General features: G+C 44.9%; 5 protein-coding genes across 5 annotated transcripts; 1 reads left to right on the forward strand and 4 right to left on the reverse strand.

Annotated features, from left to right (window-relative positions):
* Nucleotides 1-17,551: 17,551 nt before the first annotated feature.
* LOC127345970 (uncharacterized) lies at nt 17,552-20,858 on the reverse strand. Its single transcript, XM_051372512.2, has 7 exons — nt 20,612-20,858; nt 20,065-20,164; nt 19,857-19,977; nt 19,586-19,707; nt 19,375-19,496; nt 18,575-18,734; nt 17,552-17,805 (listed from the first exon to the last, which is right to left on the reverse strand). Exons 1-7 carry the CDS (start codon nt 20,745-20,747, stop codon nt 17,682-17,684), a joined length of 885 nt encoding a protein of 294 aa, XP_051228472.1. The 5' UTR covers nt 20,748-20,858; the 3' UTR covers nt 17,552-17,681.
* A 1,351-nt stretch (nt 20,859-22,209) lies between these two features.
* On the reverse strand, nt 22,210-24,942 carry LOC127345971 (ubiquitin-fold modifier 1). The gene is made up of 4 exons (XM_051372513.2): nt 24,765-24,942; nt 24,569-24,666; nt 23,401-23,433; nt 22,210-22,443 (listed from the first exon to the last, which is right to left on the reverse strand). The coding sequence occupies exons 1-4, from the start codon at nt 24,854-24,856 to the stop codon at nt 22,364-22,366; spliced, it is 303 nt and encodes a 100-aa protein (XP_051228473.1). The 5' UTR covers nt 24,857-24,942; the 3' UTR covers nt 22,210-22,363.
* A 2,944-nt stretch (nt 24,943-27,886) lies between these two features.
* Nucleotides 27,887-31,283, reverse strand: LOC127345972 (uncharacterized). The gene is made up of 5 exons (XM_051372514.2): nt 30,930-31,283; nt 30,627-30,840; nt 29,837-29,905; nt 29,382-29,514; nt 27,887-29,287 (listed from the first exon to the last, which is right to left on the reverse strand). The coding sequence occupies exons 1-5, from the start codon at nt 31,195-31,197 to the stop codon at nt 28,301-28,303; spliced, it is 1,671 nt and encodes a 556-aa protein (XP_051228474.1). The 5' UTR covers nt 31,198-31,283; the 3' UTR covers nt 27,887-28,300.
* Nucleotides 31,284-33,372: 2,089 nt separating this feature from the next.
* Nucleotides 33,373-37,200, forward strand: LOC127345974 (F-box protein At5g49610-like). Its single transcript, XM_051372515.2, has 3 exons — nt 33,373-34,603; nt 35,533-36,455; nt 36,714-37,200. The coding sequence occupies exon 1, from the start codon at nt 33,449-33,451 to the stop codon at nt 34,586-34,588; it is 1,140 nt and encodes a 379-aa protein (XP_051228475.1). The 5' UTR covers nt 33,373-33,448; the 3' UTR covers nt 34,589-34,603; nt 35,533-36,455; nt 36,714-37,200.
* A 1,323-nt stretch (nt 37,201-38,523) lies between these two features.
* Nucleotides 38,524-40,839, reverse strand: LOC127345975 (small ribosomal subunit protein eS10z). Its single transcript, XM_051372516.2, has 5 exons — nt 40,731-40,839; nt 40,594-40,642; nt 39,924-40,206; nt 39,220-39,355; nt 38,524-38,853 (listed from the first exon to the last, which is right to left on the reverse strand). The coding sequence occupies exons 1-5, from the start codon at nt 40,731-40,733 to the stop codon at nt 38,776-38,778; spliced, it is 549 nt and encodes a 182-aa protein (XP_051228476.1). The 5' UTR covers nt 40,734-40,839; the 3' UTR covers nt 38,524-38,775.
* Nucleotides 40,840-71,113: the final 30,274 nt, after the last annotated feature.

Here is a 71,113-nt window from a genome sequence, read left to right on the forward strand (position 1 = left end):
GGGTTATACTACCCTCGAAGACTGCTGCGATCCCCTATACTTGTGGGTCATCAAGATCATTTTCGGCGCCGTTGCCGGGGAGGCATAGCTCTACTCATAAGTTCACCTGGGGAGTACACTCTACCTCTCTCTCTGTTTTTATTTTGTTTTATTTTATTTTGCTTAGTTTACTTTTTTCTAGTTTATTTGTGCTTAGTTTATTTCTGTCTAGTATTATTTTGCTTAGTTTACTTTTGTCTAGTTTCTTTTTGTCTTGTTTTATTTGTCTCATATACCCAAAAATCCATAAAAAATTGAAAAACCAAAAAATTAAAAACTGCTGTTATGGGAGAACCTACAACCTACTTGGAGCTTATAGAATGTTATAATAATTATAGAGAATCAAGAACTGGTAAAATAATGAGTGCTATGATAGAGAAATTAAATACAATTGCTAGAATCTTGCTTAGACGCCATGATATAAACTGTTGTTCTCAACAGGATACTAAACATCTTAAATTTCAATGTGGCTTTAGTGAGGAATTTTTTATTAAGAACTATAACCGGAATTGCTATATTCATTATGGATTCGAAGAGGTAGAACAATTTGTCTTATTTATGGGAGCCTCCGAGATAGAATCCTTCATGGTTGAGAATTATGAAACTTGTGCTATTTGTAAGGACCTTAAAGATTATGTCTCTACTATCCTTAATTCTTGCATAGAATGCTACAGTAGGAATCCTTATATCCTTGATTATAAAGAGAGACACATTAATGCACAAGAATGCACTCACAATTTGCAGGAACCGGTGGAAGAAGAAATTGATGAACCTGAAAGCTCATTGGATGAAAAAGAGGAGGAAATTGATGAACCTGAAAGCTCATTGGATGAAAAAGAAGAGGAGAGCGACGAACAAAAGGAGGAAGAATGGATTAGCTACCCATGCCAACCTTCTAATGAGAGTAACTCTTTATCTCTTACACTATTTGATTGTCCTCCATGCTTACCGAAAGGGGTTGAATGTTATGTTCCTGTGGATTCTCTTGAAATAGTACCTATGAGTAATACTTGTGAGGATAATTATGCTACTGTTATTTATGATAATCCATGCTACTTTGATAAATCTTATGATAATGCTTTGTTTGTGCCTGATGTCGAAATGCATGGTACTAAAGAATTTTGTTTAGCAAATGTTTATGATAAAGCTCTAGATGATGGTCCTACGTTACTTGATAATATTAATTGTACTACTAATGAAAATGGGATTGGAGAGTTATTGAATTTATCTATGTGTCCCATATCTCTTGAGATTGATCAAATACATTGTTATATTATTAATAAAAGTAAGTTTGAAAGTTTTAATTCCACTATTCTTGAACTTGATAAAAATTATGTGTTTGGAAATCATGAAAAGTATGCTGCATGTGATAGTTATATTGTTGAGTTTGTTCATGAAGCTACTGAAAATTATTATGAGAGAGGAAAATATGGTTGTAGAGATTTGCATGGTACTAAAACACCTCTCTATATGCTTAAGGGTGTGTTCGGTTTGGGGATGGGGTGGAACGGAATGGAACCGTTCCGCACCCAGAGCATGTTCCTGCGTTCGGTTGCAAACTGGAATGGAATGAAGTGGTTCCTCCAAATGGAATATTCCCTCTAGATCCGGAATGGAGTAGTTCCTCCGATTCGGCCGGACGAGGTGGAACGGGTGACTGTCACGCGCTGATTAATTAAGTTTAGCAATAATTAACCAAGTTTAGCAATAATTAATCAAGTTTAGCACTACTCAATCATGTTTAGCAAATAATTAATCGAGTTTAGAATAATTAATCGGGTGATTATCTCACCCATTCCATTCCATTCTCGTCCCATTCCAAAACCGAACACAAGGATGGAAGCGTTCCGTGACAATTTTTTGTCCAAACCGAACACAGGGATGGAACAGTTCCGTGCCAGTAGAATGGAATGGTTCCATTCCATTCCACCCCATCCCCAAACCGAACACACCCTAAAATTTTGAAGTTACACTTGTTCTATCTTCTTATGCTTGTCACTTTGTTCTTCATGAATTTATTTGTGTACAAGATTCCTTTGCATAGGAAGCATGTGAGACTTAAATGTGTTTTGGATTTGCGTCTTGATGCTCTCTTTTGCTTCAAATACTATTTCTTGCGAGTGCATCATTAAAACTGCTGAGCCCATCTTAATGGCTATAAAGAAAGAACTTCTTGGGAGATAACCCATGTGTTATTTTGCTACAGTACTTTGTTTTATATTTGTGTCTTGGAAGTTGTTTACTACTGTAGCAACCTCTCCTTATCTTAGTTTTGTTGAATTGTTGTGCCAAGTGAAGCCTCTAATCAAAGGTTGATACTAGATTTGGATTTCTGCGCAGAAACAGATTTCTATCTGTCAAGAATCTGGGCTGTTTTCTCTGTAGAAAAATCAGAAAAATATGCCAATTTACGTGCGTGTTCCTCAGATATGTATGCAACTTTCATTAGTTTTGAGTTTTCTGATTTGAGCAACGGAAGTATTTATTAAAAATTCGTCTTTACGGACTATTCTGTTTTGACAGATTCTGCCTTTTATTTCGCATTGCCTCTTTTGCTATGTGGGATGGATTTCTTTGTTCCATTAAACTCCAGTAGCTTTGGGCAATGTCCAGAAGTGTTAATAATAATTGTGTCACCTCTGAACATGTGAGTTTTTGATTATGCACTAACCCCTCTAATGAAGTTTATGAGAAGTTTGGTGTGAAGGAAGTTTTCAAGGGTCAAGAGAGGAGGATGATATATGATCAAGAAGAGTGAAAAGTCTAAGCTTGGGGATGCCCCGATGGTTCATCCCTGCATATTTCAAGAAGACTCAAGCGTCTAAGCTTGGGGATGCCCAAGGCATCCCCTTCTTCATCAACTTATCAGGTTCCTCCCCTAAAACTATATTTTTATTCAGTCACATCTTATGTGCTTTACTTGGAGCGTCTGTGTGTTTATTTTTCGTTTTGTTTATGTTTGAATAAATTCGGATCCTAGCAATCCATGTTTGGGAGAGAGACACGCTCCGCTTTTTCATATGAACACTTGTTCTTCGTTTTACTTTTAATGTTCAATGATAAAAGTTGGAAGCTACAATACTTATCTTTATTTGGTTGGAAGCAGAAAATGCCTCATATGTCTTGGATAATTTGATACTTGGCAATTGTTTTGAGCTCTCAAGTAGATCATAAGTTTTTGCATGTAGTTTAAACCTATTAGTGGAGAACTACCGTAAAGCTTGTTAAAATTGGTTTGCATAATTGATCTCTCTTAAGGTCTAGATATTTTCTGGTAAAGTGTTTGAGCAACAAGGAAGACAGTGTAGAGTATTATAATGCTTGCGATATGTTCTTATGTAAGTTTTGCTGTACCGGTTCATACTTGTGTTTGCTTCAAATAGCCTTACTAGCCTAAGCCTTGTATCGAGAGGGAATACTTCTCATGCATCCAAAATCCTTGAGCCAACCACTATGCCATTTGTGTCCACCATACCTACCTACTACATGGTATTTCTCCGCCATTCCAAAGTAAATTGCTTGAGTGCTACCTTTAAACAATTCAAAATTTATCACCTCTGATTTGTGTCAATGTTTTATAGCTCATGAGGAAGTATGTGGTGTTTATCTTTCAATCTTGTTGGGCAACTTTCACCAATGGACTAGTGGCTTCATCTGCTTATCCAATAATTTTGCAAAAAGAGCTGGCAATGGGATTCCCAGTCCCAAATTAATTAACCAAAATAGACACTCCTCCATGGTATGTGATTTTTGGACGGCACCCGAAGGATTCGGTTAGCCATGGCTTGAGAAAGCAAAGGTGGGGAGGAGTGTCATCATAATAAAACTAAAATAAAAAGGCACTCCTTCATGGTATGAGATTGTTGGCAGGCACCCGAGAATTCGGTTAGCCATGGTTTGTGAAAGAAAGGTTGGAAGGAGTGCCACCCAAAAATAAAAATAATTCATGGGAGCCGCTCTTCGAAGGTTTGTCTGGCAAGGGGGTTAGAGTGCCCACTACCATTCGTTGACAACAACAAACACCTCTCAAAACTTTACTTTTATGCTCTCTTTATGTTTTCAAAACCAAAGCTCTAGCACAAATATAGCAATCAATGCTTCCCTCGTAGAAGGGCCATTCTTTTACTTTATGTTGAGTCAGTATACCTACTTCCTCCCACCTTAGAAGCAAACACTTGTGTCAACTGTGCATTGATTCTTACATACTTGCTTATTTGCATTCATCATATTACTTTATGTTGACAATTATCCATAAGATATGCATGTTGAAAGTTGAAAGCAACCGCTGAAACTTATATCTTCCTTTGTGTTGCGTCGATGCCTTTACTTTGAATTTATTGCTTTATGAGTTAACTCTTGTGCAAGACTTTTGATGCTTGTCTTGAAAGTACTCTTCATGAAAAGTTTTGCTATATGTTATCTATTTGTTAGCAACTATAGATCATTGCCTTGAGTCACTTCATTCATTTCATATGCTTTGTAATAGTATGATCAAGGTTATGTAAGTAGCATGTCACTACAGAAATTATTCTTTTTATCGTTTACCTGCTCGGGACGAGCAGGAACTAAGCTTGGGGATGCTGATACGTCCCCGACGTATCCATAATTTCTGTCGTTCCATGCTTGTTTTATGACAATACTTACATGTTTTGCTTGCACTTTATGATGATTTCATGCATTTTCCGGAACTAACCTATTAACGAGATGCCACAGTGCCAGTTCCTGTTTTCTGCTGTTTTTGGTTCCAAAAAGGTTGTTCGGGCAATATTCTCGGAATTGGACGAAATCAACGCCAAACCTCCTATTTTTCCCGGAAGGCTCCAGAACACCGAAGAAGAGTCGGAGAGGGGCCAGGGGGCCACCACACCATAAGGCGGCGCGGGCCAGACCCTGGCCGCGCCGGCCTAGGGTGAGGCGCCCCCAGGTGCCCCCCTGCGCCGCCTCTTCGCCTATAAAATCCCTTTCGACCTAAAAACGCAGTACCAATTGACGAAACTCCAGAAAGACTCCAGGGGCGCCGCCGCCATCGCGAAACTCCAATTCGGGGGACAGAACTCTCTGTTCCGGCACCCTGCCGGGACGGGGAAGTGCCCCCGGAAGCCATCTCCATCGACGCCACCGCCTCCATCATGCTCCGTGAGTAGTTCCCCCATGGACTACGGGTTCTAGCAGTAGCTATGTCGGTATACTCTCCTCCATGTACTTCAATACAATGATCTCATGAGCTGCCTTACATGATTGAGATCCATCTGATGTAATCGGTGTTGTGTTTGTTGGGATCCGATGGATGATACATTATGATTAGTCTATCTATAAAGTTTGTGAAGTTATTGTTGCTGCAATCTTGTTATGCTTAATGCTTGTCACTAGGGCCCGAGTGGCATGATCTTAGATTTGAGCTCTATATTGTTGCTTAGATTGTATCTACAAGTTGTATGCACATGTCACTGTCCGGAACCAATGGCCCCGAAGTGACAGAAATCGGGAAACCGGAGGGGATGGTAGTGATGTGAGGATCACATGTTTTCACGGTGTGTTAATGCTTTGCTCCGGTGCTCTATTAAAAGGAGTGCCTTAATATCCAGTAGTTTCCCTTGAGGCCCGGCTGCCACCGGCTGGTAGGACAAAAGATGTTGTGCAAGTTTCTCATTGCGAGCACGTACGACTATATACGGAAAACATGCCTACATAATTAATAATCTGGATGTTCTATCTTAATGCTTTGATTCCTATCAATTGCCCAACTGTAATTTGTTCACCCAACACTTGTCACTTATTGGAGAGTTACCACTAGTGTAGATCGCTAGGAACCCCGGTCCATCTCTCATCATTATATACCTGTTCTACATGTCATTGGAAGTAGTATCAACTATCTTCCGGTGCCATTGCTCTCATATTGCTATTACTGCTGCTGTGTTACTGTTACTACTGCTCTCATATTACTGCTACTTTCACATCACCCCTGTTACTAGTGCTTTTCCAGGTGCAGCTGAATTGACAACTCAGTTGTTAAGGCTTATAAGTATTCTTTACCTCCCCTTGTGTCGAATCAATAAATTTGGGTTATACTACCCTCGAAGACTGCTGCGATCCCCTATACTTGTGGGTCATCACTCCCACACCTCCATGGCCGGCGTCCTCCTCACCTCCACCAAGATCTAGGCCTTTCCAACCACAAGAACCCCCCCAAACTCCACCAAACCATAGATCGGGCTCCTTGGGACATCTCCACCAAAGGATTTGAGCCCTCTAAAGCTAGTTTGGGAATTTTTGGATTTCTTGGTTTTCAAGCCCTACCTCGTGTTCTTCTTGCTCTCTTGATCAAGGAGGACAATGTCTTCGGGTAATGTACTCTCCCTTCCTCCCTAATTTCTAGTCCTCTTCACACATTGCAAGTTGTTGACAAGATTTGAGGAGATCTTAGGGTTAGGGTTAGGGTTTGCAAGTCCTCATGCCTTTAGAGTGTCTCACAACACAAAGCACATACTCCACTCTATTGCTATAGTCTATGTTCAAGTTTTTTGAGTTTTTGCATGAATTTGTGGTAGAAAATCTGGGCAACTCATTACAACTCGACAGATCCGGTCTGCCGCCCGGTCAACCGGCCCCTCAACCGGCCGGCCCGGCGTGACGTCCGGTCTGACCGGATTGGCAACCGGCTCGTCCGGTCTGCCGCCCGGTTGGACCGGCCTGTGCGCCGGATCGCCCAGTTTTTCGCACAATCTCATCAATACACTTGAATATATGCTATGCTTTTTGGTTCCCCTCTTATTTGATGACATGTACACTTACCCCACTGCTATCCTTGCTCTATTCTCTCATTTACATGAAGTTGGAGTGGTGAACGGGGGGTTGCCAAGTCTTCTCCATGTATGCTCATGGTGGACCTCCTCCTCGGACTGCTCGTGCTCCCTCCCCTCCTGCTGATGATGATGAGGATGACGGTGGTGCGGCTTCACGCGATGATGGCGAGAGCTCCTACTCCGTCGGGCATCAGTTCTATTGATGGGTGCGGTAGCTTCTCTCCTCTTTTCTTCGTCTTTTTGGTGTCCCGATGCCAAAGGGGGAGAAGAGAGTAGAGTCTAGGACCACAGGGTTCCTTGATTGTCACAAGCCATGGGAGTTGCTTTATTTGGATCTTATATGGCTTGTGCTTATTTGTTTCGATTTCTCGAGAATCATTTGCTACTTTGAATAATTTGTGTATGGACGTGTATGGACGACTATGTGTGTGCTTATTCACTCTATTAGGATAATCATGTTTTATGCTTATATATCTTGAATTCTTGATATACTTGTCCATACCACGCTTGTTTCCTAAAGATATTGGGGGAGCTTCTCATATTACACATATGGTGCACTTTGCATTCAAACGCAAATTCTCCAAGTGCACACATTATGGGGGAGCTGTCATAATATCTTATATGGAATCAAGGTTTAGAGCTTATCATAATATCTATATGTGACTCTAGCTCGGTTTGTCATCGTATACCAAAAAGGGGGAGATTGTAAGGGTATTTTACCCTTATCCATTATTTTGGTAACAATGACACAGTGCTAGAGTATTTGACCTAATACGTTTATAAGGATTATCTCAGGTATTAGGCAAAGAGGCATAAATGGTGTATCAAAGGAACAAGAAGGCTAAAGGAGACCCCCCACTTCAACAACAATCGAAAAGGGGTCTACAGAGGAAATCCGGTCTGTCACCCGGTTGAACCGGCCTCCTGACCGGCGGATCCGGCGTGCGGTCCGGTCGACCGGGCGCCAACCGGGCGCCAACCGGGCTCCAAACCAACGCTGAAGAATCCGGTTTGCCGCCCGGTCAGCCGGCCTCCTGACCGGCGGGTCCGGCGTACGGTCCGGTCGACCGGGCGCCAACCGAGCGCCAACCGGGCGCCAACCGGAGGAGCTCCTGGACGAAGAAAAAGAGGATCCGGCCCAGCATCCGGTCACAACCGGCTGGTCCGGTCACTGGTCCGGTCTAACCGGACTCCAGACCGGACAGTCCGGTCACTGGTCCGGTTGACTGGGTTTAACGAGAAGAAAGCTGAGGTGGCAAGTGACCAACGGCCATATTTCGAAGAACACTATAAATAGGCCTTCTCCTACCTCAGAACACTGAGGCAGTACACTACAAGCTGTTCTTGATCTCTCTCTCTCTCTTTCTTACTCCATTATTAGAAACACCAAAAGCCTCCGATCTCCCTCCTCCTCCACCCAAACTCAAATCCCTCCGGGGAATCACTAGAGGAGGACCCGATCTACTGTTCTACCAAGCCAAATCTCATTCCCCCTTGTATTCATCAAGAAGCTTGCTTCCTAGGGTTCCTTGGAAATCCTAGGTGGGCAAGAGGAGTCCGGAAGCATCCGGGCTGTGGATTTGCTCCGGGCAAGATTGTGAAGGTTTGGAGGCTACCTCAAAGTCTACCACAAGTGAGTGAGCTATTCCTTCGTGGGATAGGCTCCGGAGAATAGGGTGAGCCTTCGTGGCGTGGGGAATCCTTCGTGGGACCTCCACCCCTCCAAACGTGACGTACCTTCTTGCAAATGAAGGGAACACGGGAATACATCCTCGTCTCCGCGTGCTATCGGTTATCTCTAACCGAACTCCTTACTTGTGATTTAACTGCCTGAGAGAGTCTTCGTGCTCGAGTTAGTTGTATCCTCATATAGGTTGCTTCACCTAGTTTGCATTAGGCTCACCTTTATATTCCGCAAAGCCTAATATTGCAAAGAAAGAATCAAAATCTGTAGAAACCTATTCACCCCCCTCTAGGTTTACCATCTCTATACTTTCAGCCAAGTTGTTGGCATGCGAAACAACATAATTCCAAAGTTGAGCAAGTTGCTGAGATAATGGAGAAAACCAAAGCAACACCAACATTTTGTAAGTTCTGGGAGAACGGAGAATTCTGCAGCTTGATCTCCAGTGGTGCATGCCTAAGAATCTCTAGATTGACGGGAATGATTGAGGGAGAAAACCAAAACACCATCCCAAACGCTAAAGCAGCTGAATGGGCACGGTATAGGCATTTTACACAACAAGTTTATAGACAAGGAGAGATTGAGCGAAACTCGCTATGAGGAGAAGACTTGGCAAAAGAGGTTTGAACAAGAGAAACTGCCGTTTGGTTGAGTTTGATCATTCTCTCTTTCTATCTCGCTTTCTTTCAAAAGATAAATAAAGCCGAATCGGCAAAGGATAGAGAAATGAGACTTTCTTCTTTACCCCCTCATTATTCAAGATGTGGATATAAATTTTATTGTACTCCCTTGGATGTTTAATGCCGTTGATCAAGGAAGCAACAAACTCTCACAAAAGTCCAAACTTGTCCTCACTTTGGAGGCTACGTCCTGATTGGTTGAGCCTTTGTCACGCGGATTGTGCCCACCAACCGTTGAACCTCTAATCTAACGGGCAACATAACCCCCCCCCCCCCCCTCTCTGATCGTGGCCACCCTCTCTCTTAGTCGGTGGATCGTGGCCACCCCTCTATGTATGCGAAATAATGAGTTTATGCATTACTTTTCACGCGCTTAAAATGATAAACTCTCAAGATTTTAGTGTATGCACAATATTGTCATGTCCTAAGTGTAATTAGAAGGGAAAGTTTTGAAAGGTGTATAATTTTCATATATGCATGTTTATGCATTACTTTTCACACACGCTCAAAATGATAAACTCCCAAGATTTTAGTTTATGCATTACTTTTCACACTCTAAAAAATGGTAAACTCTCAAGATTTTCTTAGGACAACATTATCATGTCGTAAGTATAATTGAAAAGTGCGGGTAATGATTTCAATTAGATAAAGGGATTTTTCATTTTATTCTCTTCTATCCAGCATCACGAAATCCTCTACTGCTCTCCCAGCCTATTCCTTTCCTAGCCTCAAATTAACATGAAGGAAATGAAACCTCGATCTGATTTTTTGTGAAAATTCAGTTACAAAATTTTGTTTTGACCAAACTAGATAACCACACCTCTATCTGAGCACCCTTGCCTACAAACGATTCATGATCAAACCATATAGCCTATATCAAATTCAGTTTAAAAACCTCACCGATAATTTCTCTGAATTTTTTACTCAGCCTTTCGAACTCAATTACAAACTTACGAATTTGACCTAACCTTGAACAGAAAACTTGTTTGAAATTTTCTTTGGCATATAACAAATAAACCCCACCTTAATCCGAACACCACAGCCTCCAAACGATGCCGATGCCGATATCGGCATGGTCAGAATGGCATTCACTACCGTACATGACTTCTTGGTCACTACCGGAAACGCACCCCTTAGAATGTCATAATGATGCGGTTTAACATCTTGGCACCTATACTGTTTTTTCTCTATAATATTGCCATAATCAATGTACAATATATGGCAAGGATTTATTCCTAATATGCATAACAAGAAGCACGGCCCATAATGCAAATAAATAGTTTGAAAAAAGGTGTTATTCATGCGAGTAAAGAAGAAGAAGCATAAGGCACTGAAGCACCAATATATAGATTATGTGACCATCCATTGTGGGTGAAAACCTATTTAGCTGCCATTGAAATCAAACGCAATAACGATCAATGAATCACATGGTCCACAATTGTGTTAGCCATTCAATTAGTTACATCTATACTTGATTGACCAAATAGTTAAGTCATTGGATTTGTACTCGGAAGACAATAATTTATAACTCAACGTTATTTTCACATGTTGCACTCCGTTTTTCCTAAATTAAAAAGAACAAGTCCAAATAAAGATTTGCGTGCAAAAATAATGTTTTTTTTGTTGAAAGACTACTCTTTTTTTCACTAAAGACACATTTTACAATACCTCCTTTTGAAGTTAGCATTCATATTCTTAATTGAAGATCAACAGGATTGTGTACTAGGTTGTATATTTAGTAACACATTATATATCTTATCTAGCATGAAGTTTGGTGAAACTGACACAACCACATAGGGAATGCATGAAACATAACAATCACATTTATTTTGTGTGACAGCGACCTAACTATTATAAATTTCCCAACCTGTTCCATAGCCGCTATCTGTTTCTGTACTAGTGCATGGTGTGCCAAGAAGTTGGCATATGAAACAACAGATCGAATTAGTGAATTATATAGCATCACAAGTGTTGAGATAATGGAGGAAACCAAAGCAACACCAACATTTAGGAATTTTTTAGAGAACTTTGAATCCTACAGCTTGATCTCTAGTGGTTCGGGCCTAAGAATATCTGGATTGGAAGGAACAATTGAGAGAGAAAACCAAAACACCATCTCAGACGCCAAAGCAGTTGAAGGGGAACCATATAGGGATTTTTCAAAAAAGGTTCATAGACAAGGAGAGATTGTCTTAATAATCACATAGCATAGTCCAATATAATTAAGAAACCTCTTTTCAAGGCCGGTCCTGACATTTCCGGGACCCGGGGAGAAATTAGGATTTGGGGCCTGACGATCAGCCTGAGATGGAGGAGGGTCTCATCTCTCATAGAGGATGGAAATGGAGGAAGAAGAAAGAAAGGCGAGGAGTAATAAAGAAGGGCAAGATGGTGTCTTCCACTTGTCGGAAGCGGGACTAAATCGACCTTTTTTCCTTCGATTATTAGGGACAGAATTACCATATTACCCTCCAAGTCAGGTACCTTCCCTCGGCACCATGGGATCGGTGAGGAGGTACCAGTGTGCCGTCGGATGATGCAGTAATGGATTGTCAAAAAGAATTCCAAGCACAGCAGAGACTGCAGAGTCACTCAAAAGGTAAATGGTACTAAAAATAAATATTTAAAGTACAAGCGGAAATATCGTTTTTAGGCATTGTTGCGGCGACCAGTCAGGCATTGCTGCTATTGGCGTCTCGCTTTCATCGGTGGGTCGCTCTGGACTACTGTATATAGAGCCAGGGATGCACTCTCGATGCCACTTCATTTTGCCGATCTGTTTTCACGCAATGCATGGCATCCGGAGTTTAATTTACTCGGAAGACGTACGGAGAAGCCGCGATGATTCCTTTACCAAAAAATCATAGTCCTATACAATGGTGTGTGTCACAAAAGGAGAGAATAGCCACCGTACCACTAGTCAGAACCAAAAGTTCTAAAATACCACTCCAAAAATTAAAAGTTGCCAAAATGCCATTACAAACTTGATTTTCATAGCCAAAATACCACTGTGCATGAGCTGAGACTAATAGCCACACAAAAAGACTCAAATGTCCTTACCTCTTCACACACCATAATATTTAAACAAGATTCAGCAATCCAATACTAGTTCAGTGGTAGCACATAAACCGTGTCATTCAGTACCTGTTAGGTTTCAGTTTTTCATCAGTTTAAATTTATGTCAATAGATAGGTTTAGGTGTCATGTTCGTTGGCTTTAACGAACTAGGACCGAGTCTCTTGTGGACACGATCTCCTCGTGGATGGCGCGAGCGAAGTGGATTGTGGATCTCACAAATTTTCTTTGTACAGGGAACAAAAGGAATGAGAAACAGAAAAGCCGGACAGTTTTGCACAGCGCAAAATCTTGCCTAGTTAACTGTATCTTTCTCTTAATATCCTCCTCTACCATGCGTCAGCTGAGAGAAGGGAGTTCGGTGAGCGACCCGGAGGAATGGAACCTGGGTGCGCGCACACCCATTTACGAAAAGTTCAAAAAAAATACTATTTAAAAGTTTCAAAAAAATGTGAAGTAAAATTTTACATGTACATATTACGTTGATACTTACTCGTGTGAGTTTTCACGAAAAAATATCATTGTGTGTGGCCTGCACAAAAATGACAAAATGTCCAAATTAGAGTAGTGAACAGGAATTTGTACTATTCACAGGAATAGGAATTTGCATTTTGTCATTTTTGTGTAGGTCACACACAATGGTATTTTTCCATGAAAACACACACGAGTAAGTATCAACATTATATCTACATGCAAAAATTTACTTCACATTTTTTTGAAACTTTTAATTATCATTTGTTTGAACTTTTTGTAAATGGGTGCGCGCGTACCCAGGTTCCATTCACCATTTTCGGTGAGATCCTAGGCTACATTCAGCAATAGTTCAGTTTCACAGCAGTACCAGCATTTTCACAGAATTTCATAATCATTTCAGCAGGGTATATGCAATATTACCAGAGTAAACAATGTAACATCACATACAGTGTAACTTTTTAGGTCCCAAAGATCGCCAAAAGAATCACAATAGTAGTTCAACGTGTGCAGCGGTGGCCGTGGCCAGCGGCCGAGCGGAGCAGGGTGTGGCTACGCGAGCTCAACAAGGGCGCGGTGGGCGGGCTCGAGAAGTGTGAGGTGTGCAAGCCTTGGGAGGCACGCGGCCCGCTTGCCACAGAGTGGCGCTACACAGCGCGACGAGGAGCTTTCGGGTGCGGCGACCGAGCGCCGGGAAAGGACGCGGCGGCCGGCCAGGCAGTAGAGAGGAGGCGCGGCGGCTGGTCGAGACGGAGGGAGGAGGCACGCTAGAGCTACGCCACGAGGAGCCAACACACCAGCGGTTTGCTTAGGTCGTGCGAGCCGCCATGGTTGGAACCAAGAAAAAAAATAGCGCGCTATAACAAAATAGCGTGGATCTAAAAATACGTTATTACTATGTTATAGCGTGCTATTAACACGAATAGCGTGTTATAGCGCTGAAATGGCGTAGCGTCGATATGCTATAGCGTGCTATAAGCGTTGGAGGAGGCACGCTAGAGCTACGCCACGAGGAGCCAACACACCAGCGGTTTGCTTAGGTGGTGCGAGCCGCCATGGTTGGAACACGGATGGGATAAGAAAAGTCCAGATCGGGCTAGCTTGGCTTCTCTCCCAAAGTTACACACAGGCGTATCTTTGGAATTTCGAAAATCCTGACAAGTTCCTCACGGTTTGACTTACAGAAAAACGTTGACATTTCAGGGCAGTGGTAGTTTGGCTATGAAAATCTAGATTGTAATGGCATTTTGGCAAGTTTGATTTTTTGAGTGCTATTTTGGAACTTTAGGTTTTGACTAGTGGTATTGTGGCTATTCTCTCTCACAAAAGGGCTACATTAGCTAAGAAGATGGAAACTAGAGATCGTACGTGAGAGAATACGGAAATTCAATTCGACTCCCGGGTGCGTATGCTCCCTTTACCAAAAAAATATATTTTGAATTGTCGAAAAACTATATGTGTATGTACGTCTCCATAATATATGTGTATGTACATTAAGTTTCATGAAGCTAATATTGTGTACGGTCTATGTAAAAAAATGTCCACTTTGTTCATTCAACATTAACTACGGGCTATTTACTTTCGCACTGTAGGGTGTAAGAGCATCTCCAGCTGCGTCCCCCAAAGCGTCCCTAAAGGGTGTTAGATTTATCGTTTGGGGGACGTGTTTCCTTTGTGCCGCGCTTAGGGGACGCGGCTGGGGAGCGACGTCCCCCAAACACGCCCCCAAAATTTTAAAACACTGTATTTTTTAATAAAACTATTTACTAATATTCAAATAGGTGGAACATAAACAAATTACATACAAAAACTTCGAAAAAACATAAACGAATTACATATAACAAAATTAAACTACTTCTTCTTCTTTGATGCCCCGCCTCGTCATCCTCACGGTGCGCTTTCTGCTCGTCACCTCTTCCGAAGAAGCGGTGTCGGTCGACGCGTCGGAGGAACTTGTGTCCTCCTCCTCGTCGACGGTGCTCACCGGCTGCGTCTTGGCCTCCGCCTTCGCCCGGGCCGCCGCCGTCGCCTCCTCAGACCCTTCCTCCTCCGCCTCCTCCTCCACGGCCTCCCATTCCTCCGCGCTATCGAACGACGGCGGGAAATCATCGCCGCTGCTAGGCGTGGTGACTCTGTCCCACCAATGGTGTCATCCTGGAGACTTGCCCTCGCAGTCGGTGTCAGATGGAAGCTGAGAGAGGTCGCTCATCGTGAAAGCTTTGGATGAATGGCGGCCGGTTGTAGATCCGAAAGCTACGTAGGGATCTTATTGAGCGCGGATGAACGACGGCGCAGAAGTCAAAGAGAGCGGCGGTTGCGCTCCATTTCGGCGGTTCGTGCATCGATCGACGCGGTTGCCAATGCGACGGTTCGCCTTCCCGGCAACTGCACCGTCGCTACGTAGGTGGCGATTGAGCGTTCGAGCCGCTTACGCGTCGGGTCGCCTCCTCGCCTCTCATTTCGTTGTGTCCGGTGTGCCCGGAGCGTCCCCTGTGTAGCGGGGATGGGCTCGGGGCGCCCGACACCGTATTGGGCCGCGCCGATAAAAAAGGTCTTTGGGACGCGCGACTAGGAACGATTTTTTATCCGACACGCCTCAAATCCCTTTGGGGGACGCGGTTGGAGATGCTCTAAGACCTGATCTCAACTAAGGAGGGATCCTCCAAGTACAAAAACTATTTTACGGAACTAACATTACATATATGCCACGAATACGGGTCTTATTCATATATATTGCATATTGGTTATGTCCTACCGTACGTGCTCCACTCACCCACAAAGGAATTGTATACAGAACCCGCAAGCCTAACCCGAAATGGGAAATTGGACCAAAGCAAACGATATAAAAGAACACAATTGTTACTGTTCACTACTTTGGCTCTTCAAAGTATTATCAATCCTACAAAAGAAAATCTAAGGATAAAGGCGTACGTGTTAAGCTTAGCTTATGTGAATCTATCGACCGTTGAGTAAGCAACCAAGCATTGTAGGACAAGACATGCACCAAATTTATGACCGGCAACCATATCAGCTTTATCCACAAAACGATCAAGTATTCAACATCAAACAGTAGCAAGAATAATGATTACTTTGCACTCCCAGTCGTCTTGACAACACTCTTAAGATACGCTTCTACAGTAATGGGGGTTTAGGTTCACAGGACAAACACGGGACAACGCTAAATGATTTGGTATCACCTGCGTATCAAATAGCTATCAAACTTTTAGGGCCTATTTTATTCGAAGGATTCTTTAAAAACATAGGGATATAAAAAAATAGGGGATTTCTCTCAAAATAATAAAAAATAGGGGATTAGAATGTCATGTCTAGTTTATGGTTGAAAACGGAACAGAAACTTTCCATCCGTTTTCGAAAGAAGGAAATGGAGAGCAAGAAAACAGATATGAAAGCGGCATTTTGCGGAAAAAAAACATAAATGAAAGCGGCATTTTGCAGAAAAGAAAGCAGAAACGGGAAATCATAAACGAAAACAGTGAAGGAAAATGGGGAGCCATTTTCGATAGAAACGAAAACGGCAAAGAAATTCTGGAAAACCAAATACAGAAAGTTTCCGAATATATATTCTCGAGACACGTGCTCTAGGAAGCCGTACATTTACACATAAAACTAGGTCGTATTAACTCCACTAAATACTAACCCAAACTACTCCAGTATAATTACGTGCATGCAGCCATGCGGCCGGACCGACGCCTAAAGTCCTCGACGACTCGTCTTACCGTACGAACTTATTTATGTCTGTCTTTGGATCTACATACCAAGATATTATACCACCATCGTGTTTGTATGTTTCTGTAACGTTGGCCTGTATCCGTTCAATATTCGTCTTCGGTGATTTCTGCTTCCATATTTGTTTTTGGGGTTTTTTACTTCGTTTCCAATTCCGGCAAGACAGGTGGAAACGGAAACGATAAAGCATGTTTTGTTCGTTTCTCTTTCGTTTTAAGTTTATTATTTGTGTATTCACGAAACTAGTGTTCAAATGTCTACGCTGCGTAACCCAATGAATAGTTACCAGCACCAAACCCTTCAATACCAGTGTTAAACATATTGCAATGTGCAATGTACCTTCAAGCACACGGTAAACATTTGTGCTCGGATATTTCACGTTTGGTCTGATCGGTCATTATAGTCACATAGTTGTTGGATAGCCATAATTACTCTATCGAAGCCATAGTTGTCGGATGACGACGAGGCTTTGCTAGAGTCTCCCAATTTCAACATTACCAAACAGACGACATGCACTAACTCGGCAGTCTCAGTGATACATGCTCTTTCTTTTCAAATCACAATCTCCACCGTGATTTGCAAACATGTTTCACACATTTTCCAAGCCATGAAGATTGAGAACTGTCTATGGTGTATTGATGTGTATAGAAGAGCGTCTCGATGGCACCATATGCCAAACACAGTGGCCTTTGGGTCAACGAAGTGGTAGTGACTTTGTGTCCTGCGTCGCCTCTCGAGCCCAACTGATCATCTTCTTTGATACGGGTTAACGAAGTGGTAGTGATTTTGTTGCCTGCGCCGCTCAGGCTCGGTTAATCATCTGCTTTAGTACGGGTTTGTTGTTGATTTACATGGTGTACTATGTTGTTTTCAAATGGCTTCGGGTGTTTATTAAAAAATACAAAAGAACAGACTGTCCTTTTGTCTGAAGTTTGGTTTCACAATTCAAAGGTTAGTTTACAATTCAATAACATATGACATGCCATAATTTCCACCAAATTAGATTGCTTAACTTTCCGATGAGAAGTTACTGCTATGTTGTGTGTACAAGATTTGATCGAGAACATATTCATATTGGCCTTGTTTAGCAGAGATAACATACAACTATGCACAGTGGAGCTCCTGATATTCAGATCGACACCATTTTTATTCCTCGCAAGTATGCATGACATATACATATTTCTACTGTTCAGGCGTAGTTGAAACTGCAGAATAATCGTATTCAACTTTTACAGTGTTGCCATCGCTGGAACGGCGCTCTCTCATACTAACCCAACTGATCTTCCACATCTGGAGTAAACTTACTCTGCATGACAGAAAAACACAATCATTAGTCACGCGAATAGGGAGATGCAAGGCATTCTGCATTGCATGCAGCTATTAAGGAAAAGGCCAAACAATCAGTCAAAGAAAGATTAAAAAAGGAAAGCATCATTAGTCACACAGGTGCGGAATGCAAGGCTTTCTGCATCATACTGCTATTATGAAAAAAGGTTGAACAATCAGCTGAATACTCAAAGTGGTGAGTGGTGAACCTGTTATCAGAACTACACATGATGAATGGAACCATTGATTTTTGGAAAGGGATGAGGGACGTATTAGTTTCTCAATAGATGCTCGCCGCATTAAGTTGCTACGAACTAGCAATGCACGGTTGAATAAATGGAAAAACACCAAGCAAGTAATGCCAAGCGCATAGTTTTACATGCAACTGCAAACATCATTTCAAGATAGTGTGTATGGTTAAAACGTGTTTCTATTAGAATAGATATATGACAATGAGTCGTAGTTTTACCAAAAAAAACACAATTCTTATCTTATAAATAGGTTGTCACGTGCAACTGCCAAGATCATTTTATCAATATTCGTGTACTTGTGCTGGAATACACGTTGTATTTTAACAGGCGACCCATGATGTTATTCCATAATTATTCCTCAAGGCAAATGAGCGATATCAATGTAAGATGAGATTGAAGTCCCACTTAAAAGGTAAACAAAATCAAGTCACTTGATCAAACTAAAGAAAATATGTACAAAATATAATGTGATCTATGGAGTAAACAGTCTTTGCATACCTTTCTGGTTCAATTGTCCTTTTTGCTAGCATGAGAGTCAAGAAAACAGGTACCATCGCAGCACAAAGATGCTTCAGAGTATGGCCACTAACAGTCTCATATGTCCACCTATAGATAGGTTTGTCCGCAGCCTCTTCTACTTTGGCAAGTAGATAAAATGCTGTAATTATTTTGAGAAATCAGGACCCGAAAAATAATAACCCAGGTTGCATAACTTACATCATACTAAGCTTAGAAGAAAGACTTCTGCATGCTTCATTTTTGTAGAAACTTCATCAAAATCGAGCAACCGGACAACTATGCACATATTTGTCTATGTTGATTGGATTGTTGATTTTTCTATGAATTTCAAAACAACAGATATGATTCAGGGATTGGAACCATCTTTGGCAAGGGTCAATACTATTGAGAAAATAAGAAAGCAAAAGAGTAAAACTTCTACTGAATTTTTTATGAATTCTATAAATTTCCATGTAACTATGGTTTATAACAAATATATAGGTTCAATTTTCATAAAAAAAATAGACAATCAAATAACCCAGAATCAGAAATAGCCATCTACACCCAAATGACGAAAATGCATGCGTCTCGATCACACTGAGCAAGAATAAAACTAACCTGCTGCCCACATAACCTAATACATAAGTTCAGTTTTCTTTTAAAAAAGCATCATGAGTTCTTGTACTGAGAACAAATAAAAAATCACATAAACCAGTACATTAACATGGATCAAAGATACCAATCCACACCCAACAATGAAAACTGATGTGTCACTCATATTGAGAAAGGATAGCACTAACCTGCTGCCCACAACCAGTAGCTTGAATGCGTATACATTGGAGGAATAACTATAGCCATCACAGGTATTACAATGCATGGAACAAACTGAATTACTGCATATGGGCGAAGATCATCAAAGAAGCTGCATAGAGTCAAGACAGTAAAAATGTAAGGCATGACAGAAAGTAAAAAATTCTGAGAGAATGACAGATAACAGTCAAAAGAGCTTGCCTCCAGTACAGGATGCTGAGTGCACCAGCGATAACAAGGGGTGCCAGGGACTTTGTTCCAGCCCTTACATCGATCCTTTCAATAATGAAAATGGCCACAATAGATGTGAAGGCAATCGTCATCTAGAGAAACAAGCCAACATGTCAGCCCTCAAAATACTAATAATCAAGAAAGAAGGAAAAAACTCATATGGATTAAATATCGTGCATATCCTAGGGACTATACATAATAGCAGCAGATCTATGGCACAGAAGATCTAGGACAGACTTACCGGCAATCTGTCCCAAACTAGTGTGGCATTGTCCGGGTTGAGATGGTAGTAGGTTGATCCAACACCGACAGCCGTGACACCAGCGAAGAAGAGCGTCCAACTCCAGAGCTCCCCCTGTGAGCTGCCAGCAGGAACAACATCAGAGTGCTTCAAAACTTAATCAGAATAAGAAGAGGAACCAGAATTGGTATGAACATCGAGTCGGTACCATAGCCTGAAGTAGTTCTTGTAGTGGCACAAGATGAGCCCGGCGAGGCCAACAAAGAGGAAAGGGATGTTTGAGATTACGTTCAGCGTGTTAGGGATCCCTGTGAAACCAAAGCAAAGCATTAGTGGTTGTTACCCAGAGTACTTGCCCACATGGCTTTGTTCATGATCTGTGCCGTTTGTTCCTCATAACAAGTATGCAGATGGGCACAGGTAGTTGCTCTAGCAGCCAGTTAAGCCATATAATCAAAGCAAGATATAATGCTGGCAGTCAGATGCATTTCCTCTGTTACTATAATAATAAACACATGAATAGAGCATAGTTCAGTCGAATGTACACTGCATTTGCACCGTTCCCCCCATCATTGAGTTCACTGGACTCTTGAGGACTATCAAATCAGCAAGCCAAGATACTACTAAACCAGCAGAATCGGTTGCCGGAACCCAAATCCATCCTGGCCAGCTACTCCAGTTGAGTTGACCTTACTAAGGCAGAGAAAGGTCCGGCGAATCGGTCGAATCGAGTATGAGATTTAGGCGGAGCGTACCGAGGAAGAGGGATCGCTGGTCGGCGAAGTCGTGGTAGTCCTCGTCCTGCGGGATGGCGGGCGTGACGAGCATGAGCACGACGAAGATGGCCGCCGCCGCCGCCCACGCCACCCACTTCTTCTTCCCCTCGTCCATCGCCGCCTCGCGTCCGCCGACAAGCTTCTCTTCCGCTGCCGCCCCTCGAGATTTCTCCTCTCCGATGAGCTCCACGGGCTTGACTTCAAAAAAAGAAACTGTTTTTATTCGCCGGCTTGACCTGCGCTTTTCCTATCGGAGACGAAGCCGAACTCGCCTCCTACATACGCAGCGCACGTGTTGGGCCACGCGGACGGCTACGTGGACGGCTGCGATCGCGCTTCGCCAGGATCGGACGGCTGAAGTGTCGGCAGTGTCGCGCACGTCCGTGGGATAACGGTACGACTACGAGTGAGGTTACATTGTACGGAAGCGATGGAGTGTGCGATGCATACACCGAATCCTATGAGGTCAATGCCGTGCTATGCCTGAAACAAAATCTCAGAAGGTGTATCTCTCTCTTTTGTGATGCCCTCACGTCTCTCTTTTATGTTTAGGTCAATAGGATCCTACTACCATGTAGGGAGTACACGATGTGAGATTTCAGGGTGTGTTCTCGCTTAATTTCGCGTGGTTCCTTCACGGCTCTCGTTTCATGCTTTAGATCATAGGGAGTAGGCAAATGTAAATGTCATTGGCAAGTGCTTTGTCCAAGCAATCTCTTTATTTGATCAATGAGATGTGATGTACTCCGTACTACATTTTGGATCCATGGGCTTCATCGAGCCTAATTTTCTTAAAACTCGAAAGGTAAGTTTGGGAAGTTGAAGGAAAAATTGACCTATGCATTCCGCTAAATCTGTGCACGGCTAGATCGACGGCCACCGAAGCGCATTGTGGACACCAATATAATCTTTTAAGGAACGAGCCGGCTTTATTGATTCATGAAATAAAGTAGCACAACAGATAAAACCTCTTGAAATAATCACAGACAATATAACCTCCCTGATGATCCTGATCACAGTCTTTCGAAATCAAAATAAGGTCCTTTCTATTTTCATGTTTCTCCATGTATCCGGTGATGAAATGGGAAGGTGTCAAGCATATACAAGCTGGAATTACCACATGCATGAGGAGGTGGGTTAGCTTTACCTTAGAATTTCAGGACATTGTTCTTGTAGAAAATGATGGATGCGCCAGTATATACTCAACCACTTCAACAACAGTAAATTGTAACGGTTAAGTAAACAGTAAAGACAGTACTTGTCAGGAGTGATCGCCAAGTGAGCAGACATCCTATAACTGAAGCAGGATAACACCTTGAACATCAGTTAGTATCAGGGTCTGACAATGTGACATCCAACCACCTTTTGTTCTTTCACTCATTTGTGCTCGTCCAGCACAATCTTTCGCTATCATTCAACTCTCATTTGATAAACTTTCTAGTTTGTTCTTACCGATAAATAAACATAGGGCAGAGGGCAGATGTACTACACACCCTATGATTTCAGTTTATAATTCCAGCGAATCATCAAATTTCGAACCATGCCAGGAAATCAGATACCACAGACAAATCAAGGCATGCATGAAACTATTGGTAAACTTTTTTCAACCAGTCATTGGTTGTTGTTCATGATAAATTATCATCACAAGCAGTCACATTGTACAACCAAGGATCAAACACCGATTTTATTTTTTTATTATATAGGTTTCTTCACTGTTGACTCTAACAGCAATTAGAAGGGTGTCGCCGACGCTCCAACTCTGTCACGGGGAATCAGACGCAGCTCCGAGCCATGCTTCAAGAACACATTGCCTGAAACCAGAGCAGCAGTTCACATCAGCAGACAGCAGAAAAAATGGTGAATTAGTTGGGTGTAAATTTGGCTAGACTAACACGCAAGTTTATAATGTAAAAGCAGACTGTTTGAAACTCGAAAAACTCTGGTCAGATGAAATCAACAAAGCTAAAAAGAGAGCAGCAGTACCATGAAGATGGATATCAAATGTTACTGGAACCTAAGATTCGTAACAAGGACTGCCAAGATAAATTTTGGGCTTATCAAAGTGATTGCACTCATGCAATCAAGGTTTTCGAGTCGCTGTATAGTCGCCGACTAACCGCCAAGTCCTTTTCTCAAAATCAGAGCGACTCGTGACTATTGAGTGACTTATGGGCACTAACAGTGACTTTCGTTGACTAATCGCCGATCCACAGGGCTGGCGACTCAATTTGCCTCCGCAACTCAAAAACCTTATTCATGCATTATAGTCTCAAAATCAGACATGCAGTTTACCTAAGGTATTTGAACCATGTTTGTTGCTTTCAACATCACCACTCTCGTGGTGATCATCTACTTACTATTACATACAAGGCCTTTCAATTAGAAGAAAAAATTACAATCTATGAACGGGGATTCAAGGGCCAAGTCAACAAAAATCCCAGCAGTATGCAGACTACTTGCCAAATAAAACACTACATGAGCTATGGAGGCATATGTCTGCAAAGGTCTAGGCTGCCACCTACCAAGGAAAATTCAAATGGTTCATTATATGAACATAAAAAACCTGGCCTGAAATGGTCCATTCAATCTTCTATAACCTAGACAACAATCTTGGTCCAGTAACTCAAATTATTTTATGGAACAAAAGGTGTATCAAAGATATCATAATGAACTTCTAGTAGCTAGCAGACCATTGTTACATGTCAGAAAAACTGGAAAATAACGCAGATCTGAAACAAAATTTGAAGTGTGGCATCTAGAATAGGTACCTGCACTTTGTTGTGGGTTGATGCCTACTCCATCTGCAAAAGGGGAAAGTTGCACCGTTATTTCAAGCAAAAACATTGTGTATGTCAACAAACAAACAAACAAACAAACAAAAAAAATAATGGACCATCATTTTTCTGCTCCATCTGAAGCTTTTCATACGTTTGATAGTTCATACTAATACAAAAGTTGCATAATAAGATGTCTCACTGCACAAAAAGGCAACAAAACTAACAGCTGAAAACCATACATCAGGATTCTTGCAAACAAACAAGCTGGGAATGAATACGTAATATCATGCTAATCTAGAATTTTATTGGAAGTTTTTTTTTGTTAACTTAACCGTTATCAATTCACACAGATAGAAGTATCCTAGATCTGGCGTTCCACATTCCTAATCACTAGACATCATAAAAAATGGCAAGGTTTATGTGATAGGCTTAGGCTATCAATCAAGCACTAAAATTGTGATAATATGCAGTGGCATCTACATGAAAAATCTTAGCTGGTACAAATCAACACCACCCATCCCATAAGGATACAAAATTATGAAGTCCAATCTGTGATTGAAAAACCCTCATGTCTCAGAGAGCAAAATAAAAAACCACAAGTACTCCTCAATTTGCATCATCTATGCCTCAGAAACGGAGCAAGCCATGCTCAGAAAGCATCAAGTCACCCTCAGCTTGCCACAGGCCAAATAGATGAGCAATCATTCTGGAGCAGACTAGAAATGTAATCCTTCCTAGGCAGCCGAACTCGAAAACACATACTACATAAAAAATTCCCACTGAATTCCTCACCTATGTCAACAATTACATAGTATGGGCTAATTTTCAATATCGCAGGCAGCAGTACACCCATAGTTCTATGCATATCGTAGGCATATTTCCACCAGCAGTACACCCATAATCTTATCGCATGCATACTCCAACACGAGGGTAAAACCCTCCCAAAGGAGGAATCGGCACAGAAAAGCTGCCGATTGTCCCTCCCTAAACTTATAATCCGATATACTCTCCACACGCACCAAATCGTCTGTAGGGGAACCCCTAAATCGCAGAACAGCACCCAAAACATGGTAGTATATCTACGAAACGGGAGACGTCTCATCCCACACGGGAAAGTACGCAGCGTAGCGCGGAGGGCGAGGGAAGGGGGCGGGCGTACCGTTGGTGATGATGGCGCTGGTCTGGGGCGGGACCTTGAACTCCTCGGCGGCGAACTTGAGCACCGCGGTGAAGGGCGCCGCCTCCGGCACGCTGAACCTGCGAAGCGAACCGGACGACGCGGATCAGCACGACGAACAGCCGCGGCCGGCGAGCGGCGGGACGAGATCTGATCCGGGGAGGGAGGGGGCACTCACACTTTGAAGGGGAGCTTGGGGTCGGAGGTGAGGATCACCTTGAACGACACCTTCCCGCCGCCGCCGCTGCCGCCCTCCGCCGCCGCCGCCATGGAGCTTGTGGGGTGTCGAGATTCGCCGAGCCGGGGTCGCGCGCGTGGTGGAATTCTCGTTTGGTCCGATGCGCCTCGGGCTTGTCCTGGCCCTTCTTTTGATGTAGGAATTTCTTTTTCTATACTGTACGTTTTTTTCCCGAAACTTTTTGTTTAAGAAAATATTTTTTAGATTCTCAGGGAGACATTCTCCCCGGTTTCATTTCATGCCGAAAAGAAACCAGTGTCATCAGTTTTCCAGAAATAAACGCACCCAGAGAACCCTGCTAACACTTTGTAGCCTAAACAGCAACCTAGTTTAGAAACAAACGACATCAACTCCTCCAGAAGCGACCGAACCGACCAAGAACCAGCTCAGCGCAAACAAAAGCGCACCCACAAAAGCTACCAACCAGTTTCTTACAAACAATAAACCGCTAAACCAGCAAGGAAAACACTAACTACTGCAACCCAAAAGCAGCATTCTCCTGCTCTTTTTCCTGGCGTTTTGCTCACAGCACCACATGCACCGAGGCTCCCTCTTTCGGATGTTCCTTCAGGAAATCAAGCGAAGCTCTCCCGCCATGTGACATCTTGGAAGCAGGAGCCCAGGAAGTGATCCCGCCATCTTTAAGAAAATATTTAATACTGGGGTAGTATATGTATGTATTTGAAGAAATTCTACAAATTATACTTTGAGTTCACATTATAAAATAAGTTTAAGGGTGTCTTTAAGGCTTAGTCGACGGAGACTTAACTTATGTCCTAGTTAAATTACATTAGTGTGTTTCAATACGGACCTAAATAAAGAAACAACATCAAACATGAATCTTCAAGTAGAAACAAAATCTAACGGTGCAGACATAAGCTACGTCTCAGCTAGCTGAAACTGAAGGACTGCGGAATATGATTGTATTGATATGTGGTAATTGGTGATTACATTGAGCCTCTTGGGCTGTTTATATAGTACTAGAGACTTGGAGGGCAAGAAGCCTAGTAGAGATAGAATTGGAGTACAATCTTAAACTGCCTAATATAGCCTAGACGTGATATACTCTAACACCCCCCCGCAGTCGGATCGGTAGTGACGCGAATACAGCAAGAGCGTCGCGGACGGTCCGACTGGAGCATAAGCCGAAGGCGCCGACTGGAGAGGGGGCCGGTGGATGATAGCCCTTGATGCCGATGTCGATGTAGCCGGTAGCCAGGGCGTTGTAGTCGTGGTCGATGGAGCCGTGTGTGATTTAATCGTCGTTGATGAAGTTGTTGATGTTGATGTTGTTGTGGTCGGTGTCGTCTTGAGCCCGGGGGAAGTCGCCATAGTGATAAAATAAAAGGCGGTTGCAGCGGTAGTCAACTCGAGGTAGACGTAGCTGGATTTGTGGTAGTTGAGGTAGGCGACACGCCGCGCCGAACTTGCCAGGCTCGGGAGCGCGCCGGGGACGAAGGCACGCGCCGGTGTTGCCGGTACCGGGCGTGCGAAGACAGGGACCACCATGAGCCATGCGCGCCAGAGTTGGATGGAGTAGCAGAGAAGGCCTCCGTGTACGGTCGGTTGCGCGCCGTATGCGCCGGAGTAGACGAAGAGGTTGCAAGAAGAAAATTGAGCACATGCGGTGCAAACAAAAAATTAGACTGCAACTCTGGCGGTATGGTCATTGTGGACGAAGATGACGAGGTGGTTGTCGATGGCGATTGAACTGTAGCGGTAGTAGATGTCGGGGATCGAACCCGTTTTATTCATCTACATGCAGGAGCGCGGCGACGCAGAACCCGTTGGCGTTGACGAAGACCTTGATTGGTGATGACGGCGACGATGCAGTACGTGCGGCAGAGTTGTTGGCGTAGATGGTTGTTAGTGATGATGACGGCGAGGCGACGTAGATCGGCTTGGCACCGTGACGACTTGCCGTGCAGACGTGCAGCCCGATCGATGCAGCTTGGCGTGGACAAGAGGTGATCCTTCTTGCCCCATTGCCCGCGCACGCTGCGTGATGCGACATGGGCCATGCATCGCTGGTGCCCATTGGAGTAGGCGCTGCGTGTGCAGCTGGCTGTTGTTGATCGAGCGTGTGCACGGCCGGGCGAACGGGTTGAAGCAGTTCGTAGTGTAGCCTGAGTAGATCGATCTACTGGAGCACCGGCGAGAAGACTTGATTGGATTATTTGGTGGCTAAAGAAAAAAAACAGATCTAAAAAGAGAACGGAATTTGCTAAACTAAGAACCAGTCTATAATAATTGGAAGAAAAACTAGCTACGAGATCTGATGCCCCCGGCGGAGATCATGGAGATCGATCTCCCCGGGGGCAGCGGAAGCGGTGGGTGGCTAAACCCTAGGTCGCAGAAAGAACCGCTCTGATACCATGAAGGACTGCGGAATATGATTGTATTGATATGTGGTAATTGGTGATTACATTGAGCCTCTTGGGCTGTTTATATAGTACTAGAGACTTGGAGGGCAAGAAGCCTAGTAGAGATAGAATTGGAGTACAATCTTAAACTGCCTAATATAGCCTAGACGTGATATACTCTAACAGAAACTTAGCAATTCCGTAAGTTTAACTTGTTGGTCCTGTAAGTTGGCTGGTCCCGCTGCGTAATCTAACAGGCCCTTCTCCAGCTATGCACGCTGATTCGCCTATACGGAGTACCATAATTCCTCTGAGTCGAAAAATAAATCCGGTGGAAAAACATTGTGAAATGATATCACGAATTTGAACGGAAATGTAAACATGAAGGAAGCAGATGAAAAATCACAAGGCCAGCCCCAATGGAAAGACTGAGACCAAAGAAGCGGGAATATGTTTCAGTTAGGGCTGAAACTGCAGGAACAATGGTTTAACACAAAACAAAATATCTCTGGCCACAGATAAGATCAGAACGGCTGCACGACAGCATTTTCATCCAACTATGATATTGCCCACTGGCTTCAGTTCATGGTTGCTTCCTAGCTACTGACAGGACTTGCAGAGTTACAACCCAAAATTTCTGCAGCTGGGGAGCAAATAAACTTGAAGACACCTTGGTGCTGCTCGGACAACAGGAAAAAATAAAAAAAATTGATGTGCTCATAGATCAGGACAAAAATGATATGCGTCATCAGCAAAAGATTGATGCTTTCATAGATCACAACTTCTGCAAGATGACATGTTACATACAACTCTGACGACTGCTTCGTAGCAACCACTAGACACGCCTGGCAGAGTTCACAACCCCAGAATTTCTGCAGCGAGGAGCAAAGAATCGAACTTCAAGGACACCTCCATGCTGCTCCCAGAATAGGAAGAAAAAAGAAAAATTGAAACCGTAAAGCTCTGAAGTTGCGCTAGAACCTCCAGAAATACTGCTGGCAAAGCAACTGCATGTTTCTGAAGGGAAATGTTTACTTGGAAGCTGGCAGAATCATTGCAAGGCTGGAACAAATTCCAAGGTATCGCATTGATTCCAAACAAGTGCCAGATTCCTCACAGTTGCGAAGGGATCTCCCCTTCCTCCAAGTCGTCCCAGAGTTTGAACGGGGACCTTATTTCGAAGGACCCTTCATCCATTATCTCGAGATCAAAGTTGAGAAAATCATCGGGATTCATGTCCCCAAACAGGTCTTCTTCATAAGCATCTTGCACATCCAGTTCAAACTCCTGGCTGGGCGCCTCCGAGAACAGCCCCTGGGTGTCCTCGGTGTCCATGTCCAGTGGATAAACTTTCACGCGGGATCTCCTTTTTAGAGCTTCAGGAGTTGTATTTGTTGTCAGCTTGTTTTGTTCATAATATTCTTCCTGGGGACGACTAAAGCCATCAGATGCTAGAATACTGATGGGACACAGGACTGAAGAATCTGTCTTGCATTCTGTGTTAGGGATAGTCGTAAGTTTGGCTGGACTCCTGTTGAAAGGATGTGAAGATGCATGCTCCTCAAGGTCAATAGCCTGCCTCTCGCTCAAACCTTCAACACTTTCCTCCGAGTCCAGCGGATAGACTTTCATGCAAGATTTAGGCTCGGTAGTCCCAGAAGGCGTCTTCGGTTCAATTTTGCTATGTTGGTTAAGTTTTCCCTGCAGACCATCCAATCCCAGACTGCGGATATATGACAGCACCGAAGAATCGCTCTTGTTGCTATCTACCTTAGATCCACTCGTAACCGCCAGTGGAGAAAGATTAGTGGTGCGTGAAGGTCCACAATCCTTGAGATCTATAACCTGTGTCTCTGGTACCATTTCACCTTCCTCTATTTCTTCCTCCTGAAACTCGGTGCCTTCTATGGGAGGGCTATCATTTGAGCTGCCAGGGGGCTGTTCATTTCTGATCTTGTTTACAAACTTCTCTACTTCAAACTCACAAGTATCTGATGGCAGAAAGACATTAATAGTCGGGTATTCAACAATAAGGATGCCCCTCAGTTGGGCGTGCAAGGGCTCTTCTATGTTGAGCTGTCGGTATGGTGACTTTGAATCCTACAGAAAGTTTTTTAAAAAAGTCGTTGCTCAATGCAAATTTATAGTAAATATCGATAACCGTGGAAGACACATGGTAAGTTGACTATAATACCTTGGCAGACTTTTGAATGAACAGTTTCAGATCACGCAATTCAGTATTGCGATATGGTGTAAGCTGGTCCTTCAAAGGCGTAGGGCTGAGATGTTTTTCCAATAAAGATAGCAAGCTTGCATGCTCATCTATCCTGGAAAAGAAGACATAATGAGTATCAAAGGAAAGGGAGATGAACTATTATGTGTGGCTCAAAGTAACTATTTCATCATACGAATGTTTATCTTTGCCTTTTTTACACGTATTACTAAGTAAGTGCAGAATTAGAAATTATGTGAGTTACCAAGTTTGAGAATGATAGACAGATCATCTCCATAACATGCAGAGGAACTATTTCAGAAATTTAAAATAGTTCTACATATACGTCATGGCTTCTTGAAATGGTGCTAAACAAATCACGGAATGCAGACAACAAAAACAGGAGACACTCCATGCTGATAGATTAGAAAACTTACTGGTGGTCCGTTAGGATAATATCTGCTGAATTAAACCTCCACTCGAGTGTCCAGTAGATGATGTCCTTTCTGGAAAGAGAGATTTACATGTCAAGCTCCTTTCATATGACGCAAGGTAAGGAAGGAGGGGACTGATACTGTAAGGATAGGATTAGGATGCCTTGCAAAGATTAATAGATTACAAATAGTGTGAGACATTGTATTGATTCTTGAGATGTTGTAGCTTCTACCGGTGTGGGTCAAAATGCCTAACAGTAGAATCACTCAAAGGTGAAACAGAACGATGAAACGAAGCACACAATTAATAAGGATTCTAAAGAAAACATACTGAACTTCCAAGCAGCGACAATTGAGTGGAAAACTTATCAGTGTGGGTCCAAGCACCTAACCGTGGAATCATACAAAGGCGAAACAGAATCATGATCACGCTATGATTATGAAATGAACCACACAATTATGATTCCAAAGCAAACTTAACTGAACTTCTGAGCAGCAATAGTTTGAGAGCTCGTTCAACATACCGATGCCAATTTAGATGGCTGCTAAAATATGTAGGCAAAGCAACAGCATAAACAGATAGAACGAATTTCACTTTTCGACAGCACCCATTTACTTTTAGCATCTTCAATTTCTCAGTTACCACTTGTTAACACAAAACCGACTTACATTCCAAGCAACGTCATCACCATCTCATCTTGGTGTGTCAAATCAAACACCCGGTCAAGAGCTCTACCACAAAATCGAACCCAAAATTAAAAGGGGGACATTGGCAAAGGAAGCAAAGGGGGACCTGTGGAAGTGGCGCGACCGGTTCTGCTCCCGCCTGGCCATGCCCCTGGGGAGGAAGAAGAGGCGCACGCCCCGGCGGTGCGCGGCCTTGCGGAGGAAGAAGAGCCAGGACGGCAGCGTGGCCCCGTCGCCTCCCCCGTAGTTGCGGCCGTAGCCGACGACCAGCCTGTGGGCCGCCTCCCGGGCCTGGTTCGTCTCCTCCAGCAGGTTGTAATCTGCACAGAGATGAAGAGGGACGGCAAGGTAAGGATGGGATAGAGTCCGGTGCACGGCGAGGATGGGGAGGAGGCGGGAGGGTGCCGACCGGAGAGGAGCTGGTTGTCGTCGAAGTGGGCGAGGGGCACGGGGGCGGTGCGGGGGCGCTTGCCGGAGCAGGCGGTGCGGCGCTTGTGGGCCTGGACGCAGGGGAGGCTGCAGGTGAGGCGGGAGCAGCCCGGGCACCGGTACTTCCACGGCTGCTCCCCGCACTCCTCGCACGGACCGCCCTTCTCTCCGCCGCCGGCGCCGGTGCCGGTGCCGGAGCTGGAGGCGGCGCTGGGGGGCGGGTCCTGCGCGGGCGGCTCCGGATCCATGCCGGAGCTGGAGGCGGCGCGGCGGCGGCGGCGGCGGTGGGGGGATTTTAGGGTTTAATTGAGGGGTTTAGCTGGGACGGCGGTGACCGTTTCTTTCTGTCAGCGAGAGAAGTGGGGAGGGTTTTATCTTGTTTGCTTGATCACAAAGTGGCGTGCTGATGCTAAAATCTGCAACTTTCCTTTTCCCTACTTTTGAAACATTTGCCTAATAATTCCGATTTCAAAAATAATTTGCGGGGATGTCGGCGATGGAAGTCACCTAGGGCTTTCGGTTGGAGAGGACTGCCAAGATCGACTTGATGTCGGACGCCATCTCGGACCTATTTACATCGTATCACCATGCCTCGAACGAGAACGGAATTTGCCTGTTCACTTATGGTTATCTTCTTAATAATCAATATATTTACGGTGTTCTTTTATTATCCTTTGTTGCATAGCTCATTGAAGAGAGGCGCAACTTTCGGGTTGTTGACTTGCAACCTCCGTCTAATTAAGTGGCTATCATGATAAATTTATTATTTATGTAAGTAATTGCGAGAGTTTTTTTTTGCGAATGAAATATATTGATTAAGCTACAGGAGCAGCCTTCTGTAGACAACAAGCCAGTACAATTTGAGGACCATCCCCAATCCAAGTTACAGTACTTGCGGTCGATCAACCTCAGTTTGCTAGCAAATGACTAGCCTTATTTTGGTGTCTATCTATAGCTACTACCTGAAACCTAGGATCAAGCTTCAAAAGTCTCTTTATTTCTTGCACCATAAAGGTACAGCTGGATCTGTCTTCAATCTGGGAAGTGATCATACATATGGCTTCTTGACAGTCCATCTTCACAGCACACTCAACATCCGCGTGTTCTCTTGCTAGCTGCACTCCATCATAGCAAGCAGCTAGTTCAGCTTCCAATGGAGAGGCACATGATGGCAGATAACGGCATGCAGTAAAGATTACTGCGCCTTCTTCATCTCGCAGGACCATCCCAGCTCCACCTACACCCGTAGCTGCATCAAACGATCCATCAACATTCAGCTTTATTGTCCCTACAACATGTTTGCACCACTTTGCGTGGCTGACTTGGATCCTTTGTCATCGAACGCTTCGTGTTGCAGTTTTCAGATACAACAGGCTGTTTCCCCTTGACGTCATCCACCGGTGAGCAATACTTGACCGTCATCAGCGAGTCCACATAGCTGCATAGGTACCGTTTTGAAATCTCGATCGATGGCGCAGGTTTGTTGTAGACGATCTCGTTTCGGTTATGCCATATTCTCCAAAGAGTCATCAGTATGCGCGTCCACTCCAGCTCTGATCGACCATCTAGCAAACCTAGGATCCACTCCTTTCCATAGTTGGCCCAAGACGTCATATCTGGGAGATCCCATAGCTCCTTCATCTCCTGCCACATAGCTTTTGCCATCGGACACCTGCAAAGGGCATGATATGTGTTCTCACATTCCATACCACAAACGATACACACATTAGAAATCTCCATTTTCCTCCGCCATTTGTTCTCCCATGTAGCCAACGAATTAGTAGCCAGCTTCCAACCGAATATGCGTACCTTTAGGGGGGGCAGGGCACCCCCAAAGTTGCTTCCAAATGGCTCGATGGCCATCCGGTGTTTGCGAGAGTTAATGCCATTTTTGACGAACAAACATGGGCTTCGTAGGATCGATGATCCCGATGGTAATATTTTCTAGATCCTTGTGGGCGCTTGTCACTAGGGGCGGAGGCATACAATATATATGGGGCAGGGGATGATCAAATAAGCCAGAGCACAAATATTATTAGGGAGGGCCAAATCATCAAGTTTCATAGTTTTGAGGAGCTTTTTCATAGAAAAAAAGGGACGTGAAAGAAAAAAAATTGTGTTATGGTGAGGACGAGGCCTTGACTGCGCTAATAGAGTGTCTCCTTGTTTTTGTAGTTTGAAAACGACTTTGTCCTTGTTAGTGTCATCATCTTTGTTTTCTTCCTTTGTCTCAACTATCACAGCTGACATCAAAACTTTATTCCTAAGTAACGAAGTGTACGAATTAAAATCATCGAGTTCAGTAATCAAGCTTGCAAAAATATATTAGTTGAATGCTGAAGTTACTTGCTTGAGCTTGGTTGGTTTTATTTTATCGAAAATCTTATATTCATACAAAATTATCTGGTGTACTATCATGTGTTCTGCAAACGAACCTGGCTAAAGCCCAGCTCAAAGTCCACTCACATAGCCCGGATCAAGAACCAGACGCCGGCGACCATGGCGGAGGCTCTCCTCCCCGGCCTCCCCGACGAGATCGTCATCTGGGAGATCCTCGTCCGCCTGCCCCCCAAATCCCTCCTCCGCTGCCGGGCCGTCTGCCGCGCGTGGCGCCGCACCACCTCCACCCGCGCCTTCCTCCTGGCACACCACGGCCGGCAGCCCTCCCTCCCCGTCGTCTGCGGATTCGACGGGTACAACCAATCCATCCTCGCCTTCGACCACCGAGCCGCCGCCGACGCCTGGCTCCGACCTGTCGCCCGGCTCGACGGCGAGAGGTTCTTCTGCCTACAAGCCTCCTGCGACGGCCTCCTCGTCTTCTCCGCGACCACCGCGGCCTGGCGCCCCTGCCTCGCGGTCTGCAACCCGGCGACCCGCCAGAGCGCTCTCCTCCGGCACCCGCGGGACGCCAGCCTATTCGGTGTGCTGGGCATGTACCTGCACCGCCCTTCCGGCGAGTACCGGCTGCTGCTGCACCGGACGAGCGGCAGGCCGGCCATTCTCGGACACGATCCGCTGCCCGAGCGCAGAACCGGCTGCTACGTCTCCGCGTTGGGCTCCGACCAGCCACCAAGGTACATTGGGGGACCGGCGGCGGCAGCATCCGCATTGGGCTTCTACACGCCTGCTCTTGTCCGAGATTGCTTGCATTGGTCTCCGGTGGGCAGCTGCAAAGTAGTAACTGTATTCGACACTGCAGCTGAGTCGTTCCGGCAGATGCGTGCTCCAATTGCTCCCACCAAGCTATCTATCTTTCAGTTGGATGGCAAGCTTGGCATCTATAGCAACGACAATGCCACGAAAGCTGTTGATGTATGGGTGTTGCCGAACTACGAAGGCGAGGTGTGGGAGCACAAGTACCGAGTCGAATTGCCGGCCGCGGAAATCAGGGGGCAGTTTGGAGGGAGGGGAGGCCGATTGAATGTGAGCGTTGTGTCGGCGGGTGACGCCGTCCTCTTGCTGCTCATCTGTGGCCAGTGGCTGTTCTACGTTGACGTTGATGGCGTACTGGTTGACAGTTTCAGTTGTGATGGCCAGAAGTTATATGCGTGTGGACTTGCACTGAAACAGACTCTTGTTCCTCATGCCTTCTTCACGGCACTGGAAGATTATACTGTGAATGCTTCGCCTTTCATCTGATGGCTGTTGGGTGAGGTAATGCTTCTTAACGGCGTAGCTGTTGTTTCCTCGTGAGCTGCAGCGTCTAGGAGTTGGATTAAGTATGAACCTGCTGGCTTCATCTTTATGCGGTGATGTATATTAATTGTGATCGGAAGCTCTGATTGCTACATGGTTGGATGACATCTATGCGTGTTTGTATACCCTTTGTGGCCTGAAATGACTACTGTGTCTGTTGATGTTAAATAAACAAGTAAATTTTCTCTGCTTTGAAATATTTGCCAGCTGATTCGCCTAATGCTTCAGTTTTCTTTGTTGGTGGTCGAGGAATTGAGTTTTCTCTATTTATCTAGTGGTTCATAGTATCTATATGCCTCGTGTCCATATTTCTTGGATTGAAGAATTCACTTTACCTTTTATATCTAGTAGTCTTCTTAATAATCAATATGTAGGGAGTTTCCCGTTTCTACAGTTTGGTGTACCTCATGATGAAAAGAGAAAGATTTCCTCTTTGCGGGTTACATTTGATTACTAGAATAACTTGTAGCACCACTTGCCAAGTTAAATGGCTGCATCATAGTCAACTTATCAATGAAAAGTTCTGTTATAATTCATTTTTCTTTATGAATCTACTGCGTCTGGTTTGAGGGGCCTTATGGGGACTAATAAGCACGCATTATAATCATAACTGGACATGGTTATATTTGTCAGGTTCAAAGAGTTTTCGTATTCTTGTAGTTTCCATCCTCACCATGGAACCTGAAACCCTATAAATATCCTTTTGTGCTTCCATCCTGACTCTGTTTCTCTGTTGCATTGCTTGGAATGATCTCTTATTTGTTTCCCTTTCCCAGCGCGAACCGTTTTGAGGGTTAAGTTCAAGAAACAATTTGTTTACTAAATAGCATAAGGAAGGTTTCCCATGGTCTGGCTCAGGGCTCACATCATATCCAATTCTCATGCAGGACAGTACTAGGCATGTTGTGTGGCAGTAAGTTGAGTTCACTCTGATCATTACCTTCACAATGTATGAGTAAGTTGTAAAAGCAAGTTTCCCTCAAAAAAAAATTATAACAGAAAGTTCATATGTGTGATCTGAAACTAGTGATTGGGAAGACTCTTCACCTGAAACTATTTGGTGTGGTGTGTCATTGTAAGGCAAAAGTAAGCAGAGAAATAAGAGTAGTGGTTGGAACATAGACCAGTGGGTGAGAACAGCAGGTGATCCAAGGAATGGCAATAGCATTTACAGCGACCAGTTCTCTCTGTGCATCTATAAATTCTTCACCTCGAAGAACCGTCAGCAGCCAAGTCCTACCGCTGAGGGACCTGGGTGCAATTTCGCTATGAGGAAAGTGTTCTGCAAGAAAATCTCCCTGTGCAAGTGGTATGATTCCCGATGCCACTTAATCCTAGCATATATTCTAGTTTACCGATGAGACTACAGACTAGCACATAGCTACCATGGCAACGTTTTGTGTTCAAACGAAAAGTTGAGCTATGTTATTTGTGACTCTGTGGTCTATATATGGTGGACTCATGCATACACTTTATATGCCTGACTGATACTGATCGTCCCTCGTGAGTCCTATCATATGGTATCCGCATTTGATTTTATGTACTTGTTGCAAGCAGATTCCATGTGTTTATTTATAGTTTCAGTACATTTGATTCAGTAGTTCCAACTATCCCTCTATCAACGATCAGGCTTTATGCATAGCCGTAACTAACACCACACTAGAGAAGGATCATGTTCTGGCTGAGTTCTTTTGAAGTTGTGATTAGCGTTAAGCAGGAGCTTCCTTTTGCGGGATGGATCTGTGTGGGCCTGGATTTCCGGGTGGCCCTGGCTCTTGGGGGCTGGGTTCGGTGGCTTCTTCGGGTCCTGGTAAGTTTGTTCTTGAGCTAAGTAATGGAAATGTGCTAAGAAAAGGCTAAGTGATGGAAAATGAGATTTTACATTTGGCCACTAAAGCGGTTGAGTTTACACCTCAAAGTGAAAAAAAAAAGTGTTTCAGTAAAAATATTTGATGGTTAGTGGTTCTGGGGTCAGCTGAAAGTGCAATTTATAATGACGAAGCATAGTTTAGTCGTTTAGCTTTCTCCCTCTGATTCTCTAAAACGCTGTCGAATGCTTCTTCTGCAGCTTCTACCTCCTCTGCTGCTGTTGCCTGCTCCAGCCTCCAAGATTGTTGTGGCCCGTTCTTCAGGCACCAACGCCCAGGCAGCCCACCACCACCCTTCTGACAGAATGCCGAACAGATAGTACACTGGGTTACAATTATTGGCCTGATCATCCACCGATGTACTTGGGTGTACATATTGGCTGATATGACTTGCGGAGTGTGGAGTATCCCTTTGCTACTATATGAATCTACACTAGTTAAGACCATTGTGTCATATCTCCCTTTGAGATCATTATATGTGGTCTTACCTATTTACTGGCACTCGTGTTATTTCAGCGGCCGAATGCAATTCTCAGGACTCTAGTCTACTTTGTAACTTGTTGGTTCATTTCACATGCCAGCATGTGAAATGAATTCAGTTATCAGGGCTCTACTTTACTTTGTACCTTGTTGGTGCATTTCTCAAACCAGCATGTGAAATAAAATGTGAACTCAATAATTCCACAACTACCTTGCGTCTAAACTGCTTTCATGATGGTTTGATCCTTGGAATAAAAACGTACATGTTTCTCCATGAGTGAAGTCATGCATACCATCTCATCTCTTGATGTACTATTCCAATCTTCTTTTTTGAAGAACTTACTTATCTCAATCTTGGATGGTAGTCCTGCCCTCTTCTCTCAGCTTTATCATCATCATCCCCTCCCAGAGAACAGATGCATAATGTTGTTTCACTGTCATATGGTTTTCTTTGAAATACTGGAGCACAGTATTTTCTGCTGTGACATGAACTTATTATGATGCTTATTTGAACAATCCACACATTATGCCGGTGATGAATTTACTTACCTGTTCCAATCAAGATTCAAGGGTTTTGAACTTCAGTTCCAGATTCTTAGCCTCTTATGTTATCTGGTACAGATTTCATATTTTATACAGGGAGAAATCAGTGAAATAAAGCGCAGGCTGTGACGATAATAAAGGATAGGCATGCATGCCCTCTTCTCTTAGCTTTATTATCATCTTCCCCTCCCAGGCTCCCAGAGAACAGATGCATAATGTTTTTTCACTGTCATATGGTTTTCTTTGAACTATATAGAGAATCTGAAATACTGGAGCATAATGTTTTCCGCTGTGACGTGATGATCTTATTATGGTCCTTATCTGAACAATCCACACATTATGCCGGTGATGAATTTATTTACCTGTTCCAATCAAGATTCAAGGGTTTTGAACTTCGGTTCCAGATTCTTAGCCTCTTATTTCAGATAAATGTAATCTGTGCTGTTAAGCATGCATACACACAGAGCTTCTCTAGCCAATTCAAGACCATAATACTGCAGTCTAAGTTCGCCAAGTCCATCTAAAACAACCACAAGCTGATACTGCAACAATTATCTAAGAGATGCATCAACAGGGACAACTCCCAATTTACTCTCCTTAAGCATGATTATTGTTTGCAATTGGAAGACAAAAGAACCGTGAAGAAAACTGCTCTTAATTTGCCAATACTAAACAACATCAGTGACGGAATGAAATGGAAAAAACTCTATTCGCATCTTTCAGTCAACACAATCGAAGCCTGCAGCAAACAGCTAGGCTATAGAAAATGATGTTTGGCTTAAAATTCTATTGATTTTTATTGTACAGAGACCAATATTCAAATTCAATTCAGTAGTTTCAAAAAGAATAAGCAGCAATTCGATAGTTTCACAAAATATCAGCAGGAGTTCAGTGACTTCACAAGGTATCAGGAGGGCAATAATCTGTGAACATGCACCTTCGAACATTCGGAGAGAACAAGAGGAAATCACACAGAAAGCCAATGACAACAGAAGGTAAAATATGATTAGACAATAAGTAGACCATTACTAGATTCACGTCTACCAACAGCTGTCTTAATTTCAAAGAGCTCCGGCTAACATAAACGAACCCATAAACCATGTCTTAATAACCTCGGCTACATTTCGATAAACAAAATCGCATTGTTCACAGAATTCAAAGATCAACAGAGACAACACCCCGTGTGCAATTGTATCTGAAAAGCTACAGGGTGCTGCCACCGGCAGAGGTGTTGCTTCTTCACTCCATGGAAGCTCCCCCAGCACCGAATGCACCACCACCACCACGGCCAAAGGCAGGCCTGCTGCCACCACCACTCTGAACAACCAAATACAAGGGTAGTAACATATTAGTTCACAAAAAGGAGAGCTGGCATTGCTATGTACAGTTTAGGCCTGTATGATTAATCTAAGATCAAATTTGGGAACCACTACAGGATTAATTGATAAGTGTAAAAAGTTAAGGCGGTAACTTATCAATGAACTACCAAGGAAGGTTTCAAATATGGATTCTCAATGATATATGGAAGTCATGAAAGAGAGCATGGGTGTTCAACACAATATCAGAACAATGCCCACAGAAGACGAGTTATGCAACCATAAGACTAATGATGTCCATAATGCACTTCCAAGAAAACATACAGGAACCAGCACACGACAGACAATATGGAATAATGGCTCTTACCCTGAATGATGGCTGGAACTCAGCAGGAGCACCACCCTTCTCACCAGCGAAATCCCCAGGAGCACCACGTGGGCCAGCCCTGTAACCATCCCTGTCGCCAAACCTGGGTCTGTCACCCTCAAAGCGAGGTGGGCCCCTGTAAAAATTAACAGAACCAATTAGTGAACATGAATACAATAAAGCATGTGTGATTCTAAAATAAAAGGAACTATTTGGGACATCCCAAAATAAAACATAACAAGAGGTGAACAGAAACAAATGAGTTGGATATCATCACACAATTGCATCTCAGACTGCTGATATTGTCTTGCTCAGCCAAATGTAACTACTTCAGGCTTTAAATAGACAACATGCTAGGGAGGAATTGTACAGTGGAATGGTTGACTACTTGAATGTAAAGATGCAACAGAGGGAAAAATAATTCTCCTGATGAGTTCTAGCACAACTAACACATGATGATTATAAAACTGTTAAGTAGTTTGCTTCTGAAAATAAATATAAGTCATAGGACACTTTCAAGTGGTAATTGGCGAAAGAACATGCAACGATCAACAGCTAATTTCATTTTGGCTAAACAGAAAGCTGTGGCAGAACCACCACAACATTCATTCACGGAAAAAGAACACAATAAATAGACAGATGATCAATGGGGTACATTCTCACTGCAGCAATTTTTCACAATTGACAGAAATGGCAAAGCTCACCTGGGGCGGTCACCAGGTGGTCCAGAACCGAACGGGCGTGACGGGGGCTTGGCGGACTTCTTGAGGGTGTTGGGCACGATCTCGGACGGCAGGTTGAGGAAGGTGCGCAGGAACTCGATACCGTCATTGGTGAGGTACCAGTAGTAGTGCTGCCACGAGAAGGTCTCCCTGACGTACTCCTTGGACTTGAAGCTCTGCATGAGCTTGATCACCTCGAGGTTCGAGGCGTCGACCTGCGGGTGCTTGGCCAGGTTGTAGTCCTTCTTGGCGTATAGGACTCCCTCTGCACACACACACATCGAGGGAATACAGTAAGATACTTCAGTACATCACAAGGTGCAGCATCACTAATGAACAAAATTTGTGTCCGGAGGTTGTGATATCCTAACAGTCATCTGAGTGTTCGAATTGGCAGAACGGGTAAGATTTTGACAACCATGACCGAGGGTTTCAACCAATAAACTATTGCACGAGCGAATCGTCGCATGAACTGCGCATATTTTCTGGCGAAATCGGACTAGGACATCTAATAAAACCCTACAACAGAATCGATCGAACATATGGGACGAGGAACACGAAGGAGAGAGCATCCGGATCGCAATCACAACCTACACGAGAACAAATGGCTCCGATGCTAGTGATGGGGAGGGGAGAGAGGGGAGGGACTCACCCTGGAAGAGGTACTTGCAGATCTCGCGGCGGTTCTTCTTGGAGATGATCTGCGAACGGAGGAAGAGGCGTCAGCGCTTCAGATTACGTAAGGTAGAACGAGACTACTGATGATACAGGTTCGACTGGGGTGCTCACCATGGTGACGGACGCGGCGCCGGAGGCGGTGACGAAGGGAGACGACGACGGCGGCGCCGCGGGGTTGCAGAGGAAGTGGAGGCGGAGCGCGGCGTGAGGGAGAAACCCTAGCCGTGTGGGGGTCGGTATATGTAGGGGTGGCGACTGGGCCTCGTGGGCTCGTGGGCTGGTGGTGGCTGGTACTGGGCCTGTGGGCTTGCGTTTCGTTGAATTCTCGGCCTTGTTGCTTCTTGGACCATATTCTCGGCCTTGTTTCATGTAAATTTGATGGTGTAGGATTCAACTCAGAACTAAGTTAGTTTTCAGCTAGCATGGAACTAGCAAACCCGCTATTAGACGCGGTGATAGACGTCCGTTACCTAGTTTTTTCTAGGGTTTAGACCGACGCTGGCGATCGAGGCGGCGAAGGGAAGAAACTCCGGCGCCGACCGAATCCTCTCCGGTAAATCCCTAATCCCCTCCACTCGGGCTGATTAAGGGGGTGTCTTTGCACATCTGCCCGGCCTTGGTGGTGGGGGAGGACGCGATCGACGGAGGGAGGCGGGCCGCGAGTGGGTGGAACCCTAGATGGCGGCGAAGTTTCCGAAGGAGGGCGGGTCCTCGGGCCCGAGAGATCAGAAGGATGTGCAGGCGATGCTGGAGCGTCTGGCTCTGAAGGATGATGAGCTGGATGATGTGATCCTGCCTCGGGAGGATTTCATCAGTTTGAAGGAGGAAGCACGGTGGATGGCGGTGGTAAAGGTTCACACCACGAAGCAGTTTAGCAACCAGCCGTTCTTTCACAAGATGGATGTGGCATGGGGTCTGGCGAGGAAGTGGACAATCCGCCCGGTGGAGGACAATCTCTTTGTTCTCTAGGTGTCGTGCTTGGGGGATTGGAACCGGGTCATGCTGGAGGGACCTTGGATCTTCAGGCAGATGGGTGTGATGCTAGAACCATATGACGGCATTGCAGATCCATTGGCCGTGGCTTTAAACCACATCCTAGTGTGGGCTCAGATCAGGGGAGTGCCGCCTCTGTTTCGGAAGGAGGCAATAGTGCGCGACATGGCTGCGCGGCTTGGTGAAGTGCTTGGAGTAGACCTATACGCTTTGGGAGCGAGCGGAACCAGTTTTGTTAGGGTGAGGACTAAGCTGGACGTTAACAAACCTTTGGTGAGGGTTGTGGGACTTCATCCAGAGGGTCAACCAAAGCTTAGGTTCCAGGTTCTGTATGAAAAGTTGCCCAGGTTCTGTGATGTGTGTGGAATCCTTGGACATGGTGACCTGGAGTGTGGAGATGGAGTTCACACAGAAGAGGCGAAGGAGTATGGTGACTGGATGCTGGCACCACAGGAAGATTGGCACCCCCAAACTACCGGTGTCCGCAGGGGACCGGCCGTGGGAAGCAGCGGGGGAGGACGTGGAGGTGGACGCGCCACTGGCCGTGGAGCTGAAACACGAAAGAGGCCGACCAGTGGACAGACTGGCAAGGTTAGCCAGAGGACGCTGCTGCGGAAGAGAAGGGCATGGTGCTGGCCGACGGAGGGGAGAAGCGGGGACAGCAGGGGACGGAGGTTGCTGGGGAGCTGCTGGCCTTACCCCCTGGTATCCAGAATCCACCGTCGCCGATTAAGCCACCAATGCCGAAGAAGCAAAGGACGAGCGAGGAGAATAAAATGCAGGCGGGCTCCGATGAGGAGTGCCGCCAGGAGACATGAGTTGCATGAGCTGGAACTGTCGCAGTTTGGGTAGTGATGCGACAGTTCGGGAGCTTCGAGATTTGACTACCCGTTTCAAACCTACTGTGCTTTGTGTAGTTGAGACGCAGCTGCATAAAACACGGGCTGAAGGCCTAGCTAGGACGCTAGGATTTGATAAGGCTTTTGCTGTTAGTAGTAGAGGGCGTAGTGGTGGCCTTTGCATGTACTGGAATAATGAAATAAAAGTGGAGATTATGCCGTATTCTCAGTATCACCTGGATTCTGTGATTACAGAGGGGAACAAAGAACCGTGGCGCCTCACTTGCATTTATGGTGAGGCAACGACGGCTGAGAGATTCAAAACATGGGACATGCTAAAGTTTATAAAATCTTCCTCTCCGCTTCCGTGGATGTGCATTGGAGATTTCAATGAAGTCCTCCATCGGCACGAACATGATGGGGTAGCGGACAGAAGCTTAGCCCAGATAGCAGGGTTCCGCGAAGCAATCGATGTTTGCGAGCTTGCTGATTTGGGATACGAGGGAAACCCTTGGACCTTTGAACGGAGGGTGGTGGGTGGCTCTTTCTGCAGGGTCCGGTTGGACCGAGCGCTAGCAACGGCGACGTGGAGTGCTCGCTTTCCTCTCGCACGTGTGCGTCACCTAACGGGAGTGACCTCTGATCACTGCCCCATTTTGTTGTCTTGGCAGGAAACGACACGCCAGCGGAGGTTAACTGAGGATAAAATCTTCAGGTATGAAATTATGTGGGAGTCTCATGATCAGTTTAAGCGGCATCTAGGTGAGGTGTGGCAAGAGAAGGGTAGGGGCAAAGGACGATGACACAGCTGAAGGAGAAACTCCAAAGTGTTTCGGGCTCCCTGGAGGATTGGGGACGTAATACCTTTGGCCATGTGAGGCGGGAGATTCGATGTTTGAGCGAGAGGCTGACTGGGTTGCGTGCAGCACCATCCAGGACGGGACCAACGGAACAAGAGGATGCGGTGATCAAACGCCTGGGGGAATTATACCAGCGTGAAGAAATTATGTGGAGATAACGCTCCAGGGTACAGTGGCTTGCCGAGGGAGACAAGAACTCGCGTTTCTTTCACTTACGGGCGAGTAAGAGAAGAAAGAGGAACCATATAAACAAACTGAAACAGGCTGATGGTTCATTTACGGAAGATGAACAGATTATGGCGGATCAAACTAGTGCGTTTTATGAGAATTTGTACCTCTCTGAGGGTGTAACAAATATGGAGAAAGTAATAGACGTGATTCCAGTTAAGGTCACGGAGCAAATGAATGATCAGCTGCTCAAGCCTTTCGAGGCAAGAGAGGTCAAGGAGGCCCTTTTTCAGATGTTCCCAACTAAGGCTCCGGGACCGGATGGGTTTCCCGCCCATTTTTTCCAAACCCATTGGGACATTTGTGGAGAAGAGGTGACGATGGCAGTGCTTCGAGTACTGAAGGGGGAGGACAACATGGAGGAGATTAACCAGACCTTCATTGTGTTGATACCTAAGGTAGCCAATCCGGAGGAGCTGGGCCAATTTAGGCCGATCAGCTTATGTAACGTTATCTACAAGATCGCCTCAAAGTTGCTGGCCAATAGACTGAAGATTTGCCTTCCAGAAATCATCTCCGAAGAACAGTCGGCGTTTGTTTCGGGGCGTTTGATTACGGATAACATCATTACTGCTTACGAGTGCTTGCACTTCATGAAGCGGAATAAGGCAAAGCGGAATCGTTTTTGCGCTTTGAAACTTGACATGCGGAAGGAAGGCTTACGACAGGCTTGAGTGGAGATACCTGGAGGCAGTAATGATCAAGCTGGGGTTTCACAGAATCTGGGTGAAGATGGTTATGCGGTTGGTGACCACAGTATCTTTCCAGGTTCTGTTTAACGGAGGGAAGTTAAGAAGGTTTTTACCTTCACGAGGGGTATGACAGGGTGACCCAATTTCACCATATCTTTTCTTGTTAGCGGCAGAGGGCCTTTCGTGCCTCTTAAAACACCACAGTGACTCGTCGGATCTTAATGGCTTAAAGGTGGCTCCGTCGGCTCCCGCGGTCGGTCATCTCCTTTTTGCGGACGACAGCCTGTTGCTATTCAAGGCGGATACGGAGATTGCGGGGAAGGTTCAAGAAATTCTGGACAAGTATTGCTTGGCCTCGGGTCAAAGAATTAACCGGGACAAATCTTCTATTTTCTTTAGCAAGAAATGTCCCAGGGGTATAAAGGATGGAGTCAAGGCCACTCTTGACGTTCATAATGAGACGCTGTTTCAGAAATACCTGGGGATGCCATCGGATGTTGGGCGTTCCCTGAATGGCGCCTTCAAGTACATCAAGGATCGAATTTGGAGCCGTATCCAGGGATGGCTGGAGCGTCTTCTGTCGGCGGGAGGAAAAGATGTGCTCATAAAATCGGTAGCACAAGCCGTGCCAATTTTTACTATGGCATGTTTTAAGCTACCTACTGGCTTGTGTCAGCATATCAATTCTTTGCTGCGCAAGTTCTGGTGGGGGAGCCGAAATGGTGAGAGGAAAACTTGCTGGGTTGCATGGAGTGATATGTGCAAACCAAAGAATCTGGGTGGACTTGATTTTAGAGACATTGAGTTGTTCAATTTGGCGTTGCTTGCGAGGCAGGGCTGGCGGATGTTGCAGAATCCCGAGTCGTTGAGTGCTCGCATTCTCAAAGCAGTCTATTTCCCAACAACGGAGATGCTTTCCGCTGAAGTGGGATCATCACCATCGCGGGTATGGAGAGGTATCCATGAAGGGTTACCAGTCTTGAAGCAGGGACTTATAAGGAGGATTGGGACTGGGGAGGAAACTGATCCCTGGAATGATCAATGGCTACCGAGGGATGGTATGCTTCGAGCTCTTGCTTGTCTACATGTTCCGAGTGAAGAGTGTCCAGAACCGCCTACACAGGTGGCGTTTTTCATTGAGGCAGCCACGGCCACGTGGAAGGAAGAGGAACTTCGGCGTTTTTTCCTACCAATGGACGTGGAATCGATCCTTCAAATTCCTTTGAGCCACCGACGTTTTTCGGATTGTTAGGCGTGGCATTACGACCGTAAGGGGATCTTCTCTGTCAGGTCGGCGTACAAGATGTTGGTGCACACTCGCGAAAAAAGGGAAGCATGGTTAGATGGTTCAGCCACCTCGTCGAATGTTAAGGAGGTGGAGAACCAGTGGACAAAACTTTGGCACACCCAGGTGCCGTCAAAGGTGAAGATTTTCTTGTGGCGGCTGGCCAAGCAATCGTTGCCGACCAACGATGTCCGTCACCACAGGCGGATGGCCGATAGTGATCAGTGTAGGCTATGTGGTGCATCTGACTCATGGCGCCATGCGCTGCTTGACTGCACCATGGCACGCTGTGTGTGGGCTCTTGTTGACGAGGAGATTACAGAACACATGTGCCGGTCAGAGGAGGGCAATGCCCGCCAGTGGCTAGCAAATCTCATTGAGACTCTTAAGCCGGAAGATCAGACTCGAATTTTTGTTACTCTTTGGGCGATCTGGCATGCAAGGAGGAAGGCTTTGTTCGAGGAAATTTACCAGAGTCCACTCTCGACGTACGCTTTCGTGGAGTCTTTCATCAACGACCTATCGCTTGGCAGGCAGGAGCCGAGGAGGAGGAGTCTGGTGGAAGCCGCGACAAGCCAGCCGAAGTGGTATCCGCCGCCACAGGGTTTCGTTAAGGTGAATGTGGATGCGGCTGTGTCCAATCGGACGGGCAAGGGGACGATCGCTGCAGTGGCAAGGTCGGAGGCAGGCGAGTTCTTGGGTGCTTCGGCCGTGGTTTTGCCAGGAAGGATGGACCCGGAAACACTGGAGGCTCTTGCGTGCAGAGAAGGTGTCGCGCTTGCATGCGATATCAACGCCACCAAGGTTCATATTGCAAGTGACTGCCAGATGGTCATCCGCAATCTGGATGAAGGATCTATGGGGGTCTACGGACACATCGTTCGAGAGATTGTCGAGTCCAAAGGGGGTTTTCAGGAGCTCACGTTTGGGCACGAACGCAGGAGCTCGAATAAGGAGGCGCACAGCCTCGCTAGAAGTGTCATTCGAGATGATGGGGGTCGCCGTGTGTGGCTTATTGACCCGTCTTCGGGCCTTTGTATTCCTTATGTTATTGACCTTGAATAAATGAGGTCTTTCCCCCCCCTCAAAAAAAAAAAAGCAAACCCGCTATTTTGTATTCAGCATTTAAAAAACCTATGAGCATCTAGTTTCTTGCCTTGAACATTCAAGATTGTGCGTATGAGGCGTGCGTCCCGAAACTCTTCATGGCTTATGTGTCCTATGGGGACGTGTTGCTCGGCCAGGGCTTTGTGGGGCCCTTCTGTGTGGAAGCCAAAGGGGAGAGCGACATGTGTTTCACAGCGCTGGGGCGGGACGTGGCGGTACCTCGCTTCCTTCCTCCAAGACCAACTTGTCGGTGATTCGAAGGGGGTCCAAATAATAGTAACTCTGCACTTGTTTCATGTGTGATGTGCGCATGCCACCACATTAAGCCTTCATGGGTACTTTTTTGATAAACTAAAGAAAATAATGCATAGTGTTGATTACTATTTTTTAGAACTCGGGTGTTGATTACCTGTAACAACCCCATATCACTTCTATTGATAGCTAACTATAGGAAAAGGACCCAAGCTAGTCAATAAATTAAATAACCGAAAGGAAGGAAAAAAGGACCCAAGTTCGTGAGCAACAAAAAACGCTTCATCCTTGTCTCCACGAACGCGAGAATGAACTCCCAACCTCGCTCTAATGGCGCCGTGATAACCCACAAGTATAGGGGATCGCAACAGTCTTTGAGGGAAGTAAAACCCAAATTTATTGATTCGACACAAGGGGAGACAAAGAATACTTATAAGCCTTAACAACTGAGTTGTCAATTCAGCTGCACCTGGAAAAGCACTAGTAACAGGGGTGATGTGAAAGCAGCAGTAATATGGGAGCAATAGTAACAGTAACACAGCAGCAGTAGCAGTAACACAGAGGCGATGGCACCAGAAAATAGTTGATACTACTTCTAATGGCATATAGGACTGAGTGAGTATTTGATGATGACAGATGGACCGGGGTTCCCAGCTATCTACACTAGTGGTAACTCTCCAATAACAAGTGTTGGGTGAACAAATTACAGTTGGGCAATTGATAGGATTGAAATAGCATTACGACATAACATCAAGATTATTAATCATGTAGGCATGCTTTCCATATATAGTCATACGTGCTCGCAATGAGAAACTTGCATAACATCTTTTGTCCTACCAGCCGGTGGCAGCCGAGCCTCAAGGGAATCTACTGGTAATTAAGGTACTCCTTTTAATAGAGCACCGGAGCAAAGCATTAACACTTGGTGAAAACATGTGATCCTCATATCTAAGCCTTCCCCTCCAGTTATCCCAGTTGCTGTCACTCTGGGGCCTTGATGCGTGCAGTTAACACACGTCCGTTAGGAACTCCAAGAGGAAGGTGTGATGCGTACAGTAGCAAGTTTTTCCTTAGTAAGAAACCAAGGTTATCGAACCAGTAGGAGTCAAGGAACACGTGAAGGTTGTTGGTGATGGAGTGTAGTGCGGCGCAACACCAGGGATTCCGGCGCCAACGTGGAACCTGCACAACACAATCAAAGTACTTTGCCCCAACGTAATGTGTGAGGTTGTCAATCTCACGAGCTTCTTTGTAAACAAAGGATTAATTGTATAGTGTGGAAGATGATGTTTGTTTGCGAAGAACAGTAAAGAACAATTGCAGTAGATTGTATTTCAGATGTAAAGAATGGACCGGGGTCCACAGTTCACTAGTGGTGTCTCTCCCATAAGATAAATAGCATGTTGGGTGAACGAATTACAGTTGGGCAATTGACAAATAAAGAAGGCATAACAATGCACATACATATATCATGATGAGTACTATGAGATTTAATCAGGGCATTACGACAAAGTACATAGACCGCTATCCAGCATGCATCTATGCCTAAAAAGTCCATTTTCAGGTTATCATCCGAACCCCTTCCGGTATTAAGTTGCAAACAACAGACAATTGCATTAAGTATGGTGCCTTTCTGTCACTGTCCCAGATTCAATGGAGGCATGAACCCACTATCGAGCATAAATACTCCCTCTTGGAGTTACAAGTATCAACTTGGCCAGAACCTCTACTAGCAACGGAGAGCATGCAAGAACATAAACAACATATATGATAGATTGATAATCAACTTGACATAGTATTCAATATTCATCGGATCCCAACAAACACAACATGTAGCATTACAAATAGATGATCTTGATCATGATAGGCAGCTCACAAGATCTAACATGATAGCACAATGAGGAGAAGACAACCATCTAGCTACTGCTATGGACCCATAGTCCAGGGGTGAACTACTCACATATCGATCCGGAGGCGATCATGGCGATGAAGAGCCCTCTGATGTCTACGCCCCCTCCTTTTCCTGTAGACAGTGTTGGGCCTCCAAGAGCAGAGGTTTGTAGAACAGCAGCAAGTTTTCCCTTAAGTGGATCACCCAAGGTTTATCGAACTCAGGGAGGAAGAGGTCAAAGATATCCCTCTCATGCAACCCTGCAACCACACAGCAAGAAGTCTCTTGTGTCCCCAACACACCTAATAGGTGCACTAGTTCGGCGAAGAGATAGTGAAATACAAGTGGTATGAATGAATATGAGCAGTAGTAACGGCGCCAGAAAAGTGCTTGCTGGCGTGCAGTTGATGGTAGTAATATTGCGGAAAGTAAACATGCAGTAAAACAGTAAACAAGCAGCGATAACAGTATTTAGGAACAAGGCCTAGGGATCATACTTTCACTAGTGGACACTCTCAACTTTGATCACATAACAGAATAGATAAATGCATACTCTACACTCTCTTGTTGGATGATGAACACCATTGCGTAGGATTACACGAACCCTCAATGCCGGAGTTAACAAGCTCCACAATTCAATGTTCATATTTAAATAACCTTAGAGTGCATGAAAGATCAACACGACTAAACCAAGTACTAACATAGCATGCACACTGTCACCTTCACACTATGTAGGAGGAATAGATCACATCAATACCATCATAGCAATAGTTAACTTCATAATCTACAAGAGATCACAATCATAGCCTACGCCAAGTACTAACACGGATGCACACACTGTCACCATTACACCGTGCAGGAGGAATAAACTACTTTAATAACATCACTAGAGTAGCACATAGATAAATTGTCATACAAAACACATTGCAATCATAAAGAGATATAAATAAGCACTTCACTACGTCATTCATAACAGTGAATAAGTATTCTGTGAAATATAGCCTAAGAGACCCACACGGTGCACACACTGTCACCTTTACACACGTGGGACAAGGAGTCTCCGGAGATCACATAAGTAAAACCCACTTGACTAGCATAATGACATCTAGATTACAAGCATCATCATATGAATCTCAATCATGTAAGGCAGCTCATGAGATTATTGTATTGAAGCACATAGGAGAGAGATTAACCACATAGCTACCGGTACAGCCCCGAGCCTCGATGGAGAACTACTCCCTCCTCATGGGAGACAGCAGCGTTGGTGAAGATGGCGGTGGTGTCGATGGAGGAGCCTTCCGGGGGCACTTTTCCGTCCCGGCGGCGTGCCGGAACAGAGACTCCTGTCCCCCTGATCTTGGCTTCGCGATGGCGGCGGCTCTGGAAGGTTTCTCGTACCGTGGCTTTTCCGTATCGAGGTTTTAGGTCGAGGACCCTTAAATAGGCGAAGAGGCGGCGTCAGGAGGTCAACGAGGCGACGACACCATAAGGCGGCGCGGCCAGGGCCTGGGCCGCGCCGGCCTATCATCTGGGGCCCCTGTGGCCCCCCTCTGGCGACTCTCGGGTGTTCTGGATGCTTCCGGGGATTCTAAGATGCTGGGCGTTGATTTCGTCCGATTCCGAGAATATTTCCTTACTAGGATTTCTGAAACCAAAAACAGCAGAACAAAGAATCGGCCCTTCGGCATCTTGTCAATAGGTTAGTTCCGGAAAACGCATAAATATGACATAAAGTGTGCATCAAACATGTAGATATCATCAATAATGTGGCATGGAACATAAGAAATTATCGATACGTCGGAGACGTATCAGCATTCCCAAGCTTAGTTTCTGCTCGTCCCGAGCAGGTAAACGATAACAAAGATAATTTCTGGAATGACATGCCATCATAACCTTGATCATACTATTGTAAACACATGTAATGAATGCAGCAATCCAAAACAATGGTAATGACATGAGTAAACAAATGAATCATAAAGCAAAGACTTTTCATGAATAGTACTTAAAGACAAGCATCAATAAGTCTTGCATAAGAGTTAACTCATAAAGCAATAATTCAAAGTAGAGGCATTGAAGCAACTCAAAGGAAGATAAAGTTTCAGCGGTTGCTTTCAACTTGTAGCATGTATATCTCATGGATAGTTGTCAATGCAAAGCAATATAACAAGTGCAATATGCAAGTATGTAGGAATCAATGCACAGTTCACACAAATGTTTGCTTCTTGAGGTGGAGAGAAATAGGTGAACTGACTCGACAATAAAAGTAAAAGAATGGTCCTTCAAAAAGGAAAGCATCGATTGCTATATTTGTGCTAGAGCTTTGATTTTGAAAACAAGAAACAATTTTGTCAACGGTAGTAATAAAGCATATGTATCATGTAAATTATATCTTACAAGTTGCAAGCCTCATGCATAGTATACTAATAGTGCCCGCACCTTGTCCTAATTAGCTTGGACTACCGGATCATCGCAATGCACATGTTTTAACCAAGTGTCACAAAGGGGTACCTCTATGCCGCCTGTACAAAGGTCTAAGGAGAAAGCTCGCATTAGATTTCTCGCTATTGATTATTCTCAACTTAGACATCCATACCGGGACAACATAGACAACAGATAATGGACTCCTCTTTTATGCATAAGCATGTAACAACGATTAATTTTCTCATTTGAGATTGAGGATATATGTCCAAAACTGAAACTTCCACCATGGATCATGGCTTTAGTTAGCGGCCCAATGTTCTTCTCTAACAATATGCACGCTCTAACCATAAGGTGGTAGATCGCCCTTACTTCAGACAAGACGAACATGCATAGCAACTCACATGAAATTCAACAAAAGGTAGTTGATGGCGTCCCCAGGAACATGGTTATCGCACAACAAGCAACTTAATAAGAGATAAAGTGCATAAGTACATATTCAATACCACAATAGTTTTTAGGCTATTTGTCCCATGAGCTATATATTGTAAAGGTGAAGAATGGAAATTTAAAGGTAGCACTCAAGCAATTTACTTTGGAATGGCGGAGAAATACCATGTAGTAGGTAGGTACGGTGGACACAAATGGCATAGTGGTTGGCTCAAGTATTTGGATGCATGAGAAGTATTCCCACTCGATGCAAGGTTTAGGCTAGCAAGGCTATTTGAAACAAACACAAGGATGAACCGGCGCAGCAAAACTCACATAAAAGACATATTACAAACATTGTAAGACTCTACACCGTCTTCCTTGTTGTTCAAACTCAATACTAGAAATTATCTAGACTTTAGAGAGACCAAATATGCAAACCAAATTTAGCATGCTCTATGTATTTCTTCATTAATGGGTGCAAAGCATATGATGCAAGAGCTTAAACATGAGCACAACAATTGCCAAGTATCACATTACCCAAGACATTATAGCAATTACTACATGTATCATTTTCCAATTCCAACCATATAACAATTTAACGAAGAGGAAACTTCGCCATGAATACTATGAGTAGAAACTAAGGACATACTTGTCCATATGCAACAGCAGAGCGTGTCTCTCTCCCACACAAAGAATGCTAGGATCCATTTTATTCAAACAAAACAAAAACAAAAACTAACCGACGCTCCAAGCAAAGTACATAAGATGTGACCGAATAAAAATATAGTTTCAAGGGAGGAACCTGATAATTTGTCGATGAAGAAGGGGATGCCTTGGGCATCCCCAAGCTTAGACGCTTGAGTCTTCTTGAAATATGCAGGGGTGAACCACCGGGGCATCCCCAAGCTTAGAGCTTTCACTCTTCTTGATCATAGTATATCATCCTCCTCTCTTGACCCTTGAAAACTTCCTCCACACCAAACTTTAAGCAAACTCATTAGAGGGTTAGTGCATAATTAAAAATCCACATGTTCAGAGGTGACACAATCATTCTTAACACTTCTGGACATTGCCCAAAGCTACTGGAAGTCAATGGAACAAAGAAATCCATCCAACACAGCAAAAGAGGCAATGCGAAATAAAAGGCAGAATCTGTCAAAACAGAACAGTCCGTAAAGACGAATTTTAAAGTGGCACCAGACTTGCTCAGATGAAAATGCCCAAATTGAATGAAAGTTGCGTACATATCTGAGGATCACTCACGTAAATTGGCATAATTTTCTGAGTTACCTACAGAGAATTAGGCCCAGATTCGTGACAGCAAGAAATCTGTTTCTGCGCAGTAATCCAAATCTAGTATCAACCCTACTATCAAAGACTTTACTTGGCACAACAATGCAATAAAACTAAGATAAGGAGAGGTTGCTACAGTAGTAAACAACTTCCAAGACTCAAATATAAAACAAAGTACTGTAGTAAAAAAAACATGTGGGTTATCTCCCAAGAAGTTCTTTCTTTATAGCCATTAAGATGGGCTCAGCAATTTTAATGATGCACTCGCAAGAAATAAGAGTTGAAGCAAAAGAGAGCATCAAGAAGCAAATTCAAAACACATTTAAGCCTAACATGCTTCCTATGAAAAGGAATCTTGTAAATAAACAAGTTCATGAAGAGCAAAGTAACAAGCACAGGAAGATAGAACAAGTGTAGCTTCAAAAATTTCAGCACATAGAGAGGTGTTTTAGTAACATGAAAATTTTTGCAACCATATTTTCCTCTCTCATAATAACTTTCAGTAGTGTCATGAGCAAACTCAACAATATAACTATCACATAAAGCATTCTTATCATGAGTCTCATGCATAAAATTATTACTCTCCACATAAGCATAATCAATTTTATTAGTTGTAGTGGGAGCAAATTCAACAAAGTAGCTATCATTATTATTATCATCAAATATAAGAGGCATATTGTAATCATAATCAAATTCACTCTCCATAGTAGGTGGCAACAAAAGACTACTGTCATTATAATCATCATAAATAGGAGGCAAAGTATCATCAAAGAAAATTTTCTCCTCAATTCTTGGGGGACTAAAAAGATCATGCTCATCAAAGCCAGCTTCCCCAAGCTTAGAATTTTCCATAGCATTAGCAACAATAGTGTTCAAAGTATTCATAGTAATAACATTCCCATTAGCATGCATATAAAGTTCCATGGGTTTTTTAATTCTCTCTTCAAACACATCATGTCCTAATTCAAGATAAAGTTCATAAAGATCTCTCATATTTTTGTTGTTTTCCATTATGCCTAAATAGTGTAAAACAAGAAACAAAAAGTTGCAATTGCAGGATCTAAAGGAAATAGCTTCGACCACAAACACAATGGCGCCAGAAAAGTACTTTACCTGGAACCGGAGTATGAGTGCCTTTTACCTTTCCTCCCCGGCAACGGCGCCAGAAAATAGCTTGATGTCTACGCCCCCCTCCTTTTCCTGTAGACAGTGTTGGGCCTCCAAGAGCAGAGGTTTGTAGAACAGCAGCAAGTTTTCCCTTAAGTGGATCACCCAAGGTTTATCGAACTCAGGGAGGAAGAGGTCAAAGATATCCCTCTCATGCAACCTTGCAACCACAAAGCAAGAAGTCTCTTGTGTCCCCAACACACCTAATAGGTGCACTAGTTCGGCGAAGAGATAGTGAAATACAAGTGGTATGAATGAATATGAGCAGTAGTAACGGCGCCAGAAAAGTGCTTGCTGGCGTGCAGTTGATGGTAGTAATATTGCGGAAAGTAAACATGCAGTAAAACAGTAAACAAGCAGCGATAGCAGTATTTAGGAACAAGGCCTAGGGATCATACTTTCACTAGTGGACACTCTCAACTTTGATCACATAACAGAATAGATAAATGCATACTCTACACTCTCTTGTTGGATGATGAACACCATTGCGTAGGATTACACGAACCCTCAATGCCGGAGTTAACAAGCTCCACAATTCAATGTTCATATTTAAATAACCTTAGAGTGCATGAAAGATCAACACGACTAAACCAAGTACTAACATAGCATGCACACTGTCACCTTCACACTATGTAGGAGGGATAGATCACATCAATACCATCATAGCAATAGTTAACTTCATAATCTACAAGAGATCACAATCATAGCCTACGCCAAGTACTAACACGGATGCACACACTGTCACCATTACACCGTGCAGGAGGAATAAACTACTTTAATAACATCACTAGAGTAGCACATAGATAAATTGTCATACAAAACACATTGCAATCATAAAGAGATATAAATAAGCACTTCACTACGCCATTCATAACAGTGAATAAGTATTCTGTGAAATATAGCCTAAGAGACCCACACGGTGCACACACTGTCACCTTTACACACGTGGGACAAGGAGTCTCCGGAGATCACATAAGTAAAACCCACTTGACTAGCATAATGACATCTAGATTACAAGCATCATCATATGAATCTCAATCATGTAAGGCAGCTCATGAGATTATTGTATTGAAGCACATAGGAGAGAGATTAACCACATAGCTACCGGTACAGCCCCGAGCCTCGATGGAGAACTACTCCCTCCTCATGGGAGACAGCAGCGTTGGTGAAGATGGCGGTGGTGTCGATGGAGGAGCCTTCCGGGGGCACTTCCCCGTCCCGTCGGCGTGCCGGAACAGAGACTCCTGTCCCCCAGATCTTGGCTTCGCGATGGCGGCGGCTCTGGAAGGTTTCTCGTACCGTGGCTTTTCCGTATCGAGGTTTTAGGTCGAGGACCCTTAAATAGGCGAAGAGGCGGCGTCAGGAGGTCAACGAGGCGACGACACCATAAGGCGGCGCGGCCAGGGCCTGGGCCGCGCCGGCCTATCATCTGGGCCCCCTGTGGCCCCCCTCTGGCGACTCTCGGGTGTTCTGGATGCTTCCGGGGATTCTAAGATGCTGGGCGTTGATTTCGTCCGATTCCGAGAATATTTCCTTACTAGGATTTCTGAAACCAAAAACAGCAGAAAAACAAGAATCGGCCCTTCGGCATCTTGTCAATAGGTTAGTTCCGGAAAACGCATAAATATGACATAAAGTGTGCATAAAACATGTAGATATCATCAATAATGTGGCATGGAACATAAGAAATTATCGATACGTCGGAGACGTATCACCCTCCGGGAGATGATTCCCCTCTCCGGCAGGGTGCCGGAGGCGATCTCCTGAATCCCCCGAGATGGGATTGGCGGCGGCGTCTCTGGAAGGTTTTCCGTATCGTGGCTCTCGGTACTAGGGGTTTCGCGACGAAGGCTTTAAGTAGGCGGAAGGGCGGAGTCGGAGGGCTGACAGGGGCCCCACACGCTAGGGCGGCGCGGGCCCAGCCCTGGCCGCGCGGCCCTAGTGTGGCGGCGCCTCGTCACCCCACTTCGTGATCCTTTCGGTTTTCTGGAAGCTTCGTGGAAAAATAAGACCATGGGCGTTGATTTCGTCTAATTCCGAGAATATTTCCTTTGTAGGATTTCTGAAACCAAAAACAGCAGAAAACAACAACTGGCTCTTCGGCATCTCGTCAATAGGTTAGTGCCGGAAAATGCATAATAATGACATATAATGTGTATAAAATATGTGAGTATCATCATAAAAAGTAGCATGGAACATAAGAAATTATAGATACGTTTGAGACGTATCAGGCCTCGGGTTCCGGACATAGACATGTGCAAACAACTTGTAGATACAATCTAAGCAATAATTATAGAGCTCAAATCTAAGATCATGCCACTCGTGCACTAGTGACAAGCATTAAACACAACAAGATTGCAGCAACAATAACTTCACAAACTTATATAGATAGACTGATCACAAACTTATATAGACAAACACAACACCGATTACATCAGATGGATCTCAATCATGTAAGGCAGCTCATGAGATCATTGTATACAAGTACATGGGAGAGAGAGTACCAACTAGCTACAGCTAGAACCCGTAGTCCATGGGGGAACTACTCGAGCATGATGGAGGCGGTGGCGATGATGGAGAAGGCTTCCGGGGGCACTTCCCCGTCCCGGTGGCGTGCCGGAACAGAGATTCTGTCCCCCGAAACAGAGTTTCGCGATGGCGGCGGTGCCCCTGGAGTCTTTCTGGAGTATGGTTGATTGATGTAGGGTTTTCGCGTCGCGAGGGATTATATAGGCGAAGAGGCGGCGCGAGGGGGTGCCAGAGGGGCCCACCCCATACCTGGGCGTGCCCCCCTCCTAGGCCGCGCCGCCAGGTGGTGTGGGGCCCCCTTAGCCCCTCTCCGTCTCTCCTTCGGTGTTCTGGGTCCGTCTCGGTAAAATAGGAGGTTTGGCTTTTATTTCGTCGAATTCCGAGAATATTGCCCGAACAGCTTTTCTGGAACCAAAAACAGCAGAAAACAGGAACTGGCACTTCGGCATCTTGTTAATAGGTTAGTCCCGGAAAATGCATAAAATCATTATAAAGTGTGAGCAAAACATGTAGGTATTATCATAAAACTAGCATGGAACATCAGAAATTATAGATACGTTGGAGACGTATCACACCGCCGCACGGACCCTACTTCACTGCATATGCTTTAGCCAACGTATCACACCGCCGCACGGACCCTACGTCACTGCATATGCTTTAGCTAGCTGAGACTTGGGGCCAGGGCGACCGCCCCTCACGCCCTCCTTAGGGCTGGTCCTGCTTGCTACTATATTATATTGTATTTTTGTAAAGTAGCTAGTACCATGTTGACATTGAGTTTTGGCTCTCGGGCTCATCTGAGCCCTTTATGTATACCATGCATCTTTGTGTGAATCTGTGACACGCTCTTACTTGTTGGACAAATACAAACAATATACTAGCACACTACTATGGGTCCACTGACATCGTGCTGTTGCAATGCTCATTGTCCTTCATTTAGTTCACCTCTCTCTCTCTCTATCTATCTATATCTTCTTTATTCCTCTCCGAGGTCACCCGCCCACGTTAATTTGTGAGACATCCATCTTTCTATGCCCTTCTCTCTTGTTCATTATCTCCTTGAAGAAGTGACTAAGTGAGTCCCTCATTAAGCTTCAATCAGCTAGTCTCACTCCCGATGTGATGTGATTCAACTCCGACGAGCTAGGACGGAGAAGAACGAATAGGAGAAGCTCTAATCATGTTCATTGTTGAATGCTCAACTGGATGACTGCTTGGCGTCGTCTCTAGGTGATGTGCAGGGCTCTCCCAAAATATGCATGGCCATCGTGAGCTGCCTCAAGCTTTCTATTCCGACAACGATGTCTCTGTGCTATCTCCGGCATCTCCACCAAAAATAAGCTTGCATCTCTCACCCCCTGCTTCATACACAAGCCACCCTACTATGACGGCTCCTAGGATTTCTCATGTAAACAGGTAGCTAAGACCTTTATCCCCTCTTAATCTTCAAATTGACCTTGTCCGGTGTTGATTTCACTTCCTGCATGGTTCGTCTCTGCTCATACAGGTTGTGCTGGATGGCACGAACTTGGAGTCGCCTTCACCTGCCCTATATCTCGGCATTGCACTGGCTTCTTGTGATTCAACCTTTCGAGCGTTTCAAACCATCTGAGCTCTTTATGTATACCATGCATCTTTGTGTGAATCTGTGACATGCTCTTACTTGTTGGACAAATACAAACAATATACTAGCGCACTATTATGGGTCCACTGACATCTTGTTGTTGCAATGCTCCTTATCCTTCATTTAGTTCACCTCTCTATCTCTATCTATCTCTTCTTTATTCCTCTCCCAGGTCACCCGCCCACGTGAATTTGTGAGGCATCCATCTTTCTATGACCTTCTCTCTTGTTCATTATCTCCTTGATGAAGTGACTAAGTGAGTCCCTCATTAAGCTCCAATCAGCTAGTCTCGTGCCTGATGTGATGTGATGCAACTCCGACGAGCTAGGACGGAGAAGAACGAATAGGAGAAGCTCTAATCATGTTCATTGTTGAATGCTCAACTCGATGACTACTTGGCGTCGTCTCTAGGTGATGTTCAGGGCTCTCCCAAAACACCACTATATGCATGGTCATCGTGAGCTGCCTCAAGCTTTCTATTCCGACAACGATGTCTTTGTGCTATTTCCGGCATCTCCACCAAAAATAAGCTTGCATCTCTCACCCCCTGCTTCATACACAAGCCACCCTACTATGACAGATCCTAGGATTTCTCCTCTAAACAGGTAGCTAAGACCTTTATCCCTCTTAATCTTCGAATTGACCTTGCCCGGTGTTGATTTCACTTCCTGCATGGTTCGTCTCTGCTCATACAGGTTGTGCTAGATGGCACGAACTTGGAGTCGCCTTCACCTTTCCTATATCTCGGCATTGCACTGGCATCTTGTGATTCAGCCTTTCGAGCGTTTCAAACCATCTTCGCCGTATACATATCAGGTTGTTCCTATTCCCTCCATTCATAATCCTCATGCACTATCGTGCTACTTTACCACAAGGTTATCCTACATGATTGTTTATTATTTTCAGTCACTCCTTAGTAGGAGTACTCCTTTAATAATGTTCATAGATGACTGCTTGGTCGCATTATTTTCCATATCCATGACACATGTTTATTGGGTAGTATTCTCGAATGTTGTCAGGTTGTGCTATCTAATTTCCTACTACCTCCATCCCAAGTTTGATTAAGTTTTATAAAAAATCATTAACATGTGAAATACAAATTTAATATTATTCGATAGATAATGAAATATATTTTCATATGATATTTACAAAATATCATATTTGCTGATATATTATTCTAAAGGTTTGATCAAACTTTACTTGGTTTAACTTTTCAAATCATTGTGTGACCTAATTAATTCATTACTCCCTCTGTTCATGGTTAATTAATTTGTATTTTAGGTTTAGTTTAAGTCAAACTTACGAAAAAATATCAACATCTATAATATATAATTAATATTACTAGAATCATCGTAAACTATATTTTCATATTATATAGATTTGGTATTATGGTTGTTAACATTTTTATCCTATAAATTTTGATCAAATTTGAGAAATTTTGACTTTGACTGAAGTAGATAAAAATAAAGGGAATGCATAATCTCTCCGTTCTTAAATATAAGATGCATTGGCAAGGCAAATTAACTCGTGAAAACATTTGTATGTAGGAACGAAAATTGAGTACTTAACTAGTTCACATGGACACACACACGGTTTCACTTTTTAATGTCATGACATGCCACAAATTGGTATATAATGGAGTACACAAAATAGGAGACTGATATGTAGAGGTCTTAGGGCATCTCCAACGGGGCGATCCATCCCGCGCCCGCGCGTCCGGATGGGTCCAGCCGGACAAAAACGCGGCCCAACGCGGGGACGCATCGCAAAAGCGGACGGCCGCGGCGTCCGGAACGACGCAAACCCGGCCCAAATCTGGGCCGGGTTTGCGTGGCCGCGGATGGCACGCGCCGTCCTCGCGTGTCCGCCTGGTCCGCGTGGCTGGCTCAGCTGTCGGTGCCCCAGTCCTATTAAATGTGGACTGGGGGAGGGGGACTGTCCCTATCCAGTCCCCACTCTCCACTCCGGCCACACGCACGCGCGGGCTAAAGCTTCTGCGCCGCCATGGCCCCGAAGCGCGAGTTTCTCCCGTCCGCGAATGACCACGAGGCCGGCAGTAGCCGGCCAGTCGCGCCGGCGGCGTTCGCCATGGGGCCGCCGGCTATCCCCAGACGCGATCGGATCTACGTCACCGTTGCGGTGGCGCAGATGTTCTGGGTCGCTGACGTCCCAATGCCGTGGGGGGACGTGCATCTCCCCCACGGCTGGCACCTGAGCCCAGATCGGGTTCCGGTGCCGCCCATCCCGGCGTTCGGCCGCGCCCGCATCGCGGAGATCCGGAGCGCCGCGCGCGGCTGCCGGCGGACCTCCAGAGGACCCCGCGTACGGCGACGCAAGTCCCAACCGAGACTTGTGGTTCGAGGTGGAGCACGATGCGCGCCGGCACACGTGCTTCACGTCGGCGATGGCGCGGCCTCGCGCGCAGCCGCGCACACTGCCGGCGGGCTGGCCGCCGCCCGGCGGCCTGTACATTGACGAGCCCCAGCCCCAGCCCCGGCAGCCCCTGCCGCAGGGCTAGCAACAGGAGGACGAGGACGACCCGGAGCTGCAGCGGCGCTCGCGGCATCCCGCGAGCAGTGCGACCTCGACGAGCTGGCCAAATGGCCGCACCTCGCCGCGACGCTGCGCCCCTCCGCGCTGGAGGAGAAGGCCAGGAAGGCCCAGGAGGACGCCCAGGCGGAGGCGTGGGCCTTCCTCGAGATGGCGCGCCGGCAGGAGGAGGACACGCGCCAGGCGGCGCTCCGGGAGGAGGAGGAGCGCCGTGCCGCGCTCCTGGCGGAGGAGGAGCGCCGGGCCACGCTCCGGGCGGAGGAGGAGGAGGAGCAGCTCCGCCAGGAGTCCGCGCGGAGGGCACGGCTGCGCAGGCCGGCGAGCCCGCCGAACCCGCACTCCGCCTGGGAAAGGGCGCAGTGGTCACCCTGGCCGGAGTCCCCGGTGCCCTCCGGCGTTTCGAGCCGGAACAACGCTTCACCGCCGGGGGGCGTCGTCGTCATCGACGCCGACGACGACGAGTACTACTGGGGGTAGTACTGCCGGCGGCCACCGCGTGCTCGCAAACCCTGGCTAGGGTTTGCTTTTTTTTAGTTTAAAGCCCATATAGGGCTTTTTTTTGTGTAAAAATTGCCCAAAATAGGGCTAAGTTTAATTAACAACTAGTTTAAACTTTTTGTTGTTCTTTTCCTTTTTCATTTTCATTTTTGTTTTTTTATTACATATGCGCTGCGTCCGCGCGTTGGGCGCAGCGTGCGACCCAAACGGACATGCGGACGCGGGCCGCTGTCCGCGTGTCCGCTCGGCCACCCAAACGGCCCAAAACGGACGGCCCAGCGCGTCCGTTTGGGTCGCGCGGTTGGAGATGCCCTTAAAGCATGTACAATGGTGATATCTTAGCAATGCCACGTAGGATAAATGCTGAAGTGGAGGAAAGAGAAAGTCAAAAAAAGACTTTGCCTGCTCTTAGCTAAGAGATGATTTTTTTTTTGAAAATCACATATATATAGCAAGCCGTCTCATTAAAAACCTTCCAGTCCCCTTCGGTAACCTGATAAGGAAAAAAGTGTGTCAAGAACTTGCAGCCACAAATCAATATCCCATACAATCAGCCTGAAGGTTGTGTTCTAAAAAACCCGGAGGTTCAGCATTCCAGACAAACAACCCATCATGTAACATCGCAAATTTTGCGCAACAGTGGGCTGCCTGGTTTGCTTCACGCTGGGTAAAAACAACATTAAAAGAAAGAAAAAACAAACTCAACTCACTAATCTCATCAAGAATTGGACGAATGATCTTTCTTCCAATCTTTTGTGCCAACATTTCACCAGCTCAGCGCAATCCACCTCAAAAATCACCTGACCAAAACCTTGCTCCATAGCATATTTGAAAGCGTCTCTGAGCGCCAAGGCTTCAATAGTCAACGGATCTGAGATACCTGAGTAAGACATACTTCTCGCTCCCCTGAAAAATCGTGGCATCTCGCGCCACTATACCAGTCGCTGCCATTCCCAAATCAGCCTGTACCGCCCCATCCGAGTTAACCTTGATTGTGTTAGCAGGAGGGCCATGCCAAGTACATGTCGGCCTAGCAGGTTTAGACTTCAACTGCACCTTAGGCAATTCCAAGGTATGAAAAGTCTCTCGTATGAACTTCATGGATTTTGTTGGCTCATAAACTGCCTTCCGATGAGTCACATTATTCCTTGACATCCATATTGAGTACATAACTGAAATAATGATGGCTATATCCTTGTTTGGAAACAGAGATCCACATAAAATACCCCGTGCCCATGTTGAAGGATGTAGTCTTGGTAATTTGACCAGCAAAATTTCCTTCGCTGCTGTCCAGAACAACTTGGCATGACTGCTCTGCTTCAGCTTTGCATATACCACAAGTGTTATTGACGATGACATGCCGCCGTGTAAGGATCCCGTAATCGGGTAGTATTCCACGAAGAACCCTCAACCAAAAGACTCGCACTTTCGGAACAACACAAAGCTTCCACAATCTTTTCCAAACCTCCTCCTCAGTCGAAGAAGAAGGAGGTACCTCACCACGAGCAGACTCATCCGCCTGGTTCTTACAAACGATCGCCCGGTATGCCGACCGTACTGAATATATGCCAGACTTTTCCTTTGACCAAGCAAGCACATCTCCACCTCCATTATTTCTGAGAGGAATGCTCAAGATTGCATCCGCATCAGGTGCAAAGAAAAGGCTTCAAATTCTCTGAATATTCCACTGGTAATTCTCAGTAATCAGTTCATTAACAGTTGAAATATTAGTATCCTCCAAACGGCCCATGGGCCTCATCGAAGTGGAGCCTAGGATCTAATTGTCATTCCAAACCGATATTGTCTCACAGGAGCCCACTCTCTTAATCAAGCCAATATTCAAAGCTTCCCTTCCCGCCAAAATAGCTCGCCAAGTTCGGCACTAAAATTTGTTTGCAGCCTCGTAACGAGATTCGGCATCCCACACAGCATAATCACAGACAATGGCACGAACTTCGCACAAGGAGAATTGAAGGATTATTGCAATGACGTAGGCATCCGGCTTGATCTTGCATATGTGGCTTATCGACAGTCTAATGGTCAAGTCGAAAGAGCCAACGGCCTCATATTATCTGGAATTAAACCGCGCCTTGAAGAACCACTGCGACGCGCAGCTGGAGCTTGGGCTGATGAGTTAGACTCTGTTCTGTGGAGTTTACGAACTACCCCTAACAGGTCAACCAGATTTACTCCGTTCTTCTTGGTATACGGATCCGAAGCCGTGCTCCCCTCCAACATCATCCACGATTCACCGCGAGTCTCCGCCTACAATGAAGAAACTACTGACGAGGCTCGACATCTTTCTGTGGACCTGATCGAAAAAGCTCGGAACTTAGCTGACCAACGCTCCACCATCTACCAGCAGAAACGCCGATGCTATCATAGCCGTCGAGTTCGGAATCGCTCGTTCATGGTAGGAGACTTAGTCCTCCGCCTTCGCCAGGTGAAGGATCACAAGTTGCAATCTCCATGGGAAGGGCCCTTTGTCATCAGCAAAGTGCTTCACAACGGATCGTACTACCTTGTTGATTTCCGGGAGTTAAAGGATAGACCTGCTAATTGGTACCGGAAACGCAAGCGAGAGGATCCGGATGACATATATGATGAAACAGACCGTCCTTGGAATATAGCACAGCTACGTCCTTTCCACACTTAGCAAATTCCGCATTACATACCTTGTAATATCTATGATACATGATCAATGAAATAAAGCATATGGTTCACTCTTAGAGTTTTTTACCTCCTTTAATTTTTCATTTCTGGATCGTGTACATTTTCCGACTAAAACCGCAGAGCTGGATATTTCCGCCTTAGCGTGTATAAAAGTTGTGATTTTCAAAAATTATCCTTTAGGACGTGAGCTTAAGTTTTCTGATGGATGAGTATTTTGTTGCGATCTCACGGATTCCTGGTAACGACTTCCGGCACCTTAACTGGGGGCTTGTTTCCGCGGTTATTGACGGATCACCATTGGGCTTCGTCGCTGCAGGCGAGCGTTTCCGGCTAAAGGTCCTCCGACTCGTGGAAGGTCAAGTGAGCTAGCCGGAAAACTCAGAAACCAGCACTTGCTTTTCAAACAAACGAAACATGCAAAATCTATATATACCTAATAATAAAAGCAAAAGTGTTTCCGTGGTTCGGTCCGTTCGGTATGGTTTCGTCCATCGTCTTTTGGCTTCGTCCGTCGGTTTTGACGCCAAATCGAGCGTGCCGACATGGACTCCACTTGCCTTCTCTGATTCTTGCAATGATCGTGCCTGGCATGGACTGTACTTGGCCCGTTAGGCAATAAAAAGGACTCGAATCCAGGCCTGCCCGTTGCAATCTACGAGGCGCAATCGGTCGGGCCAGCAACTTTGCACAACGCGTCGGGGAACTGCCCGTAGAGCCAATTCCTGGCATTGCTGGTGGGATTAGGGACGGGATTGGTGGGGTTGGGCCGGCATCGATGACAGACGGGATGTCTCCACCATTAAACACTCGACCTACATCTCACTTCCTGATCGGCTACGACCTGCCGCGTCGATGCTGATCGATCGCCCCGTCCGTCCTCCATCTTCCATGGCCGCGCATCTTATTTCGCGTCTCTCCGGGCATGCGAAAGCGACGGCACAGCCTTCCATCGGGAGTAGAGGAGCAGCGGCGGCGGGCATCGGAAGTAGGGGAGCAACGGCGGCGGCCACCTGGAGTGGCGGCGGCAAGCACCTAAGACCTCTATCCGGGAACTGCTGTCACGAGCACATCGATTTGCATCATCTCTTAGAATGTGGGAGAGATGTCAAGCATGATGACCATACAGAGCTTGTAGGCGCTTCCGGCGGTGGGGTCGGCTCGACGATAATGGATCCGCTACTGCCGATTGAGTGGCCCGATGCCTCGCCGCTTGGTTCCGAAGGAGACACGATCAGTGAGGATCATGTCGGGCGCGTCGCCATGTAGGGGACGTCCACCGGCCAGCGTTTGGCGCGCGTCAGCTCCACCACGGCAACACCATGCGCTCCAGAGCGTTCCTGGGGCTTCCTGGTTTCCGCCCAGCTGGTCGTGGCCGTTTGCTGCTGTTGCAATGCTACCGATTTGAAGTTTCAAGTAAACTGTCGCTTCTGACGGAGAAGAAGCCGAGGCCTACACCCTCCAATTGAAAGATAAAACTACTCTGTGTATTAGACAATGAGCATGAAATTCATGACGTACAACAAGAGAATGAGCAATTGCAAGCAAAGTAATCAGTAGCTTCTGCCGGAGAACTCGCCGTGGAACTGGTCGTTTTTGCAAGGGATGTGCTAATACATTTTTGAACAGCTGCCCGCCGTATGCTAGCTTCAGCTCAAAATTCAGCCGGCAAGACTATCTCCGTGACACATAAATAAGCTGATATATTGCACAAGCAACCTGGCATTGTGCGGTTACTTCTTTATGGTAAATTATTATGCATGACTCAAAATTTGGTTGTCCTAAGTTATTATACTAAGGATGGTCTGAGTTTACGTGCTAATCACATCATTATTGGTCTTACAGGGTTTGGTGCTTGAGTCTTTACAACTGAGATATTTTTTTATTATCTTCAAGAAGATCGGCGAGAATTTAGGATCAACCCACGTCTCGAACGGCCAGAATGAAATAGCAAAGGAGTGCCCGGTATGTGTGTCTTGTAAGGGAAAGTGAATCTTGGACGTCCTGTCCATGTTTGTTTGTTTTCGTCAATTTTTCTTTGTAACTAATTATATCAAAGTACAAGAATAAAATTATAATATAACCTCATTAGTGATCTGATTTATGGATAATACAAATTGATTCAGTTGGATTAAACAACTGATAAATCAACAGGTATTTTTCAGAGTTGTTTGTTTCTTCATTGTCTCTACAACTACTGTGAGGCGGTGTGACGTGGATCGTTGTCATGGTGACGGAACTCATCGCACACCTTACCAGTCCTGCATAGGCACGGCTGTATCTACAATCATCGTGGTGCATTCATGCGTAAAAGAAATTTCTCCGTTGCAACGCACGGGCATATTTCCTAGTAATTATAACGGACATCAGGATAAGTTTTTTCCGCCCATGCAGAATTGTTTCGTCCCTAGCTACTTAAAAATACTTAAGTCTTATTACAAACCCACTCCGAGGCCAAAATGATGCTTTTCATTGTTTTTCAGGTTTTACTCGGAGACATGATCTTCATCCTGCGAGGCCACATACGCGGAAGCGTCGCCAAAATCTTCACCGGAATCTTGGTCGGATTGATCCGCGCTGGAGCCTGAGCCTTCCTCGACATCTTCGTCTTCTTTTTCATCTTCCCCTTTGGAGAAACCTTCGGGATGATCATACTTGTTGTACCAGAACGAGTGATTCACTCGCTCGGCTAACAACCGATCATACCCTTGGGTCTCCGCGAGGGCGAGTGATGTCTACTTCCCCCTCCTTTTCCTGTAGACAGTGTTGGGCCTCCAAGAGCAGAGGTTTGTAGAACAGCAGCAAGTTTTCCCTTAAGTGGATCACCCAAGGTTTATCGAACTCAGGGAGGAAGAGGTCAAAGATATCCCTCTCATGCAACCCTGCAACCACAAAGCAAGAAGTCTCTTGTGTCCCCAACACACCAAATAGGTGCACTAGTTCGGCGAAGAGATAGTGAAATACAGGTGGTATGAATAAGTATGAGCAGTAGCAACGGTGCCAGAAAATAGCTTGCTGGCGTGTAGTTGATGGTGGTAGTATTGCAGCAGTAGTAACGCAGTAAAAAACAAGAAACAAGCAGCGATAGCAGTATTTAGGAACAAGGCCTAGGGATTACACTTTCACTAGTGGACACTCTCAACATTGATCACATAACAGAATAGATAAATGCATACTCTACACTCTTGTTGGATGATGAACGCATTGCGTAGGATTACACGAACCCTCAATGCCGGAGTTAACAAGCTCCACAATTTGTTCATATTTAAGTAACCTTATAGTGTAATATAGATCAATACAACTAAACCAAGTACTAACATAGCATGCACACTGTCACCTTCATGCATATGTAGGAGGAATAGATCACATCAATATTATCATAGCAATAGTTAACTTCATAATCTACAGGAGATCATGATCATAGCATAAACCAAGTACTAACACGGTGCACACACTGTCACCTTTACACACGTGCAGGAGGAATAGAACTACTTTAATAACATTGCTAGAGTAGCACATAGATAAATTATAATACAAACTCATATGAATCTCAATCATGTAAAGCAGCTCATGAGATTATTGTATTGAGGTACATGGGAGAGAGATGAACCACATAGCTACAGCGGAGCCCTCAGCCTCGGGGGTGGATTACTCCCTCCTCATCATGGAGGCAGCGATGGCGGTGGAGACGGCGATGGAGATGGCTCCGGGGGCAATTCCCCGTCCCGGCAGGGTGCCGAAACAGAGTTCTGTCCCCCGAATTGGAGTTTCGCGATGGCGGCGGCGCCCCTGGAGTCTTTCTGGAGTTTCGTCAATTGGTATCAGGGTTTTCGATCCAGGGGCTTTATATAGGCGAAGAGGCGGCGCAGGAGGGTCGAAGGGGCGACGACACCATAGGGCGGCGCGGCCAGGGCCTGGGCCGCGCCGGCCTATGGTCTGGGGGCCCAGTGCCCCCCTCTGGTCCTTCCCGGGTGTTCTGGATGCTTCCGGTGAAAATAGGAACTTTGGCGTTGATTTCGTCCGATTCCGAGAATATTTCGTTACTAGGATTTCTGAAACCAAAAACAGCAGAAAACAGGAACTGACACTTCGGCATCTTGTTAATAGGTTAGTTCTAGAAAATGCACGAATATGACATAAAGTGTGCATAAAACATGTAGATATCATCAATAATGTGGCATGGAACATAAGAAATTATCGATACGTCGGAGACGTATCAGCATCCCCAAGCTTAGTTCTGCTCGTCCCGAGCAGGTAAAACGATAACACAGATAATTTCTGGAGTGACATGCCATCATAACCTTGATCATACTATTTGTAAAGCATATGTAGTGAATGCAGCGATCAAAACAATGGTAATGACATGAGTAAACAAGTGAATCATAAAGCAAAGACTTTTCATGAATAGCACTTCAAGACAAGCATCAATTAAGTCTTGCATAAGAGTTAACTCATAAAGCAATAATTCAAAGTAAAGGCATTGAAGCAACACAAAAGAAGATTAAGTTTCAGCGGTTGCTTTCAACTTGTAACATGTATATCTCATGGATATTGTCAACATAGAGTAATATAATAAGTGCGATAAGCAAGTATGTAGGAATCAATGCACAGTTCACACAAGTGTTTGCTTCTTGAGGTGGAGAGAAATAGGTGAACTGACTCAACAATAAAAGTAAAAGAATGGTCCTCCATAGAGGAAAAGCATCGATTGCTATATTTGTGCTAGAGCTTTGATTTTGAAAACATGAAACAATTTTGTCAACGGTAGTAATAAAGCATATGCATCATGTAAATTATATCTTATAAGTTGCAAGCCTCATGCATAGTGTACTAATAGTGCCCGCACCTTGTCCTAATTAGCTTGGACTACCGGATCATCACAATGCACATGTTTTTACCAAGTGTCACAAAGGGGTACCTCTATGCCGCCTGTACAAAGGTCTAAGGAGAAAGCTCGCATTGGATTTCTCGCTATTGATTATTCTTCAACTTAGACATCCATACCGGGACAACATAGACAACAGATAATGGACTCCTCTTTTATGCATAAGCATGTAACAACAATTAATAATTTTCTCATTTGAGATTGAGGATATATGTCCAAAACTGAAACTTCCACCATGGATCATGGCTTTAGTTAGCGGCCCAATGTTCTTCTCTAACATTATGCATGCTTAACCATAAGGTGGTAGATCTCTCTTACTTCAGACAAGACGGACATGCATAGCAACTCACATGAAATTCAACAATGAATAGTTGATGGCGTCCCCAGTGAACATGGTTATCGCACAACAAGCAACTTAATAAGAGATAAAGTGCATAATTACATATTCAATACCACAATAGTTTTTAAGCTATTTGTCCCATGAGCTATATATTGCAAAGGTGAATGATGGAATTTTAAAGGTAGCACTCAAGCAATTTACTTTGGAATGGCGGAAAATACCATGTAGTAGGTAGGTATGGTGGACACAAATGGCATAGTGGTTGGCTCAAGTATTTTGGATGCATGAGAAGTATTCCCTCTCGATACAAGGTTTAGGCTAGCAAGGCTTATTTGAAACAAACACAAGGATGAACCGGTGCAGCAAAACTCACATAAAAGAGATATTGTAAACATTATAAGACTCTACACCGTCTTCCGTGTTGTTCAAACTCAATACTAGAAATTATCTAGACCTTAGAGAAACCAAATATGCAAACCAAATTTTAGCATGCTCTATGTATTTCTTCATTAATGGGTGCAAAGCATATGATGCAAGAGCTTAATCATGAGCACAACAATTGCCAAGTATCACATTACCCAAGACATTAATAGCAATTACTACATGTATCATTTTCCAATTCCAACCATATAACAATTTAACGAAGAAGAAACTTCGCCATGAATACTATGAGCTAAGAACACATGTGTTCATACGAACCAGCGGAGCGTGTCTCTCTCCCACACAAGCATGATGTAATCCAATTTATTCAAACACAAACAAAAATAAAAACAAACAAACAGACGCTCCAAGTAAAGCACATAAGATGTGGTGGAATAAAAATATAGTTTCAGGGGAGGAACCTGATAATGTTGTCGATGAAGAAGGGGATGCCTTGGGCATCCCCAAGCTTAGACGCTTGAGTCTTCTTAGAATATGCAGGGGTGAACCACCGGGGCATCCCCAAGCTTAGAGCTTTCACTCTCCTTGATCATGTTGCATCATACTCCTCTCTTGATCCTTGAAAACTTCCTCCACACCAAACTTAGAATAACTCATTAGAGGGTTAGTGACAATAAAAATTAACATATTCAGAGGTGACACAATCATTCTTAACACTTCTGGACATTGCATAAAGCTACTGGACATTAATGGATCAAAGAAATTCATCCAACATAGCAAAAGAGGCAATGCGAAATAAAAGGCAGAATCTGTCAAAACAGAACAGTTCGTATTGACGAATTTTAAAATGGCACCAGACTTGCTCAAATGAAAATGCTCAAATTGAATGAAAGTTGCGTACATATCTGAGGATCATGCACGTAAATTGGCTTAATTTTCTGAGCTACCTACAGGGAGGTAGATCCAGATTCGTGACAGCAAAGAAATCTGGAACTGCGCAGTAATCCAAATCTAGTACTTACTTTTCTATCAAAGACTTTACTTGGCACAACAAAACACAAAACTAAGATAAGGAGAGGTTGCTACAGTAGTAAACAACTTCCAAGACACAAATATAAAACAAAATACTGTAGCAAAATAACAAATGGGTTATCTCCCAAGAAATTCTTTCTTTATAGCCATTAAGATGGGCTCAGCAGTTTTAATGATGCACTCGCAAGAAAAAGTATTTGAAGCAAAAGAGAGCATCCAGAGGCAAATTCAAAACACATTTAAGTCTAACATGCTTCCTATGCATAGGAATCTTGTAAATAAACAAGTTCATGAAGAGCAAAGTAACAAGCATAGGAAGATAAAACCAGTATAGCTTCAAAAATTTCAGCACATAGAGAGGCATTTTAGTAACATGAAAATTTCTACAACCATATTTTCCTCTCTCATAATAACTTTCAGTAGCAACATGAGCAAATTCAACAATATAACTATCACATAAAGCATTCTCATCATGAGTCTCATGCATAAAATAATTACTCTCCACATAAGCATAATCAATTTTATTAG

This window comes from Lolium perenne, chromosome 3, assembly GCF_019359855.2.
Source record: "Lolium perenne isolate Kyuss_39 chromosome 3, Kyuss_2.0, whole genome shotgun sequence".
Lineage (NCBI taxonomy): Eukaryota > Viridiplantae > Streptophyta > Magnoliopsida > Poales > Poaceae > Lolium > Lolium perenne.

Excerpts from the sequence above, each read along its gene's own strand:
- LOC127345970 (XM_051372512.2), bottom strand. The coding sequence starts at position 20,747 with ATGGACGAGGGGAAGAAGAAGTGGGTGGCGTGGGCGGCGGCGGCGGCC. Across the intron at positions 19,497-19,585 it reads CTCAGCATCCTGTACTGGAG|CTTCTTTGATGATCTTCGCC; the intron begins GCAAGCTCTTTT and ends GACTCTATGCAG. Across the intron at positions 17,806-18,574 it reads AGGACAATTGAACCAGAAAG|AGTAAGTTTACTCCAGATGT; the intron begins GTATGCAAAGAC and ends TCTGTCATGCAG.
- LOC127345971 (XM_051372513.2), bottom strand. The coding sequence starts at position 24,856 with ATGGCGGCGGCGGCGGAGGGCGGCAGCGGCGGCGGCGGGAAGGTGTCG. Across the intron at positions 24,667-24,764 it reads CCCAAGCTCCCCTTCAAAGT|GTTCAGCGTGCCGGAGGCGG; the intron begins GTGAGTGCCCCC and ends TTCGCTTCGCAG. Across the intron at positions 22,444-23,400 it reads CAACCCACAACAAAGTGCAG|GCAATGTGTTCTTGAAGCAT; the intron begins GTACCTATTCTA and ends CTCTGGTTTCAG.
- LOC127345972 (XM_051372514.2), bottom strand. The coding sequence starts at position 31,197 with ATGGATCCGGAGCCGCCCGCGCAGGACCCGCCCCCCAGCGCCGCCTCC. Across the intron at positions 29,906-30,626 it reads CGGTCGCGCCACTTCCACAG|AAAGGACATCATCTACTGGA; the intron begins GTCCCCCTTTGC and ends CTCTCTTTCCAG. Across the intron at positions 29,515-29,836 it reads ATTATCCTAACGGACCACCA|GATAGATGAGCATGCAAGCT; the intron begins GTAAGTTTTCTA and ends CTTCTTTTCCAG.
- LOC127345974 (XM_051372515.2), top strand. The coding sequence starts at position 33,449 with ATGGCGGAGGCTCTCCTCCCCGGCCTCCCCGACGAGATCGTCATCTGG.
- LOC127345975 (XM_051372516.2), bottom strand. Across the intron at positions 40,207-40,593 it reads CTGCAAGTACCTCTTCCAGG|AGGGAGTCCTATACGCCAAG; the intron begins GTGAGTCCCTCC and ends GTGTGTGTGCAG. Across the intron at positions 38,854-39,219 it reads AGTTCCAGCCATCATTCAGG|AGTGGTGGTGGCAGCAGGCC; the intron begins GTAAGAGCCATT and ends TTGGTTGTTCAG.